At 40.7% G+C, this 72089-nt stretch overlaps 2 protein-coding genes and 1 pseudogene across 3 annotated transcripts; 2 read left to right on the forward strand and 1 right to left on the reverse strand.

Moving 5' to 3' along the window:
• Window positions 1–3992: 3992 nt before the first annotated feature.
• Window positions 3993–28437, forward strand: SKIL (SKI like proto-oncogene). Its single transcript, XM_081087276.1, has 7 exons — window positions 3993–4128; window positions 5720–7509; window positions 20910–21007; window positions 23324–23556; window positions 25696–25937; window positions 26223–26447; window positions 27304–28437. The coding sequence occupies exons 2-7, from the start codon at window positions 6412–6414 to the stop codon at window positions 27457–27459; spliced, it is 2052 nt and encodes a 683-aa protein (XP_080943402.1). The 5' UTR covers window positions 3993–4128; window positions 5720–6411; the 3' UTR covers window positions 27460–28437.
• A 13891-nt stretch (window positions 28438–42328) lies between these two features.
• LOC308515322 (small ribosomal subunit protein eS4-like) lies at window positions 42329–43115 on the reverse strand (annotated as a pseudogene). Its single transcript has one exon. The product of its transcript is annotated as a small ribosomal subunit protein eS4-like (transcript).
• A 1989-nt stretch (window positions 43116–45104) lies between these two features.
• On the forward strand, window positions 45105–60030 carry CLDN11 (claudin 11). Its single transcript, XM_081087551.1, has 3 exons — window positions 45105–45573; window positions 48909–49073; window positions 58760–60030. Exons 1-3 carry the CDS (start codon window positions 45348–45350, stop codon window positions 58990–58992), a joined length of 624 nt encoding a protein of 207 aa, XP_080943677.1. The 5' UTR covers window positions 45105–45347; the 3' UTR covers window positions 58993–60030.
• Window positions 60031–72089: the final 12059 nt, after the last annotated feature.

A 72089-nucleotide genomic window follows, 5' to 3' on the forward strand; every position in this document is an offset into this window, starting at 1 on the left:
CTCTTACTTCCCTTCCAATTTCACAGAGACCAAGTTAAAACCTGAACAAGAGCTGTGTGACACTATTCAGGAAGAGGAAGTTAATAGTTTTTAAGCAACTCGTTCTCATCTTATTGAAAGCATGAAAATGGAATTGGGATCTTGTAAACCAGTATTGACTTGGCAGAGGAGAAAGTAGCTCTGAGGAGGAAGCCTGGCCAATGAGGGGGAGGACCTTTGCACTGGCAAGGACAGTAGTACTAAGCTAACATAGGGAGTAAAGTGCACAGGGAAGAGGACAGGTAGGAAAAAGATTCAGGTGTGGTGAGAAAGTTAAGGAGCATCATCATCATTCTGACAAGTAGAAATAAATGAAAACAGAAAAAAATGAGATGAAAAAGGGAATAGTCGAGATTCTTCTGTGAAATTGAAGGACTTTATATTTGACTCGCTGCTAAAAAAGTAAATTTTTGTTGTTGTTGAGGATCAAGGAAGGGAAGAAAGGAAGTACATCAAGCTACAATGATTTCTCGTTGGAAAAGAGCAGAAGGTGTAAACAAAACACAAGCCAGTGTTTGTATGCTCCATTAACATTTATTTGACTTTTCTTCTCCTTCCTTCATACACATAAAAATACTTTACATTGAATGTTTGCACTTTATCCTATCCTTTTTGTTGTCATAGTCTTCATAATTAATATTAGTAGGTCATACGTGAAATAAGCCAGTCAGAGAAAGACAAATACCATATGATTTCACTCATATGTGGACTCTAATGAACACAATAAACTAACAAACGATATAGAAACATATTCATAGATAGAAAACAGTCTGATAGCTGTCAGAGGGGAGGGGTATTGTGGGACTGGATGAAAAAGGTGAAGGGATTAAGCAAAAAAAACCCCTAAATACCACACACACATACACACACACACACACACACACACACAAAACCTCATAGACACAGGGGACAATATGGTGATTACCAGAGGGAAAGAGGGTGGGGGAGGTAGAAGAGGGTATGGGGGGTGGGGCGGGATAAATGGTGATGTAAGGAGACTTGACTTGGGGTGGTGAACACATAATACGATATACAGATGATGGGTTATAGAACTGTACATCTGAAATCTATATAGTTTTATTAACCAATGTCACCCCAATAAATTAAAAAAGATTAGTAGGTCATTTTCAATAGATCAGTGAATAGGGACAAGAGGAAAACATTTGTCCCAAACCATTTCTCAGGTCACAGGGCAGAATTGGTCTTGGAATTTATAACCTTCAAATTCTTCGTTTCTGTGGTTACCAGATGGCTATAACTACCGAAGAAGACATTTTAGACTACCGAGTACCAGTTAATGTTAATGTGGATCTTTCTACTGTACTGCTTGATGGAAGATGAGACCATGGGTAGGGTCGCCCCACTCCCTCACTCATTTGGAATTTATCATGCACACAGGCACACACTCTCAGTGGCCTTGCTCAGTATCTGCAGGCAGTCAAGAAGGTAAGAGTCCATGGGAAACCCACCTGAGAGCTATGTACTTAACTAACCAATACATAGGCTGACTTTTCAACCACCAGTGAAGACCATCAGTGTGTAGGAAGCACAATATTCATTACATCACAGTGCTTATTTTTTTTTCTAAGGCCTATATTCTCTGTGTCCGTTCGATTCTGTTTCTGAGATAAAGAACCACTATCATTTGTTTCGGTGTTTTCAAAAGTCATACTATATAATCAATTTTACTGATAATTTCTCAAAATGCTTAAGTAGATCTGCAAATGTGGGTTAGTGTGAGACTCCCTATCTGCATCAGATCTGTATAAAGTGAAACGTGCTTTACTTGAATTCAAACCTGTACCGTTGAGGCCAACACTTGGGGAATTCAAGGGCAAAATGAATTTTAACTTGCTACATCTTGCACGTTGATGAATAATGAAAAACAAAAAAATGCCCTCAAAGCTTGATTAGTTCTTGCCACATTTGCCTGTGATTATTTCTCAGACCACTGTACATAAAATCACTGGCACAAAGGATCCTTCCCTCAAAAACCAGATTCCTGGGGAAAGCAAAGAAAACGAGCAGGGAGGGGACAATGCGTCTGACTTCTTAAAAGTCTATTTACGTCCAATTTATTTTGGTCCTTAGGCCTTTGGACATGTTAGCAAGTAAGTATTTTAATGGCAGATAAAGTGAGTATGAAACAGGTATCTTTTTTTTCTTCTTCTTTCTTTCAAATGTCATTTTGGTTTCTAAAAATTGGTTCTTCTCGCTAGACACAAGCCAGATGCCGGGAGCTGACCGGATGCCAAGTCTCAGGACTGTCCAGTCTCCCATATCAGATGTGCAGCGGAGCCTTCTGAATCTTCTCGAGGTTGGAAAATCTATCCCCCAGACTCACAGATGCTGTTCTCCCCGCACTGGCTCGGCACAGAACATCATTATCTTTGCCGAGCTTCTGTCTCTATGGCAATAACAGATGGGAAGTGCTGCGGAATTATTCATGTTCAGGAAAGGAGGCAGTGGAGAAGGCGGGGAAGGCGGCTGGTGGAGAGGGGGCGCGACCTGGGAGCACCTCGCCGGGGGCGCAAGGACGGGAACTTGGGAGGGTGTGTGGGTGTGGGGTGGGGAACGACAGGCTCGTGAGCCTTTGGGAAGAACAGGGGGCAGGTGGAATCTACGGCTGCCTCCAATTGCGGACCCCAGGCGAGCCACGTAGAAGCAGGAACACCCGGAGAAACTGTTCAGAAATGGGCAGGAAGGAACAAGGGTTCAAACGCGAGTCCTCCGAGCTGCGCACGGCGCACGGCGGGCTATTTCTGTCCCCGATCTCGCGGCGGGTGGAGGGCAGGGGATTTCTCGGGGTTTCGAAACCCGCCGGGGCAGCGCCGCAGAGTTGTGGGCGCGCATCGCCAACCCTGGGAACGCGGCCCGACCACCCCGAGGGCCACCGCGGAGGCTCTGAGGTCGTCTCTTTCCACGTCTCCTCTCGAGTTTCCCTCCAAAACAAAACACAAAACCCCTCCCGCGTGCACGGTGGAAACGTGTCATTTCCACCGCTGTTTTGGGACCGAGAGAGCAGGCTGGTGGGGAGGGCGGCTGAGAAGTAGGGGCAGAACTGTTTCCCCCCGGTTTCGTCGGGACCGGAGCCAGCACTCCGGCCCGGCCCCGTGGCGCAGGGAGGTCAGCCGGGGGAAGGCGTCTGGGCGGAGGCCGCCCGGGCCAGGCGGGGGCCGTGGGGAGGGGCGAAGCCCAGGCAGCTGGCGGGGAGGCGGGAGGCCCCGCGGGGGCGGGGAGCAGCCCGGCGCGCCCCGGGGAGCTGGGCCCACACAGGGGGCGCCGCCACCCGGCTGCCTCCGGGGCGGGGCGGCCCAGCTGCGGCCGGCGGCGGGGGGAGGGTCGCCCGCGCCTGACCTCGGGCCGCGGCGCTCGGCTTCCCCGAGGGGCCGGCCCCCGCCCAGCCGGCTGCTGGGGTCGCGCCCAGGGCCCCGCGGGCCGCCCTGCCCCCTCGCTCCCCGCGCGCGGCGGCCGAGCGGCCCCGGCGCCCCCGGGTCTGGCCCGTCACCCGAGAGCAGCGGGTGGGGCGGGGGCGGGGCGCGGGCGGCCCAGACAGCCGGCTGGGCGACTCGAGGAAGGAAGGAGGGCGGGCGGCGGTGGGGGTGGGGCGGGGAGGGAACATCCTGTCTGCGCCGGGCGCACCGCAGACGGCGTCGCGCGCCAGCCGCCCAGACGGCGCGCGGGGCCAGGAGCGCGGGGGCGCGCCCGGGGGCGGGGGGAGGGGGATGCGCGCGCGCGCGCGCGGGACGGGGCGGGCAGCCCTGAGGAGCCACCATAGGCCGGGAGGCGTGCGCGCCCCCGAGGGCCTGGGAGCCGCGAGGCGGCGGCGGGGTGGCGGGCACGCGCGCGCGGCGCCGCCGCCGCTGGCTCGGCTCCCGGCCTCCCCTCCCCACCGCCACCCTCGCTCCCCCCCGGGCGGCCGGAGACGGCGGCGGCGGCGTCTGCGGGAAGCCGTGTGTCTCCGCAGTGACGTGGGCGGGCCGAGGGCTCGGTGACGTCAGAGGGCTGTGTGTAGCGATGTGTGTGGGGTTCGGAGCGGCGCCGGCACAGCTGAAGGGAGCGGGCGAGCGGCGGCGGCGGCGGGCACAGGTGCGGCCGGGCTCGCCGGGGAGGACGCGGCGGGAGGCAGGGGCACGCGACCCCCGGGGAGCCGGCGGCGGCGGGGGGAGCGGGGAGTACACCCAGCTCGTCGAGCTTCCCGGGGGCATGGAGGCCGGAGTCGGGGGTCCGGATGCGCGGGTGCCGGGTGGGGTCGCGGCCGGAGGGGGCGCGGGGCGGGTGACCTCCGGCGGATCGTGCCTCGCTGCCCCGGGCGGGGGGCGTGGGCCGGGCCAGGGCGCTGCACTTGACTCGAGCCGTCGGGATCCCGGAGACTCGGGCGCCCGTCACCGCCCCCCCTCCGCACGCCGCCCGTCTGCGCTCCGCGGGGATGCCCCGGGCTCACCCCGGCCGGTCGGGCCCGGCGGCGTGCGGATCCCCGCGAGGATCCCGGCTCGGCGCCCCACCCGCTCGCCGACCCTTCTCCTCCCCCTGGCCCGGGGTGGGCGTCGGGACAGCCTCGGGGTGCCGGGGTGACACTCGAGAACTTCCCGAGGAGGGGGTGCGCGGGGGATTTCCGCCGCCCTCCGCGCGGCCGCCGCGCCGGGGCCGTGTTGGAAGGGCACTTGGGGTTGTCCCGAGACCGCGGGTCGGGGTTCCGAGGGGCTGCTTCCCTCCACTTCCCCTCACGCCCTGCGCACCCCGAGGCGTGCCGGGTCCCTGGGCCGCCACTCCTCCTCGGGTTTGAGATGGGTGGGTGGCTCCGCGTGGGCGGAGGGTTTCGGGGCGCCGGGGACTCCCCCAGCCGCGGTCCTTGGTGTGCGTTGGCGGAGGTGCTCCCGCGGTGGGCGAAAGTCAGGACGTTGGCTAGTGGCCTTGGTCTCTTCCCCCTTTGGTTCTGTTTTACGGTAAATTGCTGGGAGTTTGGGAGTCAGAATTTTCTACGTCTTGGATAGCTTTTGGGTTTTCTCTCAGGCAAGAAGAATCTTTTCTTCCCCCCTTCTCCTCCATTTGCATTCTTTGTGAGGTCTGTCTGCCTTGTGCTTTTTGTCCTGGATTAGACTTGTTCGGGGATGGAGGCTCCCAGGCATGGAGGCCGTAGCTTTTTGGCTCCATTCAGCACTTTCGCTAACCTGTTAAAGGAAAGTTAATTTTTGCCTACAGTCACTCCAGGAAAATAGCATACCCTGACAAAGTGAATTAAGGTATTTAAGGTTGTAACTTCGTTACGTGTGGCAGATATGTTAACTTGTACCGATTTTTTGTTGATGAAACTGGGTGTTTGTTTTATTTTTAAACAATGAGATGAAGTAATGGATTATTTTAGTTAAAATGGCATAATTGTGAAGCCTCTGGTACTGAGTTTTGGGTGAGATGATCTGTTTAAGGTTCTTCCTATTCGGAGTTGGAGTAGCCCTCTCCCCTTTGAGGGGTGATATTTCCCTTTACCTGTTCTCCAGATTGCTGTCCTATTTAAATGAAGGTTCTTCTAGTTAAATGGTATTACAGTTATAGAAGTCACTCGGGTGTCACCTTTGGTAAAGTGAACTCAGCTTAAGATTAAGAAACTGGTTTCAAACTGACCCTTTGGCCTCTGGAGCAAATTCAAATGTAACTCTCTCCCATCCCCCTTCTCTTCCAGATTAATTAAAAGAAGAATGAATAGCAGTCCTTGAAGATAACTGGGCAGTTTTTTTTTTTTAATCTTTTATTGTAGACGTTCAAGTGGAGTCAGAGGCTCTTCTTACTGGTGTGAGGATTTATACAAGTCTTCAGTTTGTCAACATAGACTAACATCATTTTTAGAGAAGACATTTCCCCCCCTCCTTTTTTGGTGTCTTGGTGCCAAAAATTAAATTTGGGGACATCATTTTGACTTGTGTTTGTGTCTAGATTTTATAACACAAGTAATTTAATAAAATTTTGACTTGTTTTGCTTAAAACCAACCAAACCATTGCATTGAACCTGGAAATCTTGAATTGAGAGAATTGGCATCTTTATTTTAATACATATATCTGAAGACTTAAAAAAAAGCAAAGGCTTTTTCAGAGGTGTGCCTCTTAAAATTCTTTATTATTGGAGACAAATTTTATAGCACTTGCAGTGAAATTATGCTAGAGTATAAGCAGAATCAAAACAGTTGCAAAATCTATTGAGTAACTTGGGGAGACCTCTCTTTGGAAACTTCGTTTTTCTATGAGTTACCAATAGAAATTTTTTATAACGTACCATATGTGAGTTACCATACGTATTGGTATACATTTTCTCCAAATAAGCAGCTAAATAACAATGCAAGTGTCAGACTTACTTATTTAATACAATAGTTTTTAGCAATGGAAAACCTACAGACAAATTTCTCCTTGGTTCAGGGCTCAAATAAAAAAATGAACGGGATGGATGATGATGGCGGCCCTCCAGTGAAAAAAATGATGACAGACATTCATGCAAATGGAAAAATGATGATAAACAAGATGCCAACAGTTAAGAAGGAACACTTGGATGACTATGAAGCACCAATGGAAACTGATGGAGAGCATGTCAAACGAACCTGTACCTCGGTGCCTGAACCTTTACATTTAAATCCCAGTTTGAAACACACTTTGGCACAATTCCATTTAAGTAGTCAGAGCTCTCTGGGTGGACCAGCAGCATTTTCCGCTCGGTATTCCCAAGAAAGCATGTCACCTACTGTATTTCTGCCTCTTCCGTCTCCTCAGGTTCTTCCTGGTCCACTGCTCATCCCTTCCGATAGCTCCACAGAACTCACCCAGACTATGTTGGAAGGGGAGTCTATTTCTTGTTTCCAGGTTGGAGGAGAAAAGAGACTCTGTTTGCCCCAAGTCTTAAATTCTGTTCTCCGAGAATTTTCACTTCAGCAAATAAATACAGTGTGTGACGAATTGTACATCTATTGTTCAAGATGTACCTCAGACCAACTTCATATCTTAAAGGTCCTGGGAATACTTCCATTCAATGCCCCATCCTGTGGGCTGATTACATTAACGGACGCACAGAGACTATGTAACGCTTTATTGCGACCACGCACTTTTCCTCAAAATGGTAGCATACTTCCTGCCAAAAACTCATGGGCTCAGTTAAAGGAAACGGGCAGTGCCTTTGAAGTGGAACATGAATGCTTGGGCAAATGTCAGGGTCTATTTGCACCCCAGTTTTATGTCCAGCCTGATGCTCCCTGTATTCAGTGCCTGGAGTGCTGTGGAATGTTTGCACCCCAGACATTTGTGATGCATTCTCACAGGTCACCTGACAAAAGGACTTGCCACTGGGGCTTTGAGTCGGCCAAATGGCATTGCTATCTTCATGTGAACCCAAAATACTTAGGGACACCTGAAGAAAAGAAATTGAAGATAGTTTTAGAAGAAATGAAGGAGAAGTTTAGCATGAGAAATGGAAAGAGAACACAATCTAAGGCAAGTTTTCTTTTTTAAAATAGTAGTTTTGAATAGCAATAATGGTTCACTTTGAGATAAATGTGTGTTAAGGAACTGTTTATGCTCATGCAACAACAAAAAATCCTGATGTATGTAATATGTTTGTATCACATATTTGAGGCTATGAAATGCTTTTCTGTGTGTGTGTGCACTTGCATTTCCAAACAACCTAGTGAGAGGAGTAAGATGATTCCCATTGAACAGGTAGAGACTGAGGCTCAGAGATCAAGTGGCTTTCCCAAGATTATATAGCCAGGGAGTGGAGGATTGGGGCTTTTTTCCTCCAGTCCTGACTTCTCTCTTTCACACATCCTGCTTTTTGATGACTAAATCTGTTGTTTTCCTAGGATTCAAGATAATTTACACTTTGGTGTTATCTCCATTTGCAAATGGTGTAATAGCTAGTCAAAACAGTTCTGGTGATGGGCTTGAAACAGTGTTTTTCTAAGGTACATCTAGGATTTCTGACATTGTTAATGTACTTGGATATTTAAGCTTGATCATAATTGGAAACAAATGGAAGTGAAAGATTTGTCTGAAGAATTTGTGACTCTAGTAACCAATATTCTTTTATGAAGAAAGGAATAATTTAAAAAAATTGTGACAACTAGAATACATAAAAGACTTAAGAGTAAATGTTAACATGAAAACCTATCAGCAAAGAGAGCTTAAACTTATTTTTCCCACTGCGTTATCTGGTAGGCTAAACTAATATATTCTAAGAGTTTGAATGCCTGGGTAATAGACAAGATTTGGGTTATTAATACTCTGTTGGTCTGGTTTTAAATATATTTTTCTGCTTGATTAAAATCAATGTAATAGCTAGTGTTTAAGATGGCAGGCATTGTTCCTGAGCAGTTTTACATGTGTAATTTTAAGGTTGGCCATGTTTCACTTTAAGAATCTAGTTTTTCCACTGTTTTTATTCCTTGAAACAATCTCTGCCCTTTCTACTTTACAGAAGAAATGAATGAAGCATATTAAATATCAAGGTTATTCACAGCAACATGAGAACTTGGGCTAGAATATAAGATTTGGTGTCTGGTGCTTTATTATGGTGCAATTAAGGTTTTGAGGGAAATTTAATTGCAGTGTACTTTGAAGACAGTGATTTGCTCCTGAAGACCCATGAAGAGAATTTTAAACTCTTAATTCAAGTTTGCTACTTTCAAAGGGTCAGCACGCCTTCAAAATTCCTTGCCTGACGCTACAAGACAAGTTCATTTAAAAAAATGTATTTATTGATTTTAGAGAGCGAGGAAGAGAGAGAGGAAGAGAGGTTGGTTGAGACATTGATTTGTTGTTCCAGTTATTTATGCATTCATTGGTTGATTCTGGTATCTTACCTGACAGGAGGATTGAACCCAGACTCTTGGCATATGGGACAACGCTCTAACCAACTGAGCTACCCGGCCAGGGTAGATACATTCATATTGTTCAGGTGCAGTTATAACTTACTTTGAAGCAGGATTGAATTCAAGCCAGTTCTCCAATTGTTGGACTTGCTTACAGCTGCACTGCTCCCATGCTAAGGCTGCTGCTTAGATAGTCTCTATATTCTCAAAATGTGGATTGCTCCTTTTGGTATTTATGATGTCTTGCTATTTAGGGGCTCTACCGTTACAGTCATAAGGTAGTGACATTATTTGCTAGATATTCTTGCTCCAGTTTTTGTTGCTCTGACAGCATTTTTGGGATAAACTTCTTTGTCTAATATTCCTGCTCTGTGTTTGTGAGAAAAATACCTGAGAACCATGATGAGTGTTAAAAAAAAAAAGTCACACGATGAATTTACTTAACTGAAACTGAATGTGCTAGTGCTAGGGTTTGGTTAAAACTGAAATCATCCCTCATTTGGATGTAGCCTTTTATTGTCTCAGAAGTTAATAATTTGAATTCATTTTTTATTTTTGGAAGATGTGAGATTTTTCCCCCCATTTTTTTGCTGTTATTATTTTTGCAGTATTTCCTACTAGTGTATTTTGGCATTGTTTCCAAGCTTATATGAATTTTAAGCTACTTAAGGGAATTTAAAATTCCAGCATTATTATAAAGCTTTTTAAAAAAGGAGCGTTATGGGGGTTCATGTGTAATACATACTTGAGTGGTTGTTTCGTTGTGCTTGCCACTTTGTATTTTAAATATTTATTCCTTAAAACTTTGTGAGGTGGTTCTTTTTGAAGGTCTGTTGAACAAGTTTTCTCAGATGAACCAGTCCCAGATGGGTCACATGCTCTTGGTTGTATAACTGGTAGATGGTAGAAAAAAAGAGTTGAATGCAGGTCTTCTGACTTGAAGTCTAGTAATTTTAACTTTCCCCCCTAATTTAGTAGCAGAAACTGAATTTTGAGAAACATTAACTTAAAAAAATAATTTAGTTTTGTATAATGGTTCTGAAACTCTGTATTAACTTGTATATACTCAGCTGTTTAACTGGGAAGGGGGCAAGGAAAGAGTCCTTGACTGGGGAACATTTTTCACTGTCTTCTGTGACAGTGAGCTGGTTGCCAAACAAACCAAATTAGATCTAGAAGAAGCTCATTTAAAAAAGTTGGCAGGCTTTTCTTTTCTTTTTTTCTTTTTTAAATAAAAGAATATACCAAATATATTAACCTTATATAAAGGACTCTGTTTAGTGTGAATACCAGTGTAATTTTATATGTTTATGTAATTTATGTAGTTTTTGTAGTCAAAGTACTATTTTTGGATTAAAAATACCCCTGAAACTCAATAGGCAAGTTTTTGAAATGTAGCGACTGTTAAATTATTTCTAAGGATGGAAATTACATTAGTAATGATCACCAAGCTATTTGCATAGCTAATAGCTATGGTTAATTTGCATAGCTAATAGCTATATTTAGATGGGAGAAGCAAGTGGTATAAGGTCAATGTTCTAAGTGAAGAACTGACTATATTCTATGTGGAAACTAAAGCTATATTTTAAACTTACTTACTCAAGTCACCACCACAAGAAATATACTTGATTTTAGATCTGCCTAGGTTGCTTTGCAAAATGGCATTATAAAACTATCTCTTTTTATCATTTGACTTTTTTGTACTTTTTTGTTAGAAAAGTATTTAAAAGTGAACAAATATATGCAAGAATATTATATTCCTGATTTTTCTTTAAATCCACAGTAGGTATTATTTATTTGATCTAATTCTAATTTTGTTGAATCTTACATTTTTCTGTATGGGAAAAGGTTGTTAAGCAAATTGATAATTTGTAAATAATATTTGAAGGGTGATATTTACTTCAGATTATTTTCAAGCATATTAGAAAAGCCCATTTGTAGTCAGTTGATAGATAATTATAGGTGATTCTTTACTGCTACAGCATGTAGCTGACAATTGGTAGATAATTATAGGTGATTCTTGACTGTTACAGCACATAGATGACAATCTTCACTAAGTTATAGATGGTGTATGTTCTGTAAGTATATATATTTGTATTTATTTTTTAAAAATATGTTTTATTGATTTCAGAAAGGATGGAAGAGGGAGAGAGATAGAAACATCAATGGTGAGAGAGAATCATTGATCCGCTGCCTCCTGCATGTCCCCTACTGGGGATCAAGCCTGCAACCCAGGCTTGTGTCATGACTGGGAATCGAATTCTGACCTGCTGGTTCATAGGTCAGTGCTTAACCACTGAACTACACCGGCCGGGAAGTAAATATATTTTTAAATTAAATTTAGATTTCTAGTGTCTAAACACGTATTAGGCAAGTGAAATAATACAGTTTTTACTTTGCTTAGGGGAAAAAAAACTATAAGTTATCTGTGATGCAAATAGATGACCTAAAGATACCAACTTAAAAAACTTAAAAAATTTTTTTCTCTTAAAGCTTATTAAATATTTCACTATTTTTAATTTTACATTTTTCAGTTCATTCTGCAGAGGTGATTGGAATAATAATAATTGTACAGAAAATTTCTCCCCTCTGGTAAGCTACTATACTTTTGTTTAGGAAGAAAATACACTTCCTTATTTAAGAAGTAAGGAAATACACTACAGAGAATGAGCAATGATAAAGGGTAGTGTTGGGACCAAATGTGTTGTGGTAGATTTGATGATATTTTGTTTTATTAGTGGTATTCTTTGCATTTTGTTATTAGGATAAATTTTGATAAAGTTGGGGGTAAGTCAGAATCTTATGAAGTATTTGTGCTCGTATGAGAGACCAATGTGAATATTTTTGTCTAACTTTCTAAAATTAATAATTATCTTCTTGACTTTAGTGGCTATCTTTTTCCTGTTTTCCCAGAATATAGTTTAGCACATAGCACATCAGAGGCACTCAGTGAAAAAAAAAATTTTTTTTTTTAAACTGAATACATTTTTGAAAAACACCACCACCACAGTTTATTTTAGAATGTTTGGAATTTTCTGGAAAAATGATGTTTTAATCTTCAATGAACACATATATAATTTGAGAATAAACTGTTGAATAAACTGATCAAATGAGAGAACTGATGAGAAGTATTTTGGATGTTAAGAGTCCAGAAATGCAGGATGGTTCTTCAAACTATTATTGAATTATTTACTACTATGTATTTGGGGGTTTTTCCTTTCCCAAAACATCTTGACTTAATTTAGAGCTATATGAAGATTATTTTTAAGACATATGATAACTGAGTATTGGGTTCAAGTGTATTTCCTCTTAGTTATTTGTACACAGTAATTACACTAGTTGGATATTTGTTTACTTATTAGAATAAAATGTGCAAGAAGAAAGTGTAAAACAAGTTCATGAGAGAATTATGTTATAGGAAGAATGTTTCAATGAAATCCCTAGAATGGCTTTGGGAATAGTGCCCCCTTATGGTCTGGGAAATTCAGAGTCTAGGTTTATATTCATTTACCATTAAAAAATGGTAAAACATTAAAAAATGTTGATGTTTTAAAAAAGGTCTATGATTAAAAGAACTTAGAAATTTATTCTTTTGGTTTGAAAAAAATTAACTTCAAGGAAGAAAAAAAGAGGGATAGGCCTGAATTAGTGTGTAGTCAGCCAATTGTGTTCTCATAGCTGTGCATACATTATAATATGCCACTGGGAGAATAAGGAAGTAATCAAGAATTGGGTTAATTTCAATCTCCATAGAATTCTGGGAATGGAAAGTGATTGTGGAGCCAGAACTCAATTTGTTCAAGTAAAGAGGTAAAACTAGTTTGGGAATAGCTTTAGTAATGGCTTGAAACCTGTATTTTGTCCACATACAGAATTTTGGTCTATTGAGGGTTCAAATACCTAAAATAATTTAAGGATATTATTAGACTACAAAAAACAAAAAGAATATATAATTAAACTATAAGTTTTTTTTGAGGTGTAGTTTGCTTTAGTCACTAAATAAAGTATTATAGTCCCATGGTAGGCAGAAAGAGGAATGATTAGGAAAGGTATACAATTAATTTAAGTCATTTTGATTTCTAGACTTAGAAGTGGGTCACAGAAATATGTACGTAAAGACTACGTGGAGGGTGCCCTAAGGCAGAAATTCATCTAGTTTCCGAATGTAGAATGTGGTAAATGCTTAATAAAAGATTGGGTAACTGAATGAAGAAAATCTTGGTAGTCCTATAAATTTACCAGTGATTTTCAAGGAGGAAAATAAGATTAGTTTTAAAGCAAAGCTAACCTTTTGTTTTTATTTGTGATAATGAATTAATTTTGAGATTTCAAAGAGTGTTGAAAGTACATATATTTTTTTATTTTATGGGGCCAAGGAATAAAAAAAAATGTTTAAGAAAGTAAAGATCGTTTGGTAAGTAATACTAGGGGTTTTATTTAATGTTAAAAATGAAGTGACAGTATTGGAATTTATTCCTTTTTCATATGTAATGCTTTGTAAGTTAGTGCAAAAGCATCTATAGAGCACAAATGTTGTTTATACAGGACTAGTTGTTGAAACAGTAATATTTTTGGACCAATTTTAAGATAGTTTTCTTAAAACAGTGTTTTTCAAATTGTAGTTGTCACCCATGCAGCCTTTCTCATCGGGGGTTCCTTAAGGGGAGAATTAAGTCCTGCAGAAAATGACTTGACCAGAGTGATGGTTTGTCATTTCTTTCAGGGATGGTATATCGTACCATTCTAAATGCTTTGGAGAGTAGTTAATTCATTGTGTACAATGGATTCATTGGGGCATTTGGGCTTAATTCTCTTGAGAACCCCTGTTGAGAAAGGGCCAGAAGGGTCATAAAATCAATTTAGTGGCTCATCAGTATTTATTAAAAAAACACCACATGACAGAATAAAAAATGAGCACATTGAATATAGTAAAATTAGTTAATCTACATTTTGCTATAATCAATTTACATGATTTGAAGGCCAAATAATCTGAGATCATAATTTTTTTAAAGCACATATGCTGAAGTGGGATAGCAAAACCTTCGATTTGTACAGATTGAAACTTGACAATAGATACTTCAGTGAAATATATATATATATATATGACATGGAGATTTCTGGTATTTGCAATGTTAAATGAATAGGGCACCACATAATTCCAGTACAAAAATTTATTTTTAATAGCCTGATGAACAAAATAGAAAGAGGCATGGATACATGGAACAGACTGACAGCTGTCAGGGAGGATGGAAGTGGGTGGGGGAATGGATGAAAGAAGGTAAAGAGATTAGCCAAAGAACATATATGCATTACCCATAGATACAGAGTGGTGATGGCCAGAGGGAAGGGGCAGTGGGAGCTGGATGGGGGTGAAGGGGGGAAAATGGGAACATTTGTAATAGTGTTAACAATAAAAATAAAGTTAAGAATTCATTTTTAAAAGTTCCAGGAGTTAACAGGATTTTAAAAATCAGTTGTTTTTTTTTCAAATTGTAAAGGGAGTGACATTGTACTACTGACTTCACATGGCTTTTTTCCACGAAGGTTTTAAGATAAGAGTTGCACATTGTAAGAATTTTAAGCACTGTAAACCCCACACTGGCTTTGTGAGGTAGTTGGTATGATTGATCTTCCAGTGTGCGGAACAGCAGACATTGCTGTAATTCCTGAAGATCTGTCTGATAAGTTAGTGGAGATATTTAGATCATACTGTTCCAGTTTTGCATTAGGTTGATACATTCTAATAATTACAATGAAATTAGGCACAAGACTAAGCCTTACAATCTCTTAAATAGCTATTTGCTACCTTGTAATCCTACCCCTATTTCGGTTGTTGAAACACTCATTCACAGCATGCTGGAGTATTGAGGAAACTTGATCCTGTGCTGAAAGATTCCATTTCTTTCCGTAAGAGTAAGAGTTGTGGGCAGCTGTCTGGCAGAGTGTCTTTTGTGTCTTTCTGAAATCATTTATTGACCACTTGAGTGTCTTACTGTCGTACACAGTAAAAAGACCCTGACAGGTTGTATTCACTTTATACCTAGAGAGTTGTTGCTTAACTGTATTCAGTCATGTGTTTAGTAAGGTTGCTAATGATTTACCAGTATGTTATGATGTGCATTTAATATACATTATATTTTATTTCTTGTGTAATCACACCATTAGTGGGATTAGTCCTTCCTATGCTTACTGTCTTATAAATACACACAATGTATAGTCTTTATCTTTTATATTTTAAAAAATATTTTTCCACATATTTTAAAAAATGTAATTCTGGTTAAATTTTGGGGGGATTTTGGAAATCCCACCAATATTTTGAAGCATTGTCTTGATTTCTTTAGTTCATCAATGTTTGTCATTAGACACAACTAAAAGTCATAAATATTAGCCTGTTCCTATAATTAAAAACTGGAGTGCTACCTAAAAGTTTATTATTGAAGATAAGTCTAGGAATTTTAAAGTTTTTTTTTAGTACACATTTAAATGCTTGTATATGAATAGTGTTGACTGGGTGGAATTACTTTTGTATCTAGAAAGTGGTGGCAAAAATGCCTATTGGTTTTTTTTGTAAATGAAATCAAGTTCTTTAAATTACTTCATTGTGAGTTAGTAAGCCTTGTACTACCAAAATACAGTGGTTCTTTATTAGAAAATCTGATTGTCAAAGGGTCATGTATATATAACACAGTAAGTTGAAACTTAAAGAAACTTTCATTAAACATTCCCTAATTTTTATTTAAAATGACCTCTTCCATACATTTTGGGATTGTTTAATTTTGCTTTCATAGATATTATTGGTTGTTTTATGACTTAGAGAAAAAGAACCTTTAGAATAAAATAAATAGTCTGAAATTTTTCTTATGTGTTTCAGGTAAGGATGCCATCTGTTCATTTTATGGTAGATAATGGTGGGGAAGTTGGGTGATAAAAACATTTAAAACTGTTAGGGCTTCAAGTTAAGCTACTAAATGATCTACATCTCTCCTTTGCTAAGTAGTGTAATGTATTCTATTTTAATGTTTAAATACACAAAGGAATGAATTATTCCTATATTGAAAGGTAAGATAAACGGCAGTAGATGCTCCTCTCTTGGTATCCTAATTTTTATTGCTAATCAGTAGTAGCATTACTGCTGTGACATTTAATTATATTGTTCTTTTTTTGAAGATCTAATTTGTATGTTGAAACAAATGTAGAATAGATGAAAAAATCTGGCATGACTGTGAATGTTCTGTTGTATAATATGTGCTTTTCTTAATTATTTTTAACACGCAGTTAGGATAATTTGTTATAAATGCGTTTATGGCTTATCACAGCATATTAGGGAAAATTAATTCCCAACATTTTATTATGGTTAATGTCCATTTTTCCATCATTTATATTATTTAATTTGTAGATCTGATCTCTAAAAATACATCCCAGAGACCTTTGGCTTCTTTGGTACTTCATCGAGTAGGATATAGAATGTGAAAGGGACTATTTGTGAATTTCTTGGTAGCAGAGTAACCTTATTATAGGGCCAACCTGGAAGTTAATGAGCTACATTGTCATTCAGAATTCATTCAACAAATATTTATTGACTCCCTACTGCATGCCAGGCATGGTGCTATGTACTGAAATAGAAGAGTAAATAAGACAGTCCTTGGCCTCAAGGACTGGACCAAGCGGAGACTGGATATGAGGGATTTTGTATAGGGAGTTCAGACATTGGCTGGGGGACTGCACTAGGTGATCTTTAAAGAAGATTTTTTTAGAACCCCTAGTTTGTGAGATTGTGTGAGAATTGGAAATCAAATAAGACAGTCTTCGAGGCTAAGAACAGGAACTAGAGAGGGATGGATGTTTAAAAATACAGGGTAGGGCAAAAGTAGGTTTATAGTTGAGAGTATACAAAAGTTTGTTCTTGTATTATTTCCCATATGAACAACTGTAAACCTAGATTTGCCCCACCTTGTATATGAATGCACAAACAATTACTTAAGGTGGCATCTGAAGTGTAGAGACATCGTAGAAATACAGATAAACTGAGTTTGGGTCATGAATAAAAGTAAAATGTATACAAATCAAGCTGTAGAGTTTTGAAATGATCAAAATTGAGTTAGGTTTCAAGTCAAGATCTTTGGCTGAAAAAGTTTAGAATTTGATTTTCTGAAGATTGGAGATTCCAGATATCCATAGTAGGAAAATTTTTGAATATGTAAATCAATTTCAGTAATCTTAATTTAAAAAGTCTGGTAACAATTGATTTCTTGAGCAGTACATCCAAGATTGTTTCAAATATAAAAGTGGAACAGAGCTTCCTTTATTTTCTTAAATAATGAGTTTAACAATTGACTTCTAGAGAAGAAAATCCCTTTTTTTTTGTTAGTACTCACCTGAGGATATTTTTTCACTAGAGGCCCAGTACATGAAATTCGTGCACGGGTAGGGTCCCTAGCAGCTGCTGGCTGGGGCCTCCCTTCCCCCGGCTGGCTGCTGCCGCCACCGGCTGGGGCAGGGCTGGGTGGAGGGGGTGGAGAGCTGCGGGCAGTTGGCTGGCTGGCCCACTCCCAGAAAACTCCTGGTTGAGGGGACAATTTGCATATTAGTGGTAGGTGGCCAGGGAGGAGCCCAAGCTGGCACGCTGCTTGCGCTCATCCCAGCCTGCTTGCGCCTGTGGCCCCTGCTTAGTAGCGCTGCCACGACGTTGGGAGAGGCTCCTGCTGCTGCAGCTGCGCTCGCCAGCCGTGAGCCTGGCTTCTAGCTGAGCGGCGCTCCCTTTGTGGTGGTCAGTGTGCATCATAGTGACCGGTCTACCTGTTGTTTGGTCATAACGGTAGCTTAGGCATATCCTATCTAATAATAGACAAACAGGGTAATTGACCGTGCCTTCGCTATGCCTCCAATGGGCTAATCTGCACAATATGCAAATTAGCCGCCAACAAAGATGGCAGCTAATTTGCATACTGCAGGCAGGGCGGGCCAGTGCGAGCTGCCATCCAGGCCCCCGTGTGCCGCCTAAGCCCTGCCGCCAGCTGGGACCCCCGTGAGCGTCCCTGGGCAGCAGGGCTTGGCCAAGCAAACAAGCCGCCTAAGCCCCGCCCCCAGCTGGGACCCCCCCGTGAGCGTCCCTGGGCAGCGGGGCTTGGCTGTGTGATTGGCCCGAGGAAGCCCTATTCTTGCAGGAATCCTCCTGCAATGGGCTTCTAGTGTGTGTGTGTGTGTGTGTGTGTATACACACACACACATTTACATATATACATATACATATATACATATACAGTTTATATCTTATACATACATATATGTGTATATATATATATGTATGTATAAGATATAAAATATAGTTTAACTATGTCATGTTGACTCAAGACTTCGTAAACATCAGTTATTATACTCAGTTGTGATGAGGGTAAGGGACAATTGAGATACATTAAATTATTTGCCCTGGCCTATGATAAAGCCCTCAAATTGCATTGCTTTTTGGATGGTTTTTATGTTTGCATTATGTTGTAATTCATCTCTTTGGGCTGTCAGCTGTCACCAGGCATCTATCATTTAGTATTTCTGTTTCCAGCAGTCGATTCCCTTTCTGACTTACTAGTAGAACTAAGCTGTAGGCCAAGAAACTGTAAAGAGGTGATTGGCTTACTTTATTAATAAGCAGTATATTTTGCCTCAGATTCTGAACTTTTTTAGAATGTTTGATCAGGATTGTGGGTTTAAAAAAAATTCTACTCTTATATAGAGTCTAGAGCAGCCGTGGGCAAACTACGGCCCGCGGGCCGGATCCGGCCCGTTTGAAATGAATAAAACTAAAAAAAAAAAAAAAAAAAAAGACCGTACCCTTTTATGTAATGATGTTTACTTTGAATTTATATTAGTTCACAGAAACACTCCATCCATGCTTTTGTTCCGGCCCTCCGGTCCAGTTTAAGAACCCATTGTGGCCCTCGAGTCAAAAAGTTTGCCCACCCCTGGTCTAGAGGCCCTCAGTGAATGCGTAACTCTTAAATCCTTTCAAAATAATCATTCTTTTCCCTATGATCTTATGGTCTTAGTCTTTCAAATTCCTTGCCCAGTAATTATTATTTTTTTAAAGATTTTCAAATTGATTTTTAGAGAGAGAGGAAGGGAGATGGAGAGAAATACATGTTGATGGTGAGAGAGAAACATGGATCAGGTGCCTCCTCCGTGCCCCCCCCCCCCCCCCCTTCCTCCCTACTAGGGATCGATTCTGAAACCTGGGCATGTCCCGACTTGGAATCAAACCGGCAACCCTTTGATGCATGGGATGATGCCCAACCAACTGAACCATACCGGCCAGGGCTCGCCCAGTAATTCTTAACAAAAATGTTGATCTACCAATACAAATCACTGTATTTTTGTTTTTGGCTTTTAATTGGCCTTAAGTCATCTTCTAATTGGTCAAGTTGTATAATGTGTGCTCCAAAAGCTGTTTCCTTTTTGTTCTGAGCTAGTTGTGTTGGGGCGGTGGGTTAATTGTCAGGCCTTTCCTTTCCTGAGTCTCTTCAGTCTGCTTTGGTCTCCTCTATTAGCAGGATCTCCCTAACCAAACCATGGACAATTTATGAATTTGGTTATGCTTTAATCACAACTGCTTAGCATCTGGAGATGTTTTCATTCCTTACTTACTTTCTTGGTTCTGAACTGGAATATTAGGATGTCAGGCAAAACAGTTTTCCTAATTCTTGGTATTTAGTGGCTGTTTCCTGAGTGTTGTGTTTATGCATTCTCAAATGAGGCGTCATTCTCCACATACCTTACCTAGTTGCAGAATTAACTAGGCAGGGTCAGAATATCCAGCTCTCCTTTTAGTCTCATCCTTCCTTCTGTATTTCATCCCCAGCTTCCTTCTCCCTCACTCCACTAGGTTTGTCTGTTAACCTCCTATCTTTGTTGCTCACTTGAACCAGGGCTTCTTTCAGCTCCTTTGCCTCTTCTCCGTTAGTGAGTCTTGCCCCCTTTCAAGGAACCCTTTTCCCAAAAGAGCAGGGTCATTACTGTAATATTAAATAGGGAGGGAAGACCACAAAGCAAACCGGAATAAGAGAGAAATGGGTAACACAGGTTATTCTTTTCTGTCTCAGTTTCTGAGCCTCAGCTTTCTAATCTGTGAAATAGATAATAATACCTACTTAATGAGGTATTTGTTGGGATTAAGCAGGATGCATATGTCTATGTGTGTGTGTGTCTATGTATCTATCTCTATCTCTGTCTCTATCTAAGAAATGTGTGTGTGTATTTCTTATCAGGTAGATACACAATAAATCATCAGTTATATTCTCCTTTTCCTTTATTTACAGATACAGTTTATGAGGAAATACGGTTTACTGATAGGTGTTGGCAGACAAAGTAATTTCACGTTTAGTTTGGCAAGGTATTTATTACTGTAGAATGTTACCTGTACACTAACAAATACTGTATGGATATGGATGGGTTATATTCTAGCTGGTTGTAGCAGTGAAGAAGAATCAGAACTTACCAATTCTGTACATTTGCAGGGTCTGTTATTTAAAATGGGTTTTAAAGTTTTAAAAATCCTCATCAAAGGATATGTTTATTGATTTTAGGGAGGGAGGGAGAGAGGTAGAAAGAGGAAGAGGGAGAGACAGAAACATTGGTTGCCTTCTGTACTCACCGTACTGGGGATGGAGCCCTTACCATAACCTTGTGGTATATGGAATGGTGCTCTAACTAACTGAGCCACCCAGCCAGGGCTAAAATGGATTTTTAAAATAGATGTTGTAAGTATGAAATTGGATGAAACCACTTCTGGTAATCCCTGTTAACATGCACACTGAAACTGTTTGCAGTGGGATAGATCATGTAGCCGTCTCTGAGTTTCAGGTGACCAGACATGGTACTTTAAGGAAAGATTGCTTTATTAGAAGATGACTGTTAATGTAACTCTTCTTTCGCAAGGTTCTCCAGAGACACGCTATGACCCTGTCAAGTTGACACTTTAAAATTTTAACCATCACACCTTCTTTCAATAATCTTTTCTTCTACATTTTTCTACAGATAGATACACCATCAGGAATGGAATTACCGTCGTGGTATCCTATTATAAAGCAGGAAAGTGATCATGTTTCTCAGACACATTCATTTTTACACCCTAGGTGAGTGAGTATTGTTTCATTAACCCTTCCTTCCTCCCTTCTGTCCTCCTCCCTTACTCCCTCCCTTTATTCCTCCCTCCCTCTATATGTCAGATACTATTCTAGACTCTGGGAATTCATGATATAGCTTTAGGCTTTCTTGTTAATCAATGAAATGAATTGTAAATTGTGTTGAACATTTATATTAACCTTTTAAAATTTTTTACTTATTTATTTTAGTGAGAGAGGGGAAGAGAAAGAGAAAGAGAGAAACATTGATGTCTTATTCCACTTTTTATGCATTCATTGGTTGCTTCTTGCATGTGCCCTGACTGGAGATCGAACCTGCAACCTTGACATATCAGGATGATATTCTGAGTTACCCAGCTAGGTCCAAAATAACCTTTCTTGGGTTTCTATGTTTTTTCTAGAAATAGGTCTTTTCATTTTTGTCCTTAAGTAAAAACAAAAGTTTTCTTTTAATTTCCTTACCTTTCTTCAAGAGGTAAATCACTCTTCAAAAGTTTGGTGTGTAACTTTGATTTTTAAAAAGACATCTTTTTGAAACTTAGATGGTTTCATAGTAACCGCACCCCTCAAAGTAAAGTTTTCATGTTTTCAATAAGAATGCTCCTTATTTATTCAGTCCTAAAGTTTTATCTGCTACTATAAATATATATTAGTATTCTCCACAAGCGTGGTGATGAAGGATCTTAGTCTTACTTTCATTTGCACATTTCCTATGTTCTTACTGCGTTTGAAATCTGTGGGTAGTATTAAACCTGTCAGTCTTCTTAGCAGAATGTTAAATTTCCATCCTCAGAATTAATGTAATTGGTAAAAAAAGAACAAAATAGATGTGTCCTATACAATGAGATGTAAGAAATTATTTAGAATTTAGAGCAAGCATGTCAGACTTGCGGCCAGCGGGCTGCATGCGGTCCACAATGAATATTTTTGCAGCCCAGCCAAAATAACAATATGTAAGAAGTGTTTTAATAAAAATTCCATAACTAAATTTTTACAATATACATACTTATTAACGAACTACAACGTTCACTAATGACTGATTATTATAATTGCGTTGCATTCATTTCCCTTACGCGCCTCACGCGCAGGCGCACCATTACTCTCCACGAATACTAGCAGTGAATATTTTAGCAGCCGATTGCCGTGTCATTAGTCTTGTACTGACTGACTTGTTTGGTGTGTGCAACAGAAAATATTTTGCTTTTGGAGAACAAGAAAAATAGGTTTATTTGAGTTACGCTTATTAATTTGTGCAGTTATTCAGTGTCTGGTAAGTTAATGTTCAAGCAAAAATACTAATTTTTATTAAAATGTCCTATTTATGTTAACAATTACTCATTTTGGCCCTTTGTATTAAGCATGTCTCTATCGAAATAAACCTACGTTTCTATGAAAATTGAATCTTTTGTTTCTTTGTGGCCCACATAAACGTAAACCTTGTTTAATTGGCCCATGATGCCTTTGAGTTTGACATGCTTGGTTTAGAGAATAAAGTATTGTGTCAGTTAAATGGTTGCATCTTTTGGCTAAAGGTCATAAAGATTGTAGTTAATAATATGATACTTAAATATCTAGCTCATCTCTATTCCATGAATCTCTCAGATAATGTACTGAACCATTTTATGTGAACTTTGAGCAAAATTGGTAGATATCCCTTTGATCTTAGTTTTGCATAATTTACTGTTACTGTTTTATCAAATACATAGGAAGTATAAAAGTATTTGAGAAGATTGCTCTGTTGGGTTTGATAAATTCAGAATGCCTGTCCTCTCTCTGCGCTGTTTAAGATGGAAGGGCCCTGGGAGCTCCCCATTGGTCTGTGGTGAAACAGGCCATAGCCAAAAAGTGTAGGGCTGAATCAGCCTCACCATAACAAAGAACAAGGATTTGTTGCTTTAGAGGAGTGATGGGCAAGAAAACAGTCCTCCAAAGTAGCATATGGTGCTTTCTTTCTGAATAAACCTTACCTGCTTGGGGTTGTAAATAGCTCTGTTAAAGTGCTTCGTGCTTTTAGTTCTCAGGTGGTTTTGAGGGAAGGAGAAGAAACTGTGATTTTCTTTCCTAGTGAGTATCCTTTTAGTGCTTAGAAATTATTTTTTGCAAAATAACAAAAATCTCTCCATGATTTTGCTTTTACTGCCTAAAATACTGACTTTTTCAAGAATTCTTTTCTGTGACCCTTATTTTCTTAGTTGTTATGTTGTCTGTTTTGGTGGAAAAAAATTGTTTAACCATAGAAATAGTTGTAACACATTTTGCTTTTTACCTAAATGTAATGTGTCTTATTATGCCTTTCTTTGTTTTCAGCTACTACTTATACATGTGTGATAAAGTGGTTGCCCCAAATGTGTCACTCACTTCTGCTGTATCCCAGTCTAAAGAGGTCACAAAGACAGAGGCAGGAAAATCCATACCAAGACAGCCAGAGAAGCCTTACAGTAGTGGAAGACATCAAAAAACAGTGTCTTATCCAGAAGTCTCACTGGAGGAACAGGAGAAAATGGATTTAAAAACAAGTAGAGAATTACGTAGACATTTAGGTAAGTATTTCTATATTTAAATTCAGTATTAAAAAAGTGTTAGGTATTTGATTTTTCAAAGAGGATTTCTGTTTAAGGGACTTTTTCAGATAATTGAGGTTTTTATTGTAAAAAATGTTGAGTGACTTCTTAGAACATCAATTGCTGTACTTTTCTAGAATGGTGATAGCTATAGCGGCTAATGAGATAGATATATAGGTTACACAGCTTCATGCTTGCAAGTGACTTTTGTCTGATTATTTTTCCCCCTTCCTGCCTTTTTGCTGTCAAATTTCTTCAAACGGTCCTTATTTTTCTTTTTAATTTTCTGTGAACTGAGAAACCATTTAACTTATAATGCCAAGAAGTATATGTAAGTGTATTTAGGTATAGGACTCAGGGAAACTTAGTCATGGAATAAGGAAGGATTGAAAACTTGTAGCTGTGGGAGCCAGGCAGATGGCACAAATGCAGAATGTTGGCTGGACATCTAAAAAAAAGCTGCCTAGTTACAGTGCCTTTTATAACACTGGACCAAACAAGATATGTTCACTCAAATGCTGCCTCGTTACCCTCCATGTAACAGCAGAGCTTTGCTTATAGCTTAGGGAAATGTGACAGTTGTTTCAGCTTTGTGGGAGCCGTTCAAGAAGCTGTAGTCATTTAACTTTTCATACATAATTGAGATTCTTTTTTTTTTTTTTGGGGGGGGGGGTCTGTACTTTAATTTTGAGAATTTTAAAACTTAGGTTCTTTTGGATTTAAATATGGTACATAATTACTAGTGTACCATTATGCTCTATTTGCATTATATTTTATTTCCCAAATTAGTGAATTCTAGTGATTGTTAAAAAGTTATTGAGATATAATTCATTTACCTTAAATTTACACTTTTAACATGTACAGTTCAGTGGCTTTTTAGTAAATTCACAAAGTTGTGCAATGATCACAACTATTTAAATTTGAACATTTTCATCACCCCAAAAGAAACTATAATCCATAGGCAGTTAACTTTCCATTCTCCCCTGTCAACCACTAATCTGTTTCCTATCTTTATGGATTTGCCTATCCTGGACATTTTATATAAAAAGGATGATACCACATGAGGCCTTTTGTTGTCTGGCTTCTTTTACCATCTTGATTTCCGTAGCTCTGAAATAAGCTTTGAAATTGGTAATTGTGAATTCTTACTTTGTTACTCTTTTTTAAGATATTTTGGTTATTTTGGATTCCTTGCATTTCCACATGAATTTTAGAATCAGCTTGTCCATTTCCACTGGGATTTTGATAAGTATTGCATTGAAAAAGTAGATTAATTTGTTATTACCAGCTATCTTAGTCTGTTTGGGCTGCTATAATAAAAATACCATAGGCTGGGTAGCTTATTCCACAAACATTTATTTTTCATGGCTCTAGAGCAGCTGTGGGCAAACTACAGCCCATTTGAAATGAATAAAACTAAAAAAAAAAAAAAAAAAGACCGTACCCTTTTATGTAATGATGTTTACTTTGAATTTATATTAGTTTACACAAACACTCCATCCATGCTTTTGTTCCGGCCCTCCGGTCCAGTTTAAGAACCCATTGTGGCCCTCGAGTCAAAAAGTTTGCCCACCCCTGCTCTAGAGGCTGGAAGGTTTATGGTTAGCAGATTTGGTGCCTGGCAAGGCCCTACTTTCTGGTTCACAGATAGCCATCTTCTCATTGGGTTCTCACATGGTGGAAAGGATGGGAGAGCTCTCTGGAGACTCATGATGGCGTAAATCCTGCCATGGTGGCTCTCCCCTTATGACCTTATAATTACCTCCAAAGGCCCCATCTCCTAATACATTACATCCGGGGTTAGGGTTTCAATATGAATGCTGGGATAGCGGGGTGGAGGTTACTAACATTCAGTTCATGACACCATCTTAACAAATTAATTCTTCCAATCCATGACCATGGGATGCTTTCCTATTTGTTTACGTCTTTAATTTCAATGTTTTGTCATTTCCGTTTTTCAGTTCTTGTACTACTACTTTTGTTGAAGTTATTCCTAGGTATTTTATTTTTTATTTCATTTGTAAATGGGTTTTTTTTTCTTAATTTCATTTATGGATTGTCCTACTGACTTAGCAGAGTGATATTCATACTTTGTTACTTTATTTTTGCCCCTTAAAGATCCATCAATCTCAAATAACTCTGTAAGTAAAAAGAAACCTGAGTCTACCACTTGTAACATAATTAGAGACACAAGCAAGGCGGGAACTGACCATGATGCAGCAGCTTCATCTCCACTTCTTGTCAAAGATGTCATTTGTGAAGATGATAAAGGAAAGATTATGGAAGAAGTAATGAGAACTTATGTAAAACAACAGGAAAAATTGAACTCAATTTTGCAGAAGAAGCAACAACTTGAGATGGTAAAATTGTTACCTAACTAATAGCCCTAATGAAGATACGTTTGCATATTCTTAAAAATAGTCAAGATGAGATGCTGCAAATTTAAGATTATTTTGTTTTACACTCATAAGCAATTTTAATATACTTTTAAATTTTTAGAGAAAAGCTTTTCAAGATAATTACCTCTATATAGAATTGATATGACAGCTGAATTTTAGATGTTTTCTGTAGTATTTTTCCTTGAGTTGAAATTTTTAGCATGATGGAAATAAGTACAAATTGTAATGTGATTTTGTATATTACAGGAAGTTGAAATGTTGAGTAGTTCAAAAGCAATGAAGGAACTCACTGAAGAACAGCAGAATTTACAGAAAGAGCTTGAATCTTTGCAGAATGAGCATGCTCAAAGAATGGAAGAATTTTATGTTGAACAGAAAGACTTAGAGAAAAAATTAGAGCAGGTAATGAAGCAAAAATGTACCTGTGACTCAAATTTAGAAAAAGACAACGAGGCTGAATATGCAGCACAGGTAAGAATTACTCAGTTTGTATAATGTTGCCCTTTTAATGTGGAAATTGAAGCTGTTACCTTCTCTGTTAAATAAATTATTTTTTGGCAAGCTCATTGGGATTTCAAAACTTAAAATTCTGTTCAAAAACACAACTTTATGCGATATCATCCAAGATGATTTTTTTTTTTTTTATATATTTTATTGATTTTTTACAGAGAGGAAGGGAGAGAGATAGTTAGAAACATCGATCAGCTGCCTCCTGCACATCTCCCACTGGGGATATGCCCGCAACCCAGGCACATGCCCTTGACCGGAATCGAACCTGGGACCTTTCAGTCCGCAGGCCGACGCTCTATCCACTGAGCCAAACCGGTTTCGGCAAGATGATTTTTTTTTACCTTGATTTATTTCTTGAAATTTTTATTGGGTTTCTGTAGTGTAGTTGCCAAAATTGATAATTTCTAGCTATCTGAATATCAAGTGTTACATTGTTTTAAAATATTGGCTTTCAAATAAAAAAATTAACAAACATGAACTGTTGACCACTATGTTCAAAAGCACGGGAGCAAAACTGAATAGTAGCTCACTTCTTAGGGAAGATGAACAAATAATACTTGACATGGGCAGGCTGTGATGATGAAAGGTGTACTAAAGTGTAGGGCATAATGAAAGTACACTAGGTGTTCAGTCCTCCTTACCCTTGGTTTTTCCCTCAGGTAATGCCAGAGCAATAGTATTAGCTAATCAAGGTTTGTATATGCATGAAATTGTTCATTTTATAAAGAGTAATTTGAAGGGCAATCTTTGCCATGATGTGAGGATTAAGTGGAAACACAAAACAGTGAAAACTGACACAGTCTTTTAAATCACACAGCTGGCAGAACTAAGACAGAGATTGGACCATGCCGAGGCTGATAGGCAAGAGCTCCAAGATGAACTCAGACAGGAACGGGAGGCAAGACAGAAGTTAGAGATGATGATAAAAGAGCTAAAGCTGCAAATTTTGAAATCAAAGACTGCTAAAGTATAGAAACCTTTAAAGAGATTCATCTGTGTGTTCCTGACAGAGTTTATTTTTGTTTGTTTGCTTTGGTAATTGAATTCTGAACTGCTTATTTGCATGAAGATAACTAGGCATTCTATCCATTTGTAGATCAGAGAAAGTGGAGAGATTATATATTAGTACATAAATTTTTACATTTCCAAATGAATGAAAATGTATGTTTCTTTGTACTTTTTTTCCCAAACAGCTCAGTAACAATACTCTGTGGTTTCAACTATTAGATAATCTGCCTATATTTCTAATGCAAATTTAACAGTTGTATACTTTTTAAAAGCTGCATTGTGTGATGAAAAATAGTTGTGAATTTTGTGATCCATATTTCAGACTCAATTTTAGATACAATGGTGGTTGTCATATTTCAAATATATGGAGATATTCAAGGGGTTGAATCTCCTTTTTTCATTATTACAATCTCCTTTTGAAGTTGATATGCTGTACTCATTATTATATACAAAATTTGCTTTTATTTTGTTCTTATTATGGAATGAATTTTCTTCATTTCTCTTCTTAATGTCTCCTGAGAGACATTTTGTCAAAAGAAAAATTTCATTTATGAGGTTATAGCACACCCCATGGGCATAATGGGGATGGATAATATGCTCTGTTATAATCCTGCTGCTAAATGCAAGAAACAGTTGTAATTTTTTTTTTTTGCTTTAAATATGGTTATATTTAGATTTTTTTTTTTAATGCAGCAACTTCAGGAGAGGGAATAAAATGTAAAAATTTCTGAACTTTGTTAAATGTTTATGTTGTTAAATAGTGGTGTTGAAATGTTACTGTTCTTGAGAAAAACTGATACCATTGATTTCTATACAGTCCATAATCTTCCTGTACAGTTTTTATATGTAGTTATGGGGCTTACTGAAATTTATATAATGGATTTGTTTTCCTTACTGCCTTTGTTTTCCTTTAAGTTGTAAAATATTAAATGTCTTAAAGGTTATTTTGGACTTTTGTATGTTTAAATGTTAAGTCTTATCAAAATTTGCACAAATGGACCATTTCAATTACTACTTAATATCAAAGTCAGGAATTTACAGTCAACTGATAGAGTGTGTGATAGATTAATATAGGAAAGTTTAGTTATCTGCTAAAGGATTTTTAGATAATTTTTAGGAGATAGGAATCTTATAGTTTAGGAGAGGAGCAACACCTGCACTTTTTTTTTCCTTTTTGCACAGAAAAGTGTCATTTTTTTAATGGCAAAGTTCATATTAGTTAATTCTTGGCTTAAGAGATATTAGGTGAAATTTTTAGTATGCATTTTTTTAAAGGAAGTTTCCTGAAGCTACTATTAATTGACATTATTAGCCCATGAATTTTATGTTTCTCAATGTTCTTGCCTAAGGTACTGAATGAAATTACTTGAGCTAAATCTATTTTTAAAATAAATTAGCTAGGGTTATGTACTATTCCCAGCATAGATGATAGGTACTCTAATGGTATAGAACTTCAAAAATCAGTAGGTTATCATTTAACCAGTTATTTTCATATTTTACTTAATGGTACTAATGTATCCTAAAAGGATTTTATAATTCTCAAAGTATAGTTTTTTCACTAGTGTGAACTAAATGTGTATTTCAATTTACCATTTAAATTTTGCTGTATTAATCCTGCAATTTAATTTGTTGATTTTTGGAATCTCCTCAAGGAGGAACAGATGTTAAAAAATGATATACGAGAACAATGTTAAAAATGACATGCCCTCCTAATACTTTTTGTTTAAATTGGAGAAAGAAAAATCACAGAGACATTCTACGATACAGTTTCATTTTAGTTGTGAATTAGTGTCACAGCTAAGCTTTTTGGGTGACTTAACTTAAGCTCTTATAATTTTCTTTTATTCTAATCACTCAAAATCTTTCTACTCATGCTACTTAGTAAATGATAAGCTTGCTTAAGTTTCAACCCAAAACTTCTAAATTGCTTAATCTTTGAAATATGTTACTTTAAAATCCTAAATAGTGCTTAAGTACCGTTAATTATCATAAACTCTTAATTTAGAATTGAGTGAAATATTTTTTTCTGGTCCCTCACGTAATAAAAACTTGTCACATGTATAGTCTTCATTTTCCCCAAGATACACTGATGTTGCCATAGGTTTCTGTCTAACTTTCTTGAATATAGTTTTTTAGTCAATTGTAAATGTACCTATTCTGGTGAAAAGTAATTTTAAGTTAAACTGTACCCCATAGCTTGAAAATCCAGAGATTTTGTAATACTTTAAAAGTGGCCTCTGCTAAATTACCTTACCCATATAAACTTACTCTATTCTTTGCATGCTCATTTTGTGTGTTGATTGCTATCTTCAAGTTTGTTTTGGTGTTGTTTTTGCGTGCTAATTCATTAGGCAAGCAGATTTTCCCTCAGATTTTATAATACTCTATTTAGGAAAAATACAAAAATTATTACTTTAAAAAGCTGCATTAAAGGAACAGCCTATCAAAAGTGCTAAAGCATCTTTAGAAGGAAGGGAACAATATTAGCTTACTGGGTGGTAGGTGATGTTTAATTTGGGTGATGATAGTTTCTGTACTCTATGAGGAAAAGGTACCAAATTTATAAAGGTAGTAAATGTAAAATCTGCTGTCATTGAGGAAGCTCAAAACCACCCTAATTTCACAAATTCACTTGTAAACACTATGAAAGGATTTGACTGACAACGTAAGTTTGACTTGTGCTTTATTTTTGTAAAGCATATTCTTTTGCTTGAGTTTCTGTGTTCATGAGAATTAGGATGTTTCATGCTTCTTGAACTATAATTTTATAGCATATTTAATATATTACCAGTTGGAGTATAAATCATTTGTACATATTGAATTAAAAACCAATTACTAAAGTAGGTGAAATAGACTGAGTACAATATTTGCAGATTATTCATTTATTTGGAGTCATGACAGAACAACCAATTTATTTGCACATCTGTGGCCTCGGAGGGAAAGTAAAATGATAAATGAGTAACATGCTTAAGGTAGTTCCCTAAAATTAATTGTAAAGCTGGTGTTGAAGGTTTTTGATCAGCTCTAAAATTTTCTTCTCAACAAAAAGACTTCGTTGTGATTGTTTAGGGAACAATATTTTTATTTGGTTTTATGCATTTAATCTGCACAACAGGACATTAAAAAATAATATAATGAAAAGCTGTGCTCAGACTATACATCTATTTCTGTGCTTGGAACTAGTTAATAGTTTTTAATTGAAGCTGTCAGCAATAAGGGACACATTACTGATGTATTATATATTGTGGGATTGAATAAGCAGCTTAATTTTTTTCTAGTATAGAATACTTGTGCATTTCTGTTGGGAAAATTTATATAGGTATTCTATATTGCATCTTGTTTAAAAGGACAGTCTTTTTGTTTTGTTTGTAAAATCTTTCCATTTTAAATGGCTTTAAACTACATAATGCAATTGGGGCCTGTTTTTTAAATAATATAATTAAATGTCTTATATAGTGCTACTGTTTTTGAATTAGAAAGTGATCAAATATAATAACAAATTTAAAAGTTAAGCCCAGAAAACAAAAGTGTATTAAATTAGTTGAATGTAAAATTTACAAGATTTTCTTCAATATAGATACCTCAACTTGAAAATAAAGCACAGCATACTTAAAGTAGTTCTAGTAGAAATGTCCTACCTAAATTACTAAATCTAGGACACCTTTTGGGGGATTATAGTTTGGGAGAAATAAAATATACTTGTTTTTAACCATCCTGTTAGAAGTATTTCTTTATCCTGATAATATTAAGCCAACACTGTAGTCTTAAATTATTTCTGAATTTTAAATCTGTGAAGGCAGTAAATGAAATACCTGTTCTGCAACTGTTGTAACAAATTAATGACTACATTAACCATAATTCAATATAAAATTTTGCCAATGATGTACAGTTTTATGGTTAAAATTGCTGTGGTTGGTTGTATTACATGACACAAAACTGTCCTCTACCTCACGTGAAATAGATATTTTATATGGTTTTACTATAAAACAAGACTCATCTATTTGGTCACTTAGTTTACAAATTTTGAATTATATTTATTGAAACATGACATACTGTGCTCTTAGCTTATACATACCTCAATTGTATTTTGTGCTGTTTTCCATTTTCATGCCTTGTAAATAACTTGTATAGATTGTGGATTAAATTCCAAATAAAAATTTTTAATGCCAATAAAATTGTTTCAAGCCATTTTAGTATCCTGTGCAAGCCTATCCCTTAAAAATTGACATTTTCTTTCTTTTTTTTTTTTTTTACTTTAAAGTCTATTATTCATTACACACTAAGTGACTGAGTTAAGAAACCTTTTAAAAAATATATAAATATAAAGCACATGAACATACTAGCTTTTGGTGATTATCCTCTTTCATGATGCTTGGACTCCTGCTTTAGTGATTTCCCCATATCCTCTACCCCTACTTCTGGTATTAGTTACCTATTCCTGTGTAACAGAATTTAGCAGCTTGAAACAACAAGTGTCTCTCACATGTTATCCGAGGGGCAGGTTAGTGTGATGGCTCAGGAGCTCTTAGAAGAGTGCAGTTATGGTGTTACCTGGGCTGAAGTCACCTGTGTGCTGGACAGCTGGAGATCTGCTTCTAAGCTCACACTCCCAGGGCTACTGACAGGCGCTTAGTTCCTCACTGTGTGGACCTGTCCACAGAGCTCTTCATAACATGGTGATGGCTTCCCCCGAATGAGTGTTACAAAGGAGAGAGAGTGATGTCACAACCTTTGATGACATAGACCCTTAAGTCACAGACTCTTCCCATTTGTTAGAAGTGAGTCATTTAAGTCCAGCCTAGACTCAATTGGAGGCACTTCCAGAAGGGCATGAAGTCCAGGAGTTAGAGATCATTGCTGGCCATCTTAAAGTCTGATTACCAGACCTTCCCTTTTTTTTTTCTGTGACAAAATAAACAAAGTGTATAATTCAGTGGCAGTAAGTACATCCACAATGCTACGTAACTATCACCACAATTTCCAGAACTTTTTCATTATCTGAAATAACTCCGTATTCATCTTTACACCCCAGCTTTTAATAGCCCAATTCTATTTTCTGCCCCTGAATTTGCCTATTCTAGATGCCTTATACAAGTGGAATCATAAAATATTTTTCATTTTGTGTCTGACTTTTTTCTGGGCTGTCTGCTGTTCTTATGCCAGTACCACACTATTTTGACTATAGTAGCTTTGTAATAAGTTTGGAAATGAAATGTGAGTCTTCCAAATTTGTTCTTTTTAATGATTGTTTTGGCTATTTGGGGGTCCCTTTGAGTCCATATAAATTTTACGGTGGGTTTTTCTACTTTTACAAAAAACACCATTGGGATTCTGATAGGGATTGCCTTGAATCTGTGGATCACTCTATATAGAATTGTTTCGTTTTTTTAATCCTCACCCAAAGATATGTTTTTATTGATTTTAGACAGGAAGAGAGAGACGGGGAGAGAGAAACATGGATTGGCTGCCTCCCCCACGCACCTGACCGGGGATTCAACCCATAACCTGGATGTGTGCCCCCGACGTGGAATCAAACCCATGACCTCTTAGGGTGCACAGGATGATGCTTCGACCAATGAACCACACCAGCCAGGGCTAGTATTGTCATCTTAATATTGCGTTCCAACCTATGAGCACGAGAGGTCTATTTCTTTATGTCTTCTTTAATTTCTTTCAGCAGTATTTTGTAGTTTTTAGTCTGCAAATATTTCTCCACCTTGGTTGAATTTATTCTTAAGTATTTTTTTGTTTGATGTATTGTGAATGGAGTTGTTTTTTAAACCAATATGTGTTTATTTTAGTGAAAGGAAGGGAGAGGGAGCGAGATAGAAACAAAAATGATGAGAGAGAATCATTGTTCAGCTGCTTCTGCATGCCCTCTTCTGGGGATCAAGCCCCAAAACCTGGGCATGTGCCCTGACCAGGAATCGAACTGTGACTTCCTGGTTCATAGGTCAATGCTCAACCACTGAGCCACATAGGCTGGGCTGGGATTGTTTTGTTAATTTCCATTTTAGATTGTTCATTGCTAGTAAGTAGCAAATGCAATTGATTTTTATGTGTTGATTTTGTGTCCTGGAACTTTGCTGAATTCATTCATTAGCTCTGACAGTTTCATTTTGGTGTGTGTGAAATCTTTAAGGTTTTCTACATATAAGATCACATCATCTGCAAACAGATAATTTTCTTCCTTTTCAATTTGGATGCTTTTAATTTCTTTTTTGCCTAATTGTTCTAGCTAGAACCTCTAATACTATGTTGAATAGAAGTGGTAATAGAATGTCTGCTTTTTTTTTTTTTTTCCTGCTCTTAGAAGGAAAGCTTTCGGCTTTTCACCACTGAGTCTGATATCAGCTATATGTTTTAAATAAAATTGACCAAGGTGGAGAAAGATTTGTACACTAAAAACTACAAAACACTGCTGAAAGAAATTAAAGAAGACATAAATAAATAGACCTCTCATATTCATAGTTTGGTTTCATACCCCACCCAGAAGCAGGCCGTCTAGGAATGGCTTCACGCCAGGCTCCCTGTGGCATGAACAAGTGTGGCATGACCGGGAGGGGCGGCTCCCTTTCCAGCTGCACCCTGATTCCCGGAACCAGCGGCTCTGCACCAGACCAGATCCAGAGTTTTCGACCTTAAAGCTAGAACTTCAGTTTGGCAAGCTTTATGGCCTATTTATCACATTGAAGAAGTATTTTTATCATTAAAGAGTATTGAATTTTGTCAAATGCTATTATTTATTTAATTGAAATACATTTGACATATAATATTTATATATCATATAATATGCTGTTGAATTCGGTTTGCTAGCTTTTTGTTGAGTTTTTTTTTTTGCATCAATAGTCATAAGGGATATTAGTCTGTAGTTTTGTCAAGTTTTTCTGTTTGTAGTGTCTTTGGTCTTGTTATTGGAATACTCCTGGCCTCGTAAAATTAGTTAGAAAGTATTCTCTTTGCTTTGATTATTGGAAGAGTTTGAGAAAAAGTGGTGTTAATTATTCTTTGTTTGGTAGAACTAATTAGTGAGGCCATCTGGTCCTAGGCTTTTCTTTGTTGGGAGGTTTTTGCTTATTGATGTACTCTCCTTACTAGTGATAGGGTTATCCAGATTGTCTTCCTAAGTTGCTTCTGATAGATTCTGTGTTTCTAAGAATTTGTTCATCCAAGTTACCTAGTTTGATGGCATATCCTTGTTTATAGTATTCTCTTAAACTTCTTTTTGTTTCTGTACAATTGGTAGAAATTACCCATTTTTATTTGAATCTTGTGTGTTAGTCATTCTAACTAAAGTTTTGTCAATTTTGTTCTTTCTCCTTTTCTCATACTGTTTTCTTTTATCCTTTGTTATTATTATCTTACTCTTTTTTTTTAATTAAAAAAATTCTTTTGACATTTGTGTCGAGGACTGACTTTCAGTAGTTGGCAGTGTCAATAGTTGGCAGTGAGGAAGCTGCTCTGCCGCTACCCCACCCAGAAGCAGGCCGTCTAGGAATGGCTTCACGCCAGGCTCCCTGTGGCATGAACAAGTGTGGCATGACCGGGAGGGGCGGCTCCCTTTCCAGCTGCACCCTGATTCCCGGGACCAGCGGCTCTGCACCAGACCAGATCCAGAGTTTTCGACCTTAAAGCTAGAACTTCAGTTTGGCAAGCTTTACGGGAAGGTGTTTAGCTCCAATGACAATGATTACTATTTGCCCTGGCCTGACACTGACACTCAGCTAGAAACTGGACTTACCAGAATGTCAAGCACAAGTTTCTGTCTTTGAAAAACTCCCAGACACCTGAACAGATTATTTCAAGCAGCGTGGCTAAGTTTTTGTTTTTTTTTTTTTTGTTTTTTTTTTCTCAGAGGGCTAGGGGAATAAGAAGAGTCCATCTAGCTCAACTTGAAGGGTGAGCTGCGCTCCTGTTCTACATGACACCAAAACAGAACTCTGTGAGGGATGTGAGCTGTGGGGAGGGGAAAGTATTGGGAAGCATTATAGGCAGAAGGAACTGCACGAGGATAGGTTGGAGGCTAAGTAATGAATGCAAGATAATACTTTCCGAGAAAATAATTCACCCGGTTAAATGAGAAACTAAACAGTACAATTTGGGTAATTTATGTTTTGAGGAAAGCATGCTTAAGGCACCGTGGGAACCCTTCAGAACTTCATAGGAAGACACAGGAAAATCCTGTCATAGGAAGTTCTTGGGCTAATTAATTTTGGGTGATTGGAAAGTAGCTGGGTGGAGACAGTCATTTCCTGAGGATATAGGGCAGGTGGAAAGCATAGGGAATGAGAAAGAGTGGCATTTTTCTATGAGGAACTACCGAGAAGCTCATCATGGCGGCTGTGGACATTGCTTTGGGGTAGTGGGCTGCACAGTGGAGGGGAGGGGTTTCTGTGGGAGTTGTGTCATAAAAGGCCTGTATGATCTGGGATCCTGAAGGGGTTGAACTATATTGAAGGTGAAGAGGACTGCCAATGAGATGGTGACATAACAATCAGAATGGCCCTACTGTGTACAGGGACATGAGTACTCTTTAAAAAAAAAAATCAATTATTCTGTTATTTTCAGCTTTAAAATTTTTTTTTTTATTGATTTCAGAGAGGAAGGGAGAGGGAGAGAGAGAAACATCAATGATAACAGAGAATTATTGATCGGCCGCTTCCTGCATGCCCTTTACTGGGGATTGAGCCCGCAATCTGGGCATGTGCCCTTGATGAGAATTGAATCCGGGACCCTTCAGTCTGCAGGCTGATGCTTTATCCACTGAGCCAAACCGCAGTGGTTGGCAAACTGCGGCTCGTGAGACACATGCAGCTCTTTGGCCCCTTGAGTGTGGCTCTTCCACAAAATACTGACTTCTGTGCATGGGCCACGAAGTTTCAATCGCACTTTACATGCACGCCCACACGTGGTATTTTGTGGAAGGGCCACACTCAAGGGGCCAAAGAGCCGCATGTGGCTCGCCAGCTGCAGTTCGCCGACCATTGAACTAGGGCATGAGTACTCTTTATAGACCCTTATAATAATAAATATTTTAAAGTATGGAAAATATTTTAAATTAAAAAACATTAAAAAATTTTAAATTATAAATTATGAACTCGTGTTCATTATGGAAAACTGGAAAATGCCTAAAGAACAAAAGAAAAAAAAAATCCTCAATCTCACTACCCAAAGGAACTGCTTATTAACATTCCTGTGTATATTTTCCAAATACATTTATATATATTTTAAAACCAGTCTCCAATTGTACAGGTGTTTTGAAATAAAATTTAGCAATTTGTATTTTGAAATTAATATTTTATAACAGCTACTTTTTATTTGAACACTTAATTGAAATGTAAATTGAAAAATGAACACTTTAGTAATAAATTTTCTTAGACTTTTAGAAGCTGGATCAAAGAATATACATAGTTTAAATTATTTTGCTATGTGTTGCTGATTACTTTTGAAAAGGAGTGTATCAGTTGTGCTATCGGTATTTTGTAAGGCTTATTCCTACAACCTTAGCAAATCATTTTTACATAGCATTAATGAGAGGCTGTGAGAGCCCTCCAGTGGCCAAGCTAATTTCTGCAAAAATATTATCAGTGAAATTAAAAAGGAATTGCATCTAGTTAAATCTTAATGGCAAAAAGAGGGCAGTGACTAGAAATACCTTATCCTGTAGTTAGAGAAGAGATACCGTTGGCTTTCCTTTCAAATTCTTGTTCATCTGCTACCAGATTGTAAAATGTCTTGAATTCCATTGCTGTGTAACAGGAAGGATAAGATTGTGTTGGTTTCAAACAGGTTTACAAACAATGGGTTAATTATTTTTTGGTATAAAAGCTAATATTTATTGAGACTTCCTATGTGTTAGGCCCTTTTCCAAGTATTTTGCATATAACAATGCATTCAATTCACATGGCTATTATGAAATGATTATTTTTAATATCATTTTACTGGCAGGAAATAGAATATTAGTTACTAAACAGAGGTACAAAAAGGTTAAATAACTTTCCCAAGGTTAACTGAAGTAGTAAGTAGTGGAGCCAGGATTCCAACCCAGTGCCCTAACACCCTGCTCTAATGTCTCTCTTGGATCTTGGTGTCCAAGAATGTTCTCATTGAGGATAATTTCATAAAGAAAAATTTTTATTTATGTAAGAAACAAGCAAATAAAAGAAAACAGTTGGTATGATGGAGACATAGGCTTCTAGCCATTTTTAATGGAGCAGTATAGTGTTGATAACATAATTGATGATTTTATAGTTTGTATTGAATGAATATGAGAGGACACAATAGTTTTGATCACTTTATAATTCATACATTTTCAGTAAAGGACAAAGTTGGACAAAATGCTCTGTATTTTGATGTTCTAGGTAGCTGAATGAAAACAGCTGCTCTTAATTTCTAAGATAATTTAATGGTGTGGTTTTCTAATTAATTTTCTTATTTTTCCTTTTGGTACTTACATACTTTATTACTATTATATTTTTAGAAAATGTGATCTCCAGTTTAAGCTAAAAATAAGGACTTTTAAAAAATATATTTTATTGATTTTTTACAGAGAGGAAGGAAGAGGGATAGAGAGTTAGAAACATCAATGAGAGAGAAACATCGATCAGCTGCCTCCCGCACACCCCCCACTGGGGATGTGCCCGCAACCAAGGTACATGCCCTTGACCGGAATCGAACCTGGGACCCTTCAGTCCGAAGGCTGACGCTCTATCCACTGAAGAATACCGATCAGGGCTAAAAATAAGGACTTTTACTGTTCCTCAAAAAATATGACCTCATAGGTTGAATTAGACATGATTTCACCCAGTGTGTTCTGAAAGTTCTGGTAGAGAAACAGATAAATAATTGGTTGTTTGAAGGCAGAAGAGAGAAAACATTCTGGAAAGGACCCAAACCTAACACTCCAGGTACAAGATTTATGTTATTTTGCTTTATCTCCAAGCTGAAGGAGGGGAAATTTGTAATAAAATGCTCTCTAAAGGAATGGTATTATAATTGCACCATGAGGGCCAAGAAATGGGACCCCCAAAAGGCATTTTCCCCTTTAGAAGCTGCATTTGAAGTTCCAGATGGAAGTCCTTTGTGGAGGTGCTGCTGCTCTTCTCTGGATGCAGATACTACGATGGAGGCCAGCATCTCCAGGTGATCAGACTTTTCTGCTTGAGACCCGAGCACCACACACCCCTTCTGTTGGAGATGGTGTCACCATACCCAGGGCAGCAAGTGGGTACCCGAGACCACAAAGGACCGGTAGTTTGTCTCTTGTCCACCCCTAGACCAGTTCTAGTCCTCACCTCCTGATTTATTCTACCCCTTGTCTTCAGATTCCCATTTGCTGTGAACTGAATATTTGTGTCTCCTCCCAATGTGATGGTGTTTGGAGGTAGGGCCTTTGGGAGGTGATTCGGTCACGAGGATGGAGCCCTCAAGAATGGATTAGTGCCTTTATAAAAAAGACTCCAGAGGACTCCCTTGTCCCTTCCACCATGTAAGGACCAGAAAGAAGGTTGTTGTCAATGAATCAGGGGGAGGACTCTCACCAGACACTGAATCTGCCAGTTGGTGCCTTGATCTTGGACTTCCAGCCTCCCAAACTGTGAGAAATAAGTTTCCGTTGTCTCTAAACCACCCAATCTGCGGTATTCTGTTATTGCAGCCGAAACCAACGGAGGGAGTAGCCTAGTGAAACTCGGAGGCTTGAAAATTCAATCTCTCTTTTTTTGAGCCCTTCCATTCAGCTCCATTGAACAGATGTGTACCAAGCGCTTGCTTTCATGTTTTCTAGGTACTGTGCCACACTCGGGTTTCAGTGATCAGGAAAACAGACAAAACCCCAAGACTCACAGGGCATTTCATTTTTCAGATCTGTGTTTGATACCTTTGCACACACTATGAACTTGTACTACAGTATTTCTAAAAATGTGTGTGTATGTGGGATTTTCATATGATCAAATATTAAATTCACTAGAGGAATTTATCCTTCAAATGGGTGTCTTTTTCAAAGCACTTTTTTAAAATGAATAATCTGACCTAAATAATTTCATATATGTCCCTGTTTTCATATGTTTGGTTCCCTAAAGAGATGCATCTTTTTTAATGTATGAAGAAAGTTTCCACAAAGAAATGTACACTTCATTTGGGTCTAATAATTGCACACGTGGAATGTAGGAAGTTGCCACTAATCTTGTTTCTTTTACACAGAAAATGCTTTACCAGCCATGCAATGATCAAAGATAACCACTAGTAGTCACTGTGAGCCCACTCCTCTGCCCCAAGCTTTGCTTTCAACGTGGGCTCGCCAGGCTTGCAGCTAACACATTTGCCAATGGACATGAGTCACACATTAGTTTGATTGACCATTTTTAGATACTTTTTAGGCAAATGGGAGAACATTTAACCAGGTGTTTTCCTTCGTTTAGTACACACTGACTGGCTCTCTAAGCCTCCCCTTTAAATATCTTCAAATAAGAATAAAATTAAGGAATTTATGCTCAAGCCATAGGAAAGATGCTTACATTTTTTTCATAATGGAAAGACGATTGGACCTAAGGTCGGAAGACGTAGTGTCACGTCTCAGGTATATCTTACTAGTTATGTTATATGCTGTAGAAATGTGAACACAAGAGAGCAAATGACTGGAAAGACCTTTCTCTGAAAGTTCTGGGCACAGTCTCTCTAGCAGAGTGTTTGGGACGGTGGTAGACCTGGAATGTCAGTTGGCTAAAGTAGGCTATGTGGGAGGCCAGATTCTAATCACAGGGAGGGTTTGGGAAGTAGAGTCACAGCCAAGGAATGTGCATGATTTTAGGGAAAGTCTCTCAGCTGAGATAGCTTGAAGGACTTCCCCACTATACGCAGAGCCTTGCCAAAGGGGCTGCACGGTCTCCTGTGGGTAGCAGAGGATTCCATGGCCTCTGTCTGCTATTGGTTCCCAGTTCCTTATGCTCCCCTGACTGCCCCACGTACTTTTCAATGGACATGCTCTCTCTCCACTTATGGCTAATTCATTGAAAAGGTTATGCTTTGCTGGTCTCCTTTGAGTGGCCATTTGTATATCTGTGCCGGGATCATTTTAGACACTCATTTTATGGTTCCTCTCCCATTAATAGGTAATTATTTTTGCTTTAGACTCTATCAAAGGCAATACACATTTTCAATTGCTCTATATTGCTTATGAATAATACTAACTATGGCTAGTAATTAATTAATTAACTAATTAATATATATTTATTGATTTCAGAGAGGAAGGGAGAGGGAGAGAGAGATAGAAACGTCAATGATGAGAGAGAATCATTGATCGGCTGCCTCTTGTACGTCCCCCACTTGGGATTGAGCCTGCAACCCTACCATGTGCCCTGGACTGGAATCAAACCCGGGATCTTTTAGTCCACAGGCCGACGCTCTATCCATTGAGCCAAACTGGCTAGGTCCTGGCTAATATTTATTAGTGTCCATCAATGCTGGGTACTGTGCTATGCACTTTGTATAAATTATCTCACTTAATTCTCAAAATAACACTGTAGGGGCATCTGCTATCCCCACTGCATAGATGAAGAAGCTGAGAGTTGCAAAGGTTAAGGGACAGCCCAAGTGATGAAGTCAGAATATGAACGCAGGAGGTTCCATTTCAAGATCTTAACCACTTGATAGACAACTCTTTCTGCCATTCAGTGCCTGAGTTCTGAAGTCTGGCTTTATTATTATTATTTTTATGTTTTAGAGAGAGGAAGGGAGAAGGATAGAGAGATAGAAACATTGATGAGAGAGAGGAATATTACCGACTGGCTGCCTCCTGCACGCCCCCCTACTGGGGTTCGGGGTGGCAACACGGACATGTGACCTGATGGGGAATTGAATCTGAGACCTCTTGGTTCCTAGGTCGATGCTCAACCACTGAGCCACACTGGCTGGGCTGAAGTCTGGCTTTACAAATACCTCTGTGTGTGTGACCTGTGGGTGATCTGGGCGTTGTTGAATTCTTACTGGTTGAATTTTTTTTAATAGGCTTTATTTTTTAAAAAATATATTTTATTGATATTTTTTACATAGAGGAAGGGAGAGGGATAGAGAGTTAGAAACATCGATGAGAGAGAAACATCGATCAGCTGCCTTCTGCACACTCCCTATTAGGTATGTGCCCACAACTAAGGTACATGCCCTTGGCCGGAATTGACCCTGGGACCCTTGAGTCCTCAGGCCGATGCTCTATCCACTGAGCCAAACCGGTTAGGGCAGGCTTTTATTTTTTAAAGTAATTTTACATTTACAGAAAAATTAAGATAGTACAGAGCTGTCATGTACTTGGCATCAGTTTCACCAATTACTAACATCCTACAGTGGTGTGGTGTATTTGTTACATTTAATAAACCAATATTAATACATTACCACTAACTAAAATCTATATTTACATTTCAATTGCAATTACATAAACAGTCAAAACAAAACTATTTATTTTGCTAGAAACCTACAAACTCAAATATATGTTGAAAATACATCAGAGTAATTGCCTACGCAGCTATGCGATAGGAAATAAGAAATGTGAATAAAAGGGAATAAACAAATAAATGAAATAGGAGCTTTTCAGGGGCTGATAGCTGGTTACAAACTGAAAAGTACAATGAGCTAACTCAGGTATATAAAAAAAGGAAGAGGTTGAAGTGAGAACGACTTTAGGGTAAGGGATTATCATACTCATTTAGCTGTTAAGTCCCATAGGAAAAGGGAATGAAATTTAGGTTATGAATTATTAGCATCTTAGTGGGTATGTCCATTTCCTCCATCTTCCTCCCCCTCTTTAATTAAGTACAAGACTCTCCGAATCATGTCACATCAGCTCATTTCACCAACCGTTTGGCCGCCAGTCTCTTATCTCTCTCTTCAGCAATGGTGAGGTGAATACCCTTTCCTTGGGGAAGGGAAATCCATGGTTTGTTGCCTTTGCCAATAAAAAATGTTGGAGAGCGGGGTGGCAAAGCTATTGCCAGTGGCATATTTGACATGAACTATGATATCAAAAGAACCGGGGTGTTTCTCTCTGTTGGTGATGACACCAATTTTTCCCAGATTGGCACCTCCGGTGATCATACACAGCTTACCGGTGTCAAACTTGATGAAATCAGTAATTTTGCCAGATTCCAAATCAATCTGGTGTTGTTCACCTTGTGAGGGGCTCAGGGTAGCACATGGTACGAGCATCCTGGGTCACCAGATGAGGGATTCCCTTTGTGCCCACAAAGATCTTCCTCACTTTGCACAGCTTGTACTTGGCCTCCTCAGGTGTGATACGATGAACAGCAAAGCGACTCTTGGTGTCGTAGACCAGACGGAAATTCTCTCCTGTCTTATCAATGCTGATGACATCCATAAAACCAGCAGGGTAGGTTACATCGGTTCGGACCTTGCCATTGATCTCAATGAACCGCTGCATGGAGATCTTCTTTACTTCATCTCCTGATAGGGCATACTGAAGTCTGTTTGTTAGGAAAATGATGAGAGGGAGACATTCTCTCAGCTTGTGGGGACTGGTAGATGGACGAGGAGCAAATACACTGGTCAGCTTATCCAGCAGCCAATGCCTGGAGCTGCTACACGCTTCAGATGCTTCTTGGGACCACGAGCCATGGCTGCACTGGGCATGGAAAGAGGACTCTCTTCTTGCTAGTGAAAATGAAATGAAGTTTATGAAAAGAAAGTAGCCACCCTCCGTGCCGCGGGATGGTGTCTCACACAGTGGTGTCTGACGCCCTCACAGGTTGAGTTTTTGTCATTAGAATGTCAAATGCTAATGGAGTCACAAGAGTGCAGATTTTATAACTGCCCTTTCAATGAAATGATGTTGCTTGGGTTTTATATTTTATGTTGTACTTAATACAATAGCAATTTTTTTTTTAAGTTGTAAGGAAATATCTGAAAACATTCAGGTCAGTAGACCCTGGTGAGGAAATGCTCTTAAACACAATGAATGGCTCACTTATAAAATAGTTTCCACAATCAAACTGGTAGGAATACAGGAAGAACACAGCAAGAGTTTGGAATCGTCATATTACAATAACGCTAGCCCAAGTTTATTGAGCACTTACTTTGTATCAGACATTGTATTAAGTGCTATATGTATATTAACTCACAAAATCATCGAGAAACCTATGAGGCAGGCACTCTTTTTATCTTCATTTTACAAATGAAGAAATTGGGGCCCAGAAAGGTGAAGTAACTTGGTCTCACAGCTAGGTCAGTGGAGCCAGGGTTTGAACCCAGACAAAGGGCCAAGTACAAGCTGTGCAAAGTGAGGAAGATCTTTGAACCCGGCTTTCCTTCCTGACCCTGGGGCTCTCCTCAGTGGTGATGGTGGCCCTTGTACTGGACACTCTGTCATCTGTTAGAGAGCCTTTCCTTTCTGTGCACCTGGCTTCTTCGGGGTCGCCTTCAGGCCAGTCTTCCCTAGAAACAGAAGACACGGTGATTTGCCCTGACCCTGGCATTGGGAATAGCTACAGGAGAGCTCAGTCCCGATGGTTTATGACACATATCTTGGAGTGCTGAGCAGGAAGCTTTTGTGCTTGATGAAATCTTTCACATCTTTAAATCTCATGACCCGTGATAGAGAGATATAATAAGATAAGCACGTTGTTTCAAAGGGAGTTAAAGCTGTTTAATATAAATGTAGCCTAAGGAGGACTTCTGTACATGATCAAAAGATGCCAGGCAGTATTCTCTGCAGAATGCAGGTATTAACTGATTTACAGCGAGCCCAGGGCAGCCAGCCCAGCTTTTAAGGTGTCAAAAATGGGAGGCGTGAGCCCTTTAGGAATTTTCAGGAAGTGGTACCCAGGGATGGTCAGTGGGAGGGTGGGTGGTGAATGGGCCCTTAGAGCAGACTGCTTCCCAGCTGTGTGAAGTGTGCATCCCAACCTCTCCCATGCTGATTCTTCATGCGCATTGTGTGTCAACAGTTATGCCTACCATAAAGGGGTTTGGGAGAATTATTTAGTGAGATAGTTTACAGGATAATACATACATATAAATACATGCACAAAGTGCACGACCCAGCTGGATAAATGTGAGTCGCTTGTGTTATCACTATCATTATGGTCGTGGCCGCTCTGATGATTTGGGGCTAGAGAAAGTATCACTTTCTTTCTACTACTAACTATGGTTTACTGAACGCTTTGGGTCTGCTCCTTAGGGCAATTCCCAGCTCATCAGAATTCAGCGGAGGGACTCCTGCCCAGGGAGTCCGCGGGGGCACTGCCTTCCGTGCTGTCCGGTGGGAAGAAGTCAAGGAGGGATGGAGCGTAGCGGAGACCCGAGGACAGCGATGAGAGAGGCCACAAGAGGAGAAATAATTCCCGGCAAAAAAGACCCCGAGCCTGACGCGCGAGCCCTCTGCAAGTCTCGGACTTGGATAGAATTATTTTACTTTCCAACACTGACCGCAAGACGCCCGCCCGCGGGGGGCTGGGCTGTGCGATTGCCCCACTCCCATCCCGCTCCCCTCCACACCCCACATCGGACCCGGGCCGGCGATTGGCCGGCTCGACCCAGGGCCGTCACCGATTGGCGCTCCGGGCCGGGCCATGGGGTTTAAAGAGGGGGGCGGGGGCGCGCTGCCCAGCCGCACTCCAGTCCGCGTGGCGCGCGGGTCGCTGTCCCAGCCGTGCGCTCCCTGGTCGCGCCGTCGGAGCTGGGCTCGCAGCCTCTCGCGGCCTGACACCGCCTCCAGCGTCCCGCAACTGGCCGTCGAGGGCCAGCGGCTCGCGAGCGCGGGATCAGGGAGGACCAGGGTGGGCGCCGTCCAGCCCGGGGCGCGGGCACAGCTAGCGAGGGGCGAGGCGCGGGGACGCCAGGGTGGCTGCGATGGTGGCCACGTGCCTGCAGGTTGTGGGCTTCGTCACGAGCTTCGTGGGTTGGATCGGGATCATCGTCACCACGTCCACCAATGACTGGGTGGTGACTTGCGGCTACACCATCCCGACGTGCCGCAAGCTGGACGAGCTGGGCTCCAAGGGGCTGTGGGCGGACTGCGTCATGGCCACGGGGCTGTACCACTGCAAGCCCCTGGTGGACATCCTCATCCTGCCGGGTAAGGACCCCGCCTTGAGCGTGGCTGGCCCCAAACCCTCATCCCCTGGGCAGCCTGGGGGGGGGGTGGGAGGGGGGCGCTAGACAAAACATTTTGAGGGCTTCAAGCCTATTGGGCCTATTTTGACACCTTGAGTCCCACCTTGCTGTAGTGTGGAATCAGGCAGCGGCGAACTTAACCTCTCAGCCTCAGCTCTCTTCTCTGGAATTGGGGAAGATAGGGGTGGCCACTGGCCGAGTCCCCCTGGGAAGTTAATGGCCAGAGACGGAGACACATAGTGGAAACTGAGCCCAGGTTCATTAGCGCCTCCTCGCCCGCCCCACGCTCCCACTGTCGACTGAGCAGCAGTGCTTCACTTCCCGGCCAGGCCTCCTCCCCGGGGGCCCTGCTTTCCCGTTAGATTCTATCCGCAGAGGCGGGTTGGAGACAGAGAGAGACGCAACCATTCCAGCGAGTTTCCCTGTCCTCCTGGGACGGGCGACGCGCTCTGGCAAGTTAGGGGCCACTGGCTTCGCTTGGTCGGTTCCCGCAGGCCCCGGAGCCCGTCTCACCTCCCCCGCCCGTGCCCCCGCCGTGGGGGCGTCCGTCTGCCCAGCTCAGCCTCCCGCCTGCGCACCGCTCCCGCGCGCTCGGGGCGCATAGGTAAGAGCCGGCGCCCCTGGAGAGCCACTGTACTCCCTCCCGGCAAAGCCCGCCGCCCTGGGTCGCCCCCTCCCGGCCAGCGGTATCTCGGAACGGGGAGAGGAGGGAGTGACGTCGGCCTGGGGTCCCATCGCCACTTGCAGCCTGGTTGGCAAAGTCCGGACAACAGTTCCAATTCAGATTTAAACCCTGAGCCAGCTGGGTGATTGGCGAAGTCGCGGGCGCCCCTTCTGGGTTTTGCTGTGAATCTCTGTCCTGCCCGGCGGGTGTATGGGCCCTGGCCGATAGAACAGGATTGTCTTATGTCCCGCAGGCCTCGTGCTCATTCAAAGGCAAAAGGCACATCCCAATGTCCTTAGCAAGCGAAGTAACTCGGCCCACGGCCGCCAGTGTGGGAGCCGGTGCGTGTGTGTGTGTGTGTGTGTGTGTGTGTGTGTGTGTGTGTTTCCTCTTGGATGAGCCTTTCTGATGAGCCTCCCTTAAGTGCCTCCTATATTAGTCCTTGTGGTCGGAATCAACTGCCGCCTCCCCCCCCCCCCCCCCCCCCCCCGCCCCCTTCCTCCTTGCTGCTCTGGTTTTTGGTTCTTACCCCATCCGGGCACATTTTGACTTGATTTTTGCTCATGTTCCTAAGTCCCTGTCTCCTACGGCATTTGGAATTCCTGAAGATATAAGCGACCTCCTACTTTCTTTGCATCCCCTCCTGGAACCAGCATTGCCCTGGCACGCAGCAGGTGTGCACAATGCACGCAGCACTCCATTCACTGTCCTTTTCTCCATTTGGGGCTTTCAGAATGACAGAGTTCCCGGGAACCCAGGTGTGGACCCAGCTCCACTTACTGCAGGTGTAGGTCGACCTTGGTCATATTCCGATCCTGTGCTGGATCCCATGCTCACAGTCTGGGTGATTTGAACAAGTGACTAACCTCTGAGAATCCCAGTTGTCTTCTTTTAAAAGTTAAAATCAAACCAACCCCCTATCTTTCAGGGTTGCTTTGGGGATTAAATGAGGTGAGAAATGTAAAACTTTTTTGATAGAATAGATGCTCCATAAAAGGTAGCTATAATTTTTTTAACAGCTGGCCAAGATATTTGTAGGATCCTTTGAAGCATAAAATTATTCCCTGCTTCCTTTCCCTGAAGTTCAGTTTACTAACAGTCAGTGCTGAGTGGTTTATTTTCAAAGAACGTAGACCCTCTGACAGAGGGGAGTGCATTTTAGGGAGGGCTCCATCCTTCCTGCTGTCCCTGTCCCTTGTACTTTGGGTGGGGACAGGGACAGAGCTCAGTCTCCATCTTTGATTTCCAGACATGGCCTTGACACCTAGCACGTGGACAGCCTGCGTCATGAATTTTAGAACCTCAGTTTCTAGTTGAATGTCTCCATTGTGTCAGCCCCGGCTCTCCTACAAGCTGGGCGGGGAGAGGGGCATAGGGCCGTGGTCAGAGGTCCTGCCTCAAACTTCCTGTGGGTCCTCTCTGGGGATGTTCAAGACAATAGACATTTGGTTGATTGGTTACCTTTAATTCATAAGAAGCTGGGATGGACAATAGTCCGAAGCGTACCCTTGTGGAGTCTGAATTCTGGCAGGGCATATCCTGCTGAGGGACAGTGTTGCAGTTGCGTCTTGGGGCACAGGGCAGGTGGCCAGATTTGGTCCGAGCGTCCGGGCAAGTGAGGCGGAAGTTGGGGCTCGCTATTCGACTTTGTGGTTAACTCTGCCTCTCTGAGGCCATGCCACTAGCTCCAGTTAGCTTTGAGCCAAAAAGAGAGTAATGAATACTTTTTTTTTTTTTTTTTTTAAGGAGGGAGAGTGTCTTAATGAGAAACAATATATTTAAGTTTGTCAGCTTCTTCCAGTATCTTGTCAGACCTATTTTACATGAATATTGCACAGATTGTAATCTGTTTCTTAATGAAGTTGTTACCTGGCATTTTATATGACAGTATAAAGCCCTGGTAGTTTTGCTCCTCTCTTATTATTCAACTCAGGTATTCTTTCATTTATAACTGTATGTTTACATCATCTATTGTGGGCACTGTGTTAACTCCAGGTGTCTGCCCTCTAGGAATCCTTGGGTCTAGAGGGATGCCTTTAAAGCAATGATAATGGAGTAATAACACCAATTAATCATAGCTAACCGTTTTTAGCTCACTTAGCATGTGCTAGGCACTGTTCTAAGCACTGCATGAATTAACTAACTTAATCTGAGTTGAATTCTTTTAGAGAAATGTAGGTACTATTACTGTTTTCACTCTATAAATGAGGACACAGCAGTTCAGTAACTTGCCCAAGGTCATACAGGTTGAGTGTATCAACAAGACACTGGAACCAATGGCCCATCCCTCACAGAAGGCTTTTTGGAAGATTTGAGTTTTATTCTGAGTCATTCACAAGGTGATATAACAATTGGACTCTGGGCCCCTTCGTCCTGGAAGCTTGGACAAGTGGCCTAAACCTGGGATCCCCATTCAGTCTCTCCAGCCCTCAACCTCCCCCCCTTTATTTTTGGTCATTGAATCACTTTAGAAGTTGAACATGTGATGTGGTCATGGACAACATGTAACACCTTCTAAGTCCTGCAATGGGCAAGGGGGAGGAAGGCAAGTGGTACCGAATTCCCGAGAGGCAGGATTCAGGATCCAAGGCCTCCCTTGGTCTAACCCGCCCGGTCTGCTCTCTTGCTTGTAGGTTACGTGCAGGCCTGCCGAGCCCTGATGATTGCAGCCTCAGTCCTGGGCCTGCCGGCCATTCTCCTGCTGCTGACAGTTCTCCCCTGCATCCGCATGGGCCACGAGCCTGGCGTGGCCAAGTACAGGCGGGCCCAGCTGGCTGGGGTTCTGCTCATTCTGCTTGGTAAGACAGCTTTCTCTATGGCACCCAACTCCGAGGAAACGCGATGAATGTCAGATCTTCCTGTTGCTTCATCCAGTTTGAGGTGCAGGAAGGAAAGCCAATGACTCCTCTGTGGAAGAGAACCCCCTCAATGTGCATTCCTTTATGTTTCATGGGGATAAGTCCTATCTACAGTGGGGGTGGGAGGGGGGAGAGGCAGAGGCCACTGAACATGAATGTAAGGTAACAAACAAAAGGCAAAAAAGGATTTTAAGGGCAGGAAATACCTAAGGAAAAGACCGGAGGACAGAAAAGAGTTACACAGTGGCTCTTCAGTCAGACTTCACAAGGGAATTGCATTTTGAAAATACCTGTGCCCAGGTCCTATGGCAGGTTCGTTGAGTCAGAATTTCTGGGTATAAAGCCAGACAAAGATATTTTATGAAATCCTAACTACCTGTAAGGTGACTCTTACCTGTAGTTAAGATTGTGAACTTCAGTTAATGTACAAAGAAAGAATAGAGAAAGAGGAGGGTGATAGAAAAGTAAGATGCTGCCCTCGCTGGTTTGGCTCAGTGAATAGAGTGTTGACCTGTGGACTGAAGGGTCCCGGGTTCGATTCCAGTCAAGGGCACATGCCCAGGTTGCAGGTTCGATCCCCAGTGGGGGCAGTGGCCAATCAATGATTCTCTCTCATCATTGATGTTTCTGTCTTTCTCTCCCTTTTCCTTCCTCTCTGAAATCAATAAAAATATATTTAAAAGAAAAAGAAAAGTAAGATGTTGAGAGTACTAGATCACTAGGTGATAATTCAATCTTTTATTCATGGAGCACCCGCTGAGTGCCAGGCACCACTGTAGGCACTGGGGCTCATTGGATACAATATCAGTCTCTGCTTTGAGAGTACCCAGACATCTTGATAGAGCATGGCATGTGCTCATCTTAAAGAGCTGCACGTTGTGCACACACATTGGAAGACACCTAAGCCAGACCAGGGGGTATCCTGGAGTAGAGGAAGTTAGGTTTTGAGAGTTGGAGAGAAGGTGCTTGTGGATTGGGGGGAGGGACAATCCTCGCCCAGGAAATGGCCTGTGCTTGTTCAGCTTTGCTGATTATTCCCACACACAGACAGCTTGACTTAAGCACCTAGGGAGGATCTTTCTAGCTCCATTCTCTCCAGTGATTTCATTCTCTCTATTTTTTCTTGGAATGCTAATTTCATTAACACATTCTACATCCTAATAGAAGACATGAATTTTAAAAGCTCTTGTTGTAAAGTGGACTGATACATCATTGAGGAGAAACTGATGTGCTTATGGGTTAGATACACAGTCAAGTCTCCTTGGATAAGGAATTCCGGTCCCCAAACTGGTATCAGACTATGTGCTTGAGGGGTAAGGGTGAGAGAACAGGGTTCTGCCTGGGTTATTGCCACTTAGTGATGGTCACCCACAGTGACACCGGTGAGATGAGGGGACATGAGAGGTAGGGGCACCTCTTCGCAAGATGGCAAAGGGATGGAGGTTTACAGGGGCTTGTGAAGCCATGGAGAATTCCGAGGAGGGGGCTGTGTGTGTGTGTGTGTGTGTGTGTGTGTGTGTGTGTGAACAGGAGTGAAAAGACCAGAATACCACTGTGATTTCCAGAGGAGAATCTGGGCACGGACATTTTGGTTGCAGCCACAAAGAATGTGTGGGAGTGACACATCAAACATACAGTCAGCACCAAGTGCTTCGTCTAACTCACAGGGGAACTTTTAAAAAAATATGTTTTTATTGATTTAGAGAGAGAGGAAGGTAGGGGGGGAGAGAGAGAGAGAGAGAGAGAGAGAGAGAGAGAGAGAGAGAGAGAAACACATCAATTAGCTGCCTCCTGCACCCCCCCCCCCCCCCCCAGGAGATGCAGCCTGAAACCCTGGGCATGTGCTTTGACCAGGAATCCAACCAGTGACGTCTCAGTGCATAGGACCGTGCTCAACTGACTGCCACACTGGCCAGGGCCACAGGGATACTTTTTGATAGCCAGATCTTTGTATTTGAATTCCCTTTCCAACAGGTAGACCACAGAAAGCTGTACAAGTAAACTGGTTTGTAGAACCCAGAGGAAACCCTTCTCATCCTAGACATTTGCCTGTGTCTGTGACTTTCCTCATTCTCACAGAGGTCCGGGAAGCTGTCTCTTGGGCCCTGAGGATGTAGAGCCAAAGCTGGGTCCGTTGTGTTAGGGGTTCATTTTAGCAATCCTGGCCTTCCATGTAAGTGTCCCAGAATACCCACAAGTAAGGGAACACATTAAAAACCCCACGAAACCAAACTCAAACCCTGTGCAAAATAAAGACAGAACAGCAAAGCACACATAAAATCCCTAAAAACAACAGAATCATCCAGTTGAATAAGAAGGGTTATTTGAAAAAATAACAACCAGTTGTTTGAAACTTTCTTTTTCAAATGGGGTGGGGGATGTATCCAGAATCGTAGAAAGGAAAGAGAGGTGAGGCTGAGTAGTGATGTGAGTTCCTCAGTCTGTTTGCTGCGGATGGAGGAGGTGTTGAGAGATCAGAACCCCAGGGAGGCTGCACCTCTCTGGCCCCTGGCTGCTACGACTGGAGGGAGGGTGTCACCGCTCCTTGCCCTCTTGCAGCCTTGCATTTCCAGGGTTACCTGATTCCTCTTTGATTGCCACGCCCGGATTTATTTCTCAGGGGGTGTCCACCAGCCTTTGGGTTGGCTGTTGTTTGGACTGGAGCAAGCTAGCTCTGGAAATGTAAAGCTCATTGTCTCAAGTGTGGCACCTGCTGGTCTCCTCTAGGTTTTCTCTCCAAGGAGCCGAGTGCCTTGTTTTCCCTGTTGGCAGAGGGTGGGAGGAGTGCGAGAGAGTGAAGGCTCCCTTTGTGCTGCTCTGGATTGGCTTCTGTCGCTCTCCCGCTCTCCCTGTCGGGGAGAAGCCAGTGCTGGGCTCACGCTGGGCTCTGAGGGTCACCCATGACACTCCCGCTGAGACGTGGTCGCTGACCAAAGGGGGCCAGGTGGAACTGGAAACAGTGTCAAAGTTAACTTGGTATGGAAATTGTCAACACTGTTAACTAGAATCCGTTTTTTTGTGACCCTGAAGATCTTTAATTATTTTTCCAAAAGCTTAAAACATCTTGTCTGTTGTCCAACAGCTTTATCTTCTGAGCAGAGTAAGTTTAATGATGTGAGGATTTGGTTCCTGCTGTGGGGGAAGGAATGGGAGCCTGGTGCTGCTGGCCTCCTAAGCCCGAAGAGCAGCTCAAGCAGCAGCAGGCTTCTCAGATCAGAATGCATCGGAGGCCGATCGAATGCGTGGTTTCCCACAAGCCCCTGCTGAAGCAGGAGGTACCTACCTGCGCTTTACCTTATCATTTGGAGTCAGACCAACTCTACTGAATCTCAGATTTACCACTCTCCAGCTATGCGAGCTGGGGCAGTTACTGAGTGTTTCTACACCTTTATATAAAATGGGCACAGCAATGCCTTCTTCTGAAGTTGGTAAGAATAGTGAATTGACATATGTAAGTTTTTAAAAAAATGAATTTATTGGGGTGACATAGGGCCACAAAACCATACGGGTTTCAAGTGAACAAGTCAATAAAACGTCATCTACACACTGCATTGTGCACCCATCACCCAAAGCAAAGTCTCTTTTCGTGCCCATTTATCTCGCCTTTGCCCACCTCTACCTATCCCCCACCCCCTTGCCCTCTGGCTATCACCACACTGGTGTCTGTGCCTATGGTTTATAAGGTTGTTTTTGCTTAATCTCTTCACCTTTTTCATCCAGTCCCACAAAACCTCTCCCCTCTGACAGCTGTCAGTCTGTTCCATGTATCCAGGCCCCTGTTTCTATGTTGTTCGTCACTTTATTTTGTTCATTACATTCCACATATAAGTGAGATCATCTGGAATTTGTCTTTCTATGACTGGCTTATTTCACTTAGCATAATAATTTCCAGGTCCAGAGTGTAGAGATCAATAGCTGGAGTTTTTTGCTTATCTATAACAATAAAAGCATAATATGCTAATTAGACCGGCATTCTTCTAGACGAAGCCAGGGCTGCGAGGGATGCCCGGGTTCCCAGTGCCTGCCAGTGGCTGGAGGGATGCCCCGGTCCCGGGTACTAGAGGGAAGCCGGTGCCAGCAGCCTGGGGAAGGAAGGCCTACTCTTGCACGAATTTTGTGCATCGGGCCTCTAGTCCCATTATAAAAAGCCATATTAAGCTACCCAGCTGAAAATCCTCAGCCTCGGTTCTGATTCAGTCTAATGCTCATCTCACTATAAGTTAGAAAGTGCTTCATTTGGGTCTTTCTTGGGGAGGTAGGGTAGGAATGGAAAGAAAGGAAATGTATTTTCCTTCTTAATGGAATCCTTTCATCTTCTCTCCTTCTTTTTAAAAATATGGTCCCAGGAATCGTATTTGTATTGGAAAAAAGTTGTTTTAACTTGGAGCTTACAGGTTAATAATGAAATTGTAGTAAAATAAATGGCGTGTGCAAATGTGGGACAGATTGAGCTGTTATGCATGCAGAATCAGAAGTCTTATGGGAATGGGAATTCTTGGGGGTTGCCCTTAATTGTGGGGTCTTAAGAGAATTGTTAGAAAAAGTCTTCCTCCAAACTCATTAGTTTTATACAGAAAATTCCTAATTTAAATCAAATTTCATATGGATAATGGACAGGATGTGGCATCTTAGTATGGTTGTGGCTTAAAATGATCTCATCAGTAAAATTGGAGGAATTAACTGCTTTTTGAGGTCTCTGGTGTCTCTAAATTCTGAGATTAAAATGAACAAGTAACCATGAGATGGACTTTTAAAAAAGGTTATAGGAAAAAAAAGATAATGATGTGTGGAATGGAAATAAAGGGGGAAAAGTGCTGAAAGCAGGCCAGGAAAATAATGTACTCATATATTCCATTGACTTGATGATTGTTGTAAAAATTAGATAGTCATAAAAGTCTACATAAGAGGAATATGCCTTTTGGCAGCTATGTTTTCTTACTAGTAAGTCAAAATTTAGAGAATGATAAATGGAAAATAGAGAAACCTTTTTTCCTAGATTCAAATTATAAGGAAACAACTAACAAATATGAATCTAACCAAAGCTCATTAGATCTCTTGTCACCTTAAGTTAACTGGCCTCTTTGTGAAAAGCTGATTGCTATTTAGATTGTATGTAATAATACCATCGATTGTAGAAGACGATGTTCAATACATTGTAAAATGTTAAATGGAGGGGGATTCAAATAAATTTTTATTATGGGAAATTCCAAACATACACAGAGTAGAGAGAATAGTCTAATAAACCTCCATGCACCAAAACTTATTCTAAAAATTGATCAAGTCACAGCTGACTGGCTTCAGCCATGTATTCCCCAGCCCCCCCTTTTTTTTTTCCCAGTCCTCAGATAATTTTTGGAAGCAAATCTCAGCTATGATAGCAAGGAAGATTTTTTCCAGTATTACTAATATAAGTCATATTAATTTAAGTGATTTTAATGAAAATATTGCTTTCTGTTAGAAATGATGCTTTCAGTCCTTCCAGTGCTTCATATGGAAAGTGACAAAGCCTGAGAACAGAGGTGCAGAGGGCTGGAGGAAGAAATATCCGCCTGGTGTTCTTCTGTCTTTCTGCGCCTGTTTGTCTGTCTGTCTGTCTGTCTGTGGTGTGGCTTTCTCTTTGTTGTTACTCCAAACATACTTGTACCAATTTTATTTAATTTCATCACACTTATTTATCATCTAATTCTTAAAGGGACTAAAAACTACACTTAACATTTCATTGCTCTAAAATTATTTTATTATCCCAAATATTTTCTGTGTTTGGCTACATCAAGATCATTGCTAACTTTTAATAAAGGTGTATTCTATTAATTAAAGAACACCTTTGTATCACATTATTTGAAACTTATCAAGAGAGGCAAACAATTTCATTCAATGAAGAGCAAGGAATTTTACTTGTAGAGGACCCAGTCCAGGTGAATCTATATCTACACAGTGAAGCTTTTTTCTCCCGTCTCTCCTTTTGTTTTTGAAGCTAAGAATATCCCCAATTTTCACCTTGTACTCTCCCCACAGAAGGCAGATTTTTGCCCCCGGTACAGTTAACTATTGCATTTGCTGAAGGTAGAAAAGAAAACAAATTGAAAAAATCAGTATTAAAACTCCCTTCTCCTGTTTTTAGAGACTTAATTTAAAAACACATTCTGTTGACATAAGAGAAAAGCAATGAAAATTCCTTTTATGTTTCTTCAATTTTCTTTACCTTATAAGTAACTGTGACTTTTAAAGAAAAACACTTACAGAGCTTTTCTTCAGTAACAAGAGGACCATTACAATTTCTCTCTCTCTCTCTCTCTCTCTCTCTCTCTCTCTCTCTCTCTCTCAATCTAGCAGATCTTATATGTCTTTAAGTAAGTTAAAAATTATTGCCAGTTCTATTGGTTCACATCTTTTAGTTGAGTAATGACTTGACTTGGATTTTTAACTTTATTTATTAAAATAGATCTCCTTTTCTCTTCAAACCACTGCTGAAATCGACTAAGTTGTCCTTTTTTAGTTTGTAAACATTTTTCACTGTGAGTTCAATTGAAGGTCACTGTTTCCAGTGAACCTCTCATTTCCTTTCATGTTGTGTGGCGGTCTGTCACCTTTTAGTGGTTTTGATGTGGTTCATCTTTGAGAGCCACAGGAATTCCACCCAGAGTTCATTTATCTGCTAGGAAATAAAGAACCTGCTGGTGCACATTTGCCTTGTTTTGCCTGGGTTATAAAAGAAGGCAATAATTAATGAGGTAAGTTATGAGTAACGTATAATGATTTTGGAAGTCAGTTTTGGTGTGAACAAAGTGGAAAGTAGACTTGAAATGAGACCACCTCTCATTCATCTGTCTGTCTGTCCATTTATTCACCCATCCAGTCCATAGGTTCATTATTTAAATGTTTAGACATTTTCCTGATTTTTCCTTTTTTCTAATGAATTATATTGGAATAAAATGTAACAAAACACTCAAAACGCTCAAAATCAAGACTGATGATTACTTTTGGGATATTTATTGAGCCTGATTCTTTCCCTCTATGAAGATAACCTTGTTCATTTAGTTTGCTTAGGAAAAGGGGAAGAATTAAATAAAATGAGAGGTAATTTCTAATCTTATTCTACAAAATCTAAACCAAATCTGAAAGTTAGGTTAGGTTTACATGAAATGTGGGGAATGCTTGTGTGTGTGTTATGTTTAAATATAAAGAATAAAAAAAAAAAAACCACAAACTTAATTTAACCATAAGCATATGCCGCTGTTTGGAAGCCAGTTAACTGTTATAGGCAATATTGGTTTGATTGAACCAAATCAGTTGTTTGGGAATCAAATCATTTTGTCCTATGGAATTCATATTCACTCTCTCCTCCTTTCCCCTCTAATCATGCTTGGATGTTTGGAAGCCCCTATTTTGCTGTCTTTGCCCATAGCAGATGAGTTCTCACTTGGGGGTCTAGGGGTTTGTAGCTGCATTGTGTATTGATACAAAGACTAGAGCAGTTCTCTCTGGCCAAAACACTCTAGAAGAGGATTCTGTCCCTTGCTCTGATAAAGAAAAAAGGCTTTTTATCTGTGCCTCGCCGAGTACGACCATGACAATAGCCAAGCAGTTCTCAAGAGTGCCGGATTTGGAATCTGTGGCCAGAAAAAGAGGAAGAAATAGACTTTCCCCTGTATCTCAGGTGTTGAAAGCCCTGGGCTGGAAAGGGAAGATTTGATTAGTACTGGTCTTCTTGAGAACATTCTAGTCACAGAAGGAAAATACATCTCATGGTATCGTATGCAAAAATATTACAAAAGCTGGCATGATTGGGCTCACTCTTTAGGAAAAATGCATCTATGAGAATATGGAGAGATTTTAGCCTTTTAGATAGCCTGTATAAACTTAAATATGTGAATAGTTCACAATTAATGGAGTGAATTTAGGCTGTTATCCAATTTGAGCCATTCACACCCAAATTTACTTTTCCCTCTGACTTCTTCTTGGGATCTATACTTTTTAAGGATAGGAATCACATCTATTTAGGTGTATCTAAACCCAGCGTATGTGGTTGTAGACTTAAATCTGTTTTGAACAAAAACCTATGTCATAAGCTACACAAAAGGAAATGTGATAGTTTAAAAGGTCTTTGAGAATGGGTAAAGCTTTTCTTTAGTTTAGAACTAATATATGGTGCTGTTAGATTTGAGTGCTATGTTAAAGAAAAATTATATTTCTTCTCTGTGGGTATAGAGGGAAGTTAGAAAATCACTCAGTATGAGTAGAAATCAGAAGCAGCTTGCTGAGTTGAAAGTGACAAGGTAGCAAACCTTGAAATGCCTTTCTAGAATTTATTGAAGGCTTTATGGCTCACTATTGGAAACCTCATTATTGTTATTATTATTATTTTGATCTGTCAACTTTAATATGCCATTCTAACTCAAAGCTTTAACTAAAATTTCTGTCCTGCTTATAGTTGTGAAAAATTAGATGCTAACAAAGGAAGTTATGGAGTTACTTTGTCTAGAGCTGTGTTGTTCAGTATAGTAGCCACTAGCCACATGTGGTCATTTAAATGTAAATGAATTAAAATTCAGGATTAGCTTTTTCAGTCTCACAAGCTTTATGAGAAATGGTCAAAAGCTCTGGTAGCTCGTGGCTAACCTATTTGACAGTGCTGGCCTAGAGGTTTAAAAGAGTTTCAAGTCTTTATAGGCTCCTGCCTGCCCTTGTTTTGCTACTTTGTTTAGGAGGAGGGGAAAAACTAAATGAGATAGAGGCGATTTCTTAACTTATTCTTTAAAATCTAAACCAAATCTGAAAGTTAGATTGGTTGGTGCAAGACCATACATTTCTACCATTGTGATCTATTACCATAAAATCCTTGGATGGGTAAACTCTTTTGCTCTAAGAACTGTTGATTGGTGTGTCGAGATTTTTGTGATTGTGAACAGCATAACACAAATGCAAACTCTTAGCTGAGACTCCACAGATGTCTAGCAATAATTCACCACAGTAAGAGAATTTTCATAGCTTTTTTTAGGTCTTTGTAATGTGGACTGACTAAATTGAAAAAAAAATAGAGTAGGAAATTGAAGTGGGCACTGTCTTGATTCTCATTTCTGGATAGCTCAGGGCGTCCAGTCATTCCACTGGTATACACTGAGCACATACTGGGTGCTTCATACGGACTGAGCTAAATACTGACTTTACAAAGATAAGACATGTTCCCTGCTGTCAAGGAACTCAGTACTTGGAATGGAAAATAGACATGTAGAAAGATAATTATAACCCAATTACTTAAGTGCAATAATAGAATTATAACTATAAATATATAAAGTCAAGATATGTAAAAAAATATAAATACGTATTTTTGGACTTAAGTGATCATTACTAGGTTTTTACATTGGAGTTCCTTGTCCCCCACCTGTTGAAAAAGTAAGGACCTCGCAGTTTGACATTTGCTTTGGGTCAACTTACTCTACAGATGCAAACCTTTAGGTTCAGATTGCGGCACTGCGGGGGTTGGGGGTGGCAGAGCTGTGTGTATGGAGTTTTCTGGAGCTGGTTGGAAGCCAGAGGCGTGTGTGTGTGGAATGAAGTGTATTCTGCCCACTGCGCTTGGTGTGTGATGGGTATGCCCGCTCACAGCCTTCTCCATGTCTCCCCAGCTCTCTGCGCCATTGTTGCCACCATCTGGTTCCCTGTGTGCGCCCACCGCGAGACCACCATCGTGAGCTTTGGCTACTCCCTGTACGCCGGCTGGATTGGTGCCATTCTCTGCCTTGTGGGTGGCTCTGTCATCCTCTGCTGCTCTGGAGATGCGCAGGCCTTTGGTGAAAACCGTTTCTACTACTCTTCGGGCTCCAGCTCCCCCACTCACGCCAAGAGTGCCCACGTATAAGAGAGCTGCCGGCCTGCCCACGGAGGTGCTGTAGATGCTGGGCCCAGGGCCCTAGGTTTGCTCACCACAGATGGGAGAAGCCCATTCCTCTGTCAGGCTCTGAAGCCAAAGGTCTAGAAAAGCATCCTGTCTGGCATTTTGTAGTCTTAACACCCCTCTCCCATTTTGTTGCCTTAAAAAATAAATCTTTAGCTCAGAGAATGCCCACACGGTTTTCTCATGGTTTTGCCCACTGTTAGCTCTTGGGCATTCTTTTGTTGCCCATAAAAACTACACCTCTATGTATTTTCTCTCTCTCTCTTTAAATTTCAAATATCTTGCAAACATTGCTGAGTTGGGTATGGGGGAGAGAAATAAAAGACACTTTTCAAACTGTTGTTACAGATGACACTGGGAGCCTCATAAAGATGCCTCTCTGTTCCCTGCCTCCTCTTCAGCTCCGAGGTCACTTAGTCATAAGCTAGAAAAAGATAGAATTGGGGACATGGGGTGGGGGAGGGAAGGGAGTTGTGGAACTTTCCCTCCAGGGGAAAGTTTCCCTGTTGTAAGTTGAGGGCAAAGGGTGGGGATTTTTTTTTTTTTTTTTAGTTTGTGATTTTACATTTATCTGTACATATTTTTTCAAGATTGATCATTTTTATAACCACGGTTTTCCTGAAATTCTCAGCTCAGTATGAAGGAAATGAACCAAATAGACTTTCATTATATGATACATAACAGCACACGTAAGTATAACTCTAACTGGCATTCCACAAAATGTTTTTGATTTCTAGTTTGTCTGATGTACTTTTTAATTCTACACATGCATATACTTCAACTTAACACATTTGAAAAGCTATTTTGCCTTGTCTCTGTTTTCATTGTTAGCCATCTGGAAGTGATTATTGTTTAACATAAATTGTACTGTCGAATTTGGCTTTACGGGTGTAAACACTGACGGCGAATCAGTATCTGAGACCCCAGACTCTCCACACACTCATGGTGCATTTTGTTCTTCAAGTGAAATCTGTGCAATAAAATAACAGACTGTCTGCAAAACTGGCCTTTAGTATTCTGTTGTATCCAGAGGTATCGCATAGTGATTGTAAACAACTAGTGGGGGAAGCCCATTCCTCTGTCAGGCTCCAAAGCCAAAGGTCTAGGAAAGCACCCTGTCTGGCATTTTGTGGTCTTGACAGCCCCCTCCCATTTTGTTGCCTTAAAAAATTGACTTCATTAGTCTCTGGTATTTTATGGGGAACCGGATCAGTGATGCAAGAACAAGAACAAGTCATTCTGCACCGCCTTGAATAATAAGTTATATTTTCCTCACTATATCATGGTGGTAATGTGTGGTCATAAAAGTGTAACCTAGATGCACTCATTTCTTAAATGGAGTGAAATTAGTGGCATCTTTAAGTCATATGTGAATGGGCAGCAATCAGAAACCAGGTGTCAAGCATACACTTTTTACATCTGCTTTGAGCCCTTAGTAAAGGAATTGGGAAGGTATGAACAAGTATAAAAGCCATTTTATTGGACCTTTAGGTAATAATATTTAAGTGCATTTTGTTCATAGATGTTTGGAAATTTTGGACAAAGACAGACACATTGAGTTGATTTTTGTTTGTTTTCTATTCCAGAAACTCTGTCAAGCTGTGATTCTGCTCCAAAAACACAGATTATAACCTATTCTAGCCGTATTTTTCCAACAATACTAATTTCATTAGCTGATAGTCTGATAATTGGCAAACATTTCCTCTTTGGAAATATCTGCTTGGGCTCATCATTATTGTAGATATTTGTGTACATTAGGAGATTATAACCTGGTGGAAACTATTTCCCAATTACTTATGCAGAAAAGATAATCATCATGTCGATCAAAGTATTTGCTTTTTATGATGTCATTTTTGTAAGGACACAAGTCATATGATTATATGGAGGACCCTCCCTAACTCAAAAACTCATCAGGTGATAATGATTGTGACCATGAATGGAGCAAAGGTGTTGGGGAAGGGGGTGGGCATGTACCAGTAAAGCTTTGGCCCCATACCCCCTCTCCTTATAACCACCAGCTTGAATCAGAGTGTCGAGTCTCTTTCCTCTTGCAGATGGATATGCCCATTCAACCCCCTCCTTCCCTGAGGCCGCTGCTTGCTTTCTCATGGGAGGGGGTGTGCTACATGAGGCCCACTTTTCCCTGTAGCAGAAGAGACATCCCAGATCTCTCCTAGCTGACCAAAATTAGGGAATTCCATTTTGTAGGTCATAACTCCAGTGTGGGAAAGAGAAATATCTATCTGTTCAGGAGAAATATACTAGGAGCCATATATGTAATTTAAAATTTTCTAGGGCCAGTCTTAAGAAAACTAAAAATAAACAAGTGACATTCATTTTAATGTATTGCATGTAATCCAATACAGCCAAAATATTATATTAATATGTAAACAATTATTAGTGGGATATTTTACACCTTTCTTTTTGTTTGAAGTCTTTAGATTCTTGTGTATATCTGACCCTTACAGCACATCTCAATTGGCTGGCCACTCCTTAAGTGCTCAGTGGCCACATGGGGCTTGTGGCTATTGGATCGGACAGCACAGTATAGAACAACAGGTCTGCCTCAGTAACCATGCAGAGGGATTCAGCCTTGATGATTTTATCTGCTCTTATTAGAGCTCCATTAGAATCTGGCAATAACTGTGTCAATAATAGTCACCCGGAGAAAGACAATGACTCTGATCGCAGGTAAAATGGCAGACCCAAAGTGCTCTACCTGAATAATAGGGAAAAGGGGATTCATGTTCTTGAGACCTGTTAGTGCCAGGAACTTCACACCTTTAAGGATTCCACAGTCCCCGTTGTATAGGTGAGGAAAATGAAATTTAGAGAGTTTAGATTGTCAAGGTCAGATAGCTACTCTATAGACTTAAAATTCGATGTAATTCTAACTCTAAAGCCCTCGTTCTCCAACTCAAGAATCACTAGTATAAAGACAGGTAGCCGAAACCGGTTTGGCTCAGTGGATAGAGCGTCAGCCTGCGGACTGAAAGGTCCCAGGTTTGATTCCGGTCAAGGGCATGTACCTGGGTTGCGGGCATATCCCCAGTAGGAGATGTGCAGGAGGCAGCTGATCGATGTTTCTCTCTCATCATCGATGTTTCTACATCTCTATCTCTCTCCCTTCCTCTCTGTAAAAAAATCAATAAAATATATTAAAAAAAAAAAGACAGGTAAAATGCAGATTCACCCTCTTCACCTCCAGAGATAGACTCTGGGTTGGAACCCCCAAATCTGCATTTTTATTGCATGCCCTCTGATTCTGATGAGGTGGTCGCCATGCCACACTTTGAGAAGCAGTGAGGGACAGGCTTCTTCTCATGCCTTTCTGTAGTGCAGCCATTCCCCTCTTTGTCCTGGCTGGTCCTCAGCACGGAGATGACTTTGAGAGTCACATCCAGCTTCCCTCCGCTCTGCCTTATTCTGAAGAGACCACATGCAGGGGATCTTTGGGTTGAAATGGACCAGATTAGCTCATGCTTTCCAAGAATTTAATGTAAACCAAATTAGAGGAAGAATGTTTCAAGGGAATCTCCGAATCTAGGGGTGCTAGTTACAAGACGGCAACAAAAAAAAAAGGAGAAGATTGTGTACTGAAGAATACAAGTTACAGATCTGTGCTGGATTGGTGGTGTGGGATAACAATAGAACAGGGTTTGGTTGTATCTTGCCCTGTGTGTGTGTGTTTTTAAATTTCAAACGTGCGTGTCAGTGTTTCTCTATACACTGTACACAATGTGAACTGCAACATCGTAAATGTTTGGCAGGACATTCGTGCTCATGACATCACATGCTGGGAGGACAGGGAGGCCACTGTGGGGCTGGCCCCGGGGAGAAGCAGCCTCAGTGCTGCCATTGAGATGTCCCCACAAAAGAGTGTGTGACGGCCAGATGTGCAGCCGAAGGGAGACTGAACCAGGATTGTGGGGGGAACATTGGCACATGCTGCTTGTGGCTTGAATAGCAGCTCTTGAGGAATCTATATTTCTCTACCTCAACGCAGACTCTGAGAGCTCAGGCTTTGTGGCCCTGTGGCTGGGGGAGGGAACGGAGACGGAGGGACCTGTCACTGCTCCGTGCCCCATTGTTGAAATGAAAAATGTGGAAATGTTAAGCCACTTCTAGAGGATTGTGGGAGGTAAGCATCGCTTATGCTTCATATCCAAATTACCTCCCAAAGAGCAAGGAACATCAGTTATCACAGCCTGGGGCTTTCTTTAAGTAAAACGGTTATTTCTCTTCTGTTGAGTGATATACAGCTTTGCTTTTCAAACTGTAAAGTGCATACAGATCATCGGGGGACCTTGCTAACATGCAGATTTTGACCCAGCAGGTCTGGGATTCTGCATTTCTGACAGCTCTCAGGAGATGCTGATGTTGATCTAGCCTCACAACTGGAGTAATAGAGGATTTTTGAACACTGTAAAAGAATACAAATACGAAAATAAAACATATCCATCATTTCATCATTAGAGTGATTTCTTTTTTATATATTCTTGGTCATCATTTTATTTTAAAACAAAACCATTAACACATTCTACATAGAGTTTTGTAACCTGCTTTAAAAAATCTTTTTATATGTAGAGGGCACTTTCTATCTCTTGAAGTATTTTTCTAAAACAACATTTTTAATAACTGCATAATCTTCCATTGTTTGGATGTACCATGGTTTAGTCAAGGAGTTCCCAAGAATATCGGGTTATCCTGATACCCTTTTAAATTTTTTCTAAGTAATTTTCCTTGAACATCCTTATAGGTAAATCTTTGCACATGCACATGGTGACCTCTTTAACATAAGTTCCTAGAAAGGAATTGCTGGACTGCATATTCCAGAAGTGTTTTAAGAACAGTTTATTGTCTTGCCTGGAGGGGGTGCCTGGCTTCCCCCAGCTCCTATAATAGAATGCAATATATCAATTTAATATGTTGTTTTTTTTAAAGTTATTTGAAATATTTAAAATTTCAGTAATGTTGGTATGGAATTATATAAGAAAATACTTATAATAGCCCTGGCTGAGTGGGTCAGTTGGTTGGAGCATTGTTCAGTACACCAAAAAGGTTGCAGGTTTGATTCCTGGTCTGGGCACATACCTAGGTTTTGCGTTCAATCCTGGGTTGGGGTGCATATGGGAAGCAGCTAATTGAAGTTTCTCTCTCATGTCCATGTTTCCCTCTGTCTCTTTCTCCCTTCCTCTATCTCTAAAACCAATAAAAACATATCCTCAGGTGAGGATTAAAAAAGAAAAATAGCTATAATAAATGGTTTACGAAAAAAATGTCAAAAGTATTTATGATAGGAGAAAAGGTATGAAGTGGGAAGGCTGGGGTGTGAAGTTCAGCCTGCTCCTCATTACAATTCTGCTTCCATCCAAACAGGAGCATTTATCTCCAGGAGACCTTGTTGGGGGTCGCTCTGATGCCAGCAGCCCTTGGTTAGGAGTGTGAAACTCTGGGAGTATTGATAGCTAAATCCTTGTTCTTTATTTCATTTGTCCCCCACCACTCCCTAATCTACTAAACATAATATATAGAGACGAAGACAAAGCTGGGTGAAAATAAATCACTTGCGCATTTCCCCAAGCCTCCTAGACAATAATCCTGTGCTTATGGTAAGCTAGAAGGAAAAGTCACCTGTGCTCTCTCGCTGCCTGGTTTTGCTTATGCATGTTTCAAGTAAGGGTGAGAAAAATGCACATAAAGGAGACCTTTTAGAGGCATGAGGAGGCCCAGGACTGCTGGAGACGAGAGGACATTTGGACAGGGTAGCCAGGTCCTGTTGGGTGAAAGCTTTGGCGTCCAGAGAGCAGAACCTTCCCAGCACACAATCAGAAGACCTGCGAGTGCTTCTGTTCCCTTTATCGTGGGCTATACCAAAGCCTTCCTCCCTTGCCTCGGCCTTTTCCAAACTAGAGCACAACTCAACTTTGCCTCCATTGCAGAGCATCTAAGCAAGGACCTCAAGCCATTCTGTGGTTCCAGCCCCACGGAAAAAGGTGAGTCTGGGAACATGAGACCATATGCATAGGGAAGCAGAGGCAAAAACAGAAAAAAAGAAAAGAAAGAGAGAAAGGGGGCCTGGTCCCATTGTTTCTGAGGCCAGCTTCACAAATGCGCTTTGGTTATACACGCATCCCTTTACTTTTCCTAATCCAGCTCTGTCAATTACAACCAAAACAGGTTTGACTAGGCAGTGGCGTACACATAGGTCCCACCGAGCCCATGCTGGTTTTCTCCTCTTCCTTTGGGGTCATGACCTTCCTCCTTTGCCACAATGGAAGGTCCAGAAAATGGGAGTGTGATCCAAGCCAGTTCCAATTAAGTGATTCAATAAAGTTCTCTCCTGGCATTTTTCAAACTGAAATGAGGAAGGACACCTGTCTCTCCAGGTAGGAGAGCTTCTAGTATCTGTGGTGTCGTTCACCCTATCTGGTAAAGAAGCCTATCTGTAGGAAGGGAGAGAAAGGGAAGAAAAGAGAGAAAGATGGCAGGGGCCCAACAACATTCAGGTCTCTAGTCTATGCGGTCCTGCAGTCAGCACCATCATTTTTGGTCAAATCTGGTCTTAGCTGGGGTACTGTCACTTTTAATAAAAAAAAAATTCTCCTAAGAGAGGGTCACTTGAACCATTTGGTTTAGACCTCAAGCCTGAGGCAGTCTTATATTTGTGGTAAATTTATGCAGGGTAGAGGCTATGGTTTTTTATCACTAATGTTTATCCTAACTGAAATCCATTGACACCCTCCTCCCCACCACCACAGTTCTCCACTCCTCCCCACCCCCAACAAACTCTTAAAACTTTGGGCATCTTAAAATGGGCTTTATAAGCATCTGCTAAAATTGTATCATTTATATGTTCATCCATTGATTCATTTGTTAATTAGTGAAGCGAACATTTAATGAGCATTTGCTTTGTGCCAGCCATACACCAGCCACCAGGGAGAAAAAAGAAGCACAAAGCTCTCAAATAATTCACACAGTCTAGCAGTGTAGTCGGGTATATCATGAACAATGGTGCTGTCAGCTTCTTATCATTGTCATCTTTAATCTACTTCGGAAAGTTACACCCTGACCGAGAGAGGAAAATAAAATACCAATAGAAGCCCATTACTGCACAGATTAAAGATAAGCGTTTACAGAATATCTAATGTATAAAGGGCAAATTGACTAGGTTTTCTTACAAGCTTGCACCTTTTTAATAGGTGTTGAAAGTCAGCCAATCCTTATGCTCCCTAAAGTCTATCAATTTAATCATGAACAAGACAGTGAGGAATCGACAGAGAGGTGCCATCTCCAGGCTTCTGTACAACGTCCTACTAAGACTTTCTGCAGAGGAATATGTTGTTTTTTTCTTAGGGCTGAAATTTACTTGGAGGCATCAATCTTTTGCTTGTCTAAATGATTTAAAAACTCCCTCTCCAGTTGACAGAGATAATCTTTTATTGTGATAGGTGCAATAGAAACAGCCGAATCAGCTAGCACTGACATGCACATAAACAGTATGGCTGGGTACAGTGAGCAGAGTAAAGTGGAGACTTGAAGCAGTGACCCCCATGCTGGGGACTTTAGATGGTCTGAGTGTGTTGAACTATTCCAAAGAAAAATATGAAGAATATTTTTTTCATAATCGATTAAAAAATGAACAATAAAAACAACAATCTAGGCTTTATGGAGTTACTAATATAGGTATCACAGGAGCTATTTTATGAACTCCATTTCACAGCCTGTAAAAGTTTGGCCTTCCACAGTCTTCGCCTAGTATGGTGGTTCTGCTTCAAAAAGCCCTCAGGAACCCTGGCTCCTTCCAACTCACTGTTTCACCAACCCTACAAGGTGGCTCTTGAACTCAAGGTCTAAAATGGTAGAATCTACATTACAGGTGGAAAAAGAATCAAAGGCCCAAGTCCACTATCTCCTGGGATGGCTCTCTGAAGCTGCCACAGGAATCTGCTTGCAGTAAGTCACATGGCCACACCTAGCTGCAAGAGATGCTGGGAAATTGTCTTTATCAGAGCTTGCCACATAATTGGTGGTGCCAGTGTAATATGAAAATGTGGAGCTCTCTTTTGATTTGTTATGGTGGTTTTTTTTCTATTAAATGTTCTAAGTGAAGAAAACTGAAGTTTTAAGTTACTAGCATAATTTTACTATTTTTCTTTATACTATGCAATGTCTGCTTTAAATGTAAATATAAGAGTGCTTCACTTTTATGTGAAAACAACCAAAATTCCACAATTTGAACTTGATAGCTCCTACATGTATTAGCATTTATTTCTTATTAGAACAGGGGAAACACTGAATAAGACTAACTCAATTGCTTTTTATTTTATTTCTCGATGTGTACACATTCTGCCAACATTATCTTCAGCTACTGATGAGTAAGGAAACGAAAAGGAACTATGAATGGCATTATCTTTCCCTTTCCTTCTAAGTCATCACTTTCAGTGTAAAGTGGTTTATTAAACAGGAAATTTACACAAGGATATGATAGGGTCCTTGGTCATTTATGTTTCTTAGAACTCCATTGCCTTCTTTTTGTATTTGAAGCAAATTGTGGTTTGAGCGGTTCAGTGTGGTCTCGGGACTGTCGGTGCACCTGCCTACTCAGTGTCTTAGTCTGCTTGGGCTGCTCTAACAAAATGCCACAGATTAGGCAGCTTATAAACAGCAAACACTTGTTTTTCATAGTTCTGAAGGCTGGAAGTCTAAGATCAAGGCAACAGCATGGATTGCTTAGTGAGGGCCTCTTCCTGGTCCACAGCTGGCAGGCTCTCCCAGTGTCCTCACATGGTGGAATGGGCAGGGGAGCTCTGTGGGGCCTCCTTTATAAAAGCATTAATTCCATTTATGAGGGCTTGACTTCCAAAGGCCCATGTCCTAATACCATCACGTGTGGGGCTTAGGGTTTCAACATATAAATTTGGGGAGGAGGCAGGGGTAAAAAACATTCAGTCCATAGCACTCAATCATAGACATAGCACATGCTTACCTTTGAACTTGCTTAGAGTCTTGCCGAACTCCCACACATCATGGTGCACCAGAATTCTATGCTCACGAGACACTCTGAATACTCTATGCAAATAAAGTGGCAAGAAATGTGAGCATGTGTATTGCACGAGAATTTTCTCTGCTCACACGCATGCTCCATTGTTCCATTATATTCACTTGCAACACACAAGTTAGATGATAAAATTCTTAAAAATTTCAAGGTGACAGTAGATAATGAAACCAAATGTGGGGTCCTTCTGCTTATAGGGCCTGTGAAACTATACAGGTTGCATGTTCATGAAGCCAGCCATGGCCTTTCCTCCAACTGGCTATGTGCCAGGTAAATTTTTTATTAAGTCTGCAAGAGGAAGAGAAGGGGTTTTCAGAGAAACTTGTAGCCTATGTCATAACTTCCAACAATTCTATGAGGAGTGTTGCTGTCTCAGTCAGTTGGGACTGCTATAACAAAATACCATGCACTGGGTGGCTTAAACAATAAACATTTATCTCTCACGGTTCTGGAGGCTGGAAAGTCCAAGATCAAGATGCCGGCAGATATGGTGTCTGGTGAGAACTCTCTTCCTGGTTTGCAGATGGCTGCCTTCTTGCTGTGTCCTCACCATAGGGGAGCGGGGGAGACAGAGAGAAAGAGAGAGAGAGATCTAGTCCTTCTTATAAGGCACAAATGTTATCAGGGGGCTTCACTCTCATGACCTTATCTAAACCTTATTACCTCCTAAAGGCCCCACCTCCAAATACCACCACCTTGAGGATGAGTTTCAACATATGAATTTTGAGAAGCACACAAACATTCAGTCTATTCAGCTATCAGTATCATCCTTTTTTTTTTTTTCCACATAAAGAAACTGGGGCCCAGGGAGATGAAGTAATGAGACAAGGCCACACAACCAGTGAGAGTCAAGGTCAAGATTTGAACCCATGTCTTCTAATGACAAGACCAATTCTCATACTGCTACAGCACATTTGGAGTTTATGAAATGACACTAAGTTATGTTTAACAAAATACAGTAGAATGAAAATGTCAAAAACATGCATCTTTCTCAGAGGATATTAAAGAGAAGCATACATTTTACTTAAAATAGAAATATAGAGAGTAGCATACAAGAATTTGTTTAATTAAATTAAAAAAAATAGATTTTGATTGATTTTAGAGAGGAAGGGAGAGAGAGAGAGAGAGAGAGAGAGAGAGAGAGAGAGAGAGAGAGAGAGAACATCAACAATGAAAGGGAATCATTGATTGGCTGCCTCCTGCATGCCCCCCCCCCCCCCCCCCGAGATTGAGCCTAAAACCTGGGCATGTGCCCTGACCAGGATTCAAACCGTGACCTCCTGGTTCATAGGTTGATGCTCAACTGCTGAACCACGCCAGCCAGGCTGTTTATTTAATTTTTAAAACAATTCCATGAGTTAGGAGCAATCATATATCCATTTTACAGATGAAAAAACAGAGGCACAGAGAGGTTGAGGAAATTGCCTAAGGTTCCATAGCCAGAATTATAACCCTTGCAGTCTGACTGTAAAGCCTGAAGTATTCACCACTACTCTAGCCTTTGAGTGAAATTTATTCCCTAAGCAAGTGGAATGATTTAATATGGAAAGCCATTTAATGAAAGGACAGATCCAAAATTAGCATAATATTTTTTAACATAAATACTCCCCTAGTTAAAAATGTTAGTTCAGTGGTAGGGTTAAATTCTTATCTATAGTCAATTGCAAGTAAAGGGAGCTCAGAGTCTCTCTAGAGTGAGGGCTATTGAACATTTCTGTCTCCGTAAAGAGGAAATGTCAACTCCTTTTCTCCATCACTACACAAACGGCTTTTCAGGAAATAAGGGGAATTAGCTACCAGAGGGAGTAAACACTGTGGTAGGCTTTGAAGTTCTAATGAGTGACAGAGATCATAATCTGTATATAAAAAGTAAGTCCTGGGGAACACCTTTTTCTAGGCCTGGGCCACGGTAGTCACCGGCTTAACAGCAATTTCCAATGTTGTTAAGCCGGGATATGGACAGCGTTCAGATCATGGGTTTGGTTTTCAAACAAATGCCAAAATTAGTTAGTAAGTCTGTTTAAGAAAAAAAAAATCATTGGGCTCGAAAACCCTCAAAATATCAATCATTCAATTAGGCCTCCTTAGGAAAACAATGTTAGGATTTTTGTATAGAGCCCTTTTGAAGTTAGGCAGCTTTGGCTTAAAATTTGAAAATAAGAGAGCATTCTAGGTCAGGAGGCCTTTCTGAGCTACTTTAATCCCACAAAACCCCTAGGAGAGAAGTAGGTAGGGCCTTGACTTTATTTAAAAAATGTTTTTGGCTTCAGTATGGAAAAGAGAGAGCCGGGGTTCTGATTTCCTAGTCATGTACTTTCCCTCTGGGCCCAAGGAGGGTGGGCGAAGCCAAGACCTGGAAGGTTAGCAAAGACTCCTCTGCTGAGGATTGTGAATTTATTTCATAAAAAACAAAACAAAAGAACCTCGCTCTGTGTCCGGCCTGGTAGCTGCAGTGACCCTGATGGAGGAAGGAGTGGAATTCGTGTCCTTGAGGTCCTTCTCCAAAGCCTGAAGTTTTCCCTGGACAAACCTCATTTTATTTAATAACCCTTTACAGAGTTATTCTCCACAAATGCATTTGAACCCTCCCTGAACCCATGTCTGCTTCAGCTAGCACTGTCACTTGGAGTTAACAAGTTCCATATGTTTACCACCCATGGCGAGAGTAGTTATTCCATTTACTCGTCCTCCAATTGTCTCTTGTAAGCCGGTTACTTTGTCCCATCAAAGTTCATTTGGTTGCCACCGCATTTTCTCACCTCATCTCCAGGGTCAATTAATGGATCTCAGAACTTGAAAAGGAGCAGCTTTTGAGATGCAATTTCGTGAAGAAGATTGAGTAAACATTCTGCAGTGATTGAAGATCTTGGCACAAGTAAATTAGCTTCAAATGCACCCATTTTCTAATCTGTTAAAGGGAAACAAAAGTTCAGACTTTGAGAGAAGAAAATAAAACGTTTCAATTGCAATATAACAATAAGTGATAAATATGCCTCTAATTTCCCTCTATGCCTTTCCCCCCACTAACTGGCTGGGCACTTTCTGGCAACATAGTATTTCATCATATTCATGGATTCAAATTAGGAAAGATACTGGAATGTGCCTTTGCCAGAAAATGCCGCTAAACTTCCGTATAGTTCCTCTAATACATTTCTTAGCTGTACATATAGTTCCACATTATTATCTTTCACTCAGTGGTATAGTTTAAATTCTAGGACACCAAATTTTTTTTTTACAGATGATTTCTTTTCCTTTAATTATTACAAAATAAACAGATCATGTTCTACCTCAGAGTTTTCCCCCCCCGCTTTTGTGTTTTCCTTCACAATTCTATGCACAACATTTATGGGCACTTTTCATATCTCTGCTATTAAATCTTATTAGAAAATTTCATTCTGTGGACTTTTATAACTATCTCCTCTATCTCTGATGTACATATGTATGTTTATTTATTACACACACACACGCACACACATGTAAATATATATATAGATTTCAGAGAGGAAGAGAGAGGGAGATAGAAACGTCAATGATGAGAGAGAATCATTGATCCACTGTCTCCTGCATGCCCCCTACTGAGGATCAAGCTCTTGACTGTAATAAAACCCGGGACCCTTCAGTCTGCAGGCTGACACACTATCCACTGAGCCAAACCAACTAGGGCTAGATGTACATATGTATGTTTAGTTATCTCTATAGATGAACAACTGTATTCATGTATTATGTACAATATAAAATGTACCCTAAATATCCCTAAATATTAAGAGAATGGAAAAATGAAATAACATTTAAATTTATGTCATACTAGAGGTTCAGTGCATGAAATTCATGGAGGGGGTTGGGGGAGGATATTCCCTCAGCCCAGCCTGCACCCTCTCCAATCAGGGACCCCTTGGGGGATGTCTGACTACCAGCAGTCAGACATCTCTCTCACAAGCCAGGACCATAGGCTCCTAACTGCTCACCTGCCTGCCTGCCTGATCTCCCCTAACTGCCCCCCTGC

This window comes from Myotis nattereri, assembly GCF_964212035.1.
Source record: "Myotis nattereri genome assembly, chromosome: 3".
NCBI classification, from domain to species: domain Eukaryota; kingdom Metazoa; phylum Chordata; class Mammalia; order Chiroptera; family Vespertilionidae; genus Myotis; species Myotis nattereri.

Coding starts and splice junctions, on each gene's coding strand:
- SKIL (XM_081087276.1), top strand. CDS start 6,412: ATGGAAAACCTACAGACAAATTTCTCCTTGGTTCAGGGCTCAAATAAA. Junction 7,510..20,909: donor GAAAGAGAACACAATCTAAG/GCAAGTTTTCTT, acceptor ATTTTTCTACAG/ATAGATACACCATCAGGAAT. Junction 25,938..26,222: donor AGAAGCAACAACTTGAGATG/GTAAAATTGTTA, acceptor TGTATATTACAG/GAAGTTGAAATGTTGAGTAG.
- CLDN11 (XM_081087551.1), top strand. CDS start 45,348: ATGGTGGCCACGTGCCTGCAGGTTGTGGGCTTCGTCACGAGCTTCGTG. Junction 45,574..48,908: donor GGACATCCTCATCCTGCCGG/GTAAGGACCCCG, acceptor TCTTGCTTGTAG/GTTACGTGCAGGCCTGCCGA. Junction 49,074..58,759: donor GGTTCTGCTCATTCTGCTTG/GTAAGACAGCTT, acceptor ATGTCTCCCCAG/CTCTCTGCGCCATTGTTGCC.